This window comes from Podarcis muralis, chromosome 7, assembly GCF_964188315.1.
Source record: "Podarcis muralis chromosome 7, rPodMur119.hap1.1, whole genome shotgun sequence".
Lineage (NCBI taxonomy): Eukaryota > Metazoa > Chordata > Lepidosauria > Squamata > Lacertidae > Podarcis > Podarcis muralis.
Window position 1 is genome coordinate 75121769 of NC_135661.1, and position 60948 is coordinate 75182716.

General features: G+C 43.8%; 2 protein-coding genes and 1 long non-coding RNA gene across 5 annotated transcripts in view; all 3 read left to right on the plus strand.

Annotated features, from left to right (window-relative positions):
- The window catches only part of LOC144328604 (lens fiber membrane intrinsic protein-like), a 4329-nt gene extending 2623 nt beyond the window's left edge, over positions 1 to 1706 (plus strand). Inside the window, exons 3-4 of the mRNA XM_077932609.1 lie at positions 627 to 740; positions 1675 to 1706. Coding sequence (XP_077788735.1) covers positions 627 to 740; positions 1675 to 1706 — 146 coding nt within the window. The remainder of the gene's footprint in view (positions 1 to 626; positions 741 to 1674) is intronic.
- A 10080-nt stretch (positions 1707 to 11786) lies between these two features.
- LOC114603497 (lens fiber membrane intrinsic protein-like) lies at positions 11787 to 60575 on the plus strand. 3 transcript variants are annotated; one of them, XM_077932138.1, is made up of 6 exons: positions 44587 to 44822; positions 45871 to 45984; positions 48329 to 50673; positions 57214 to 57360; positions 59606 to 59731; positions 60058 to 60575. In XM_077932138.1, exons 3-6 carry the CDS (start codon positions 50367 to 50369, stop codon positions 60102 to 60104), a joined length of 627 nt encoding a protein of 208 aa, XP_077788264.1. In that variant the 5' UTR covers positions 44587 to 44822; positions 45871 to 45984; positions 48329 to 50366; the 3' UTR covers positions 60105 to 60575. The 3 variants fall into 3 exon arrangements, 2 of the variants coding, with proteins under 2 accessions (XP_077788265.1, XP_077788264.1); XM_077932139.1 differs by lacking the exons at positions 44587 to 44822; positions 45871 to 45984; positions 57214 to 57360; positions 59606 to 59731; positions 60058 to 60575 and adding exons at positions 11787 to 12001; positions 16039 to 16185; positions 17872 to 17985 and having other exon boundaries at positions 48329 to 49673; XR_013393754.1 differs by lacking the exons at positions 48329 to 50673; positions 57214 to 57360; positions 59606 to 59731 and having other exon boundaries at positions 44637 to 44822; positions 60058 to 60173.
- Positions 32148 to 41685, plus strand: LOC144328480 (uncharacterized). Its single transcript, XR_013393756.1, has 5 exons — positions 32148 to 32162; positions 33016 to 33162; positions 34508 to 34621; positions 34951 to 38066; positions 41451 to 41685. It is a non-coding gene; the product is annotated as an uncharacterized LOC144328480 (long non-coding RNA).
- Positions 60576 to 60948: the final 373 nt, after the last annotated feature.

The window sequence follows — 60948 nt, forward strand, 5'->3', positions numbered from 1 at the left end:
CAAGCAACACAGTTGGAGCCTCCCTCCTCCCTGGCTGGCAGGGAGGGAGGGAGAGGAGCTGCTTCCTTTGAAACCCGGGAAATTTAAGGGACAGCAGTGGGACATGGCGCTGGGATAAGGGACTGTCCCTCCAAATAAGGGACGCTTGACAGCTATGTTCTAGATGAGCAAACATCCAAGAGAGGGCAGCAGGAACTAGTGAGCTAGCTCTGCTACCTTTTGCTGTTCTACTCACCCTCTGTAACATATCTTTAGGATACAGAAGCATATAAGTATTGTTATAACTAAATAAATAAAATATGAACACAATTTTAAAAACAAATATAAATATAGTCTACTACTGCTACAACTACTATAATAAGTTATATATTTATAGACTGCCCATCTGACTGGGTTGCTACGGCTACTCTGGGTGGCTTCCAACAAATGACAACATGGTGAGACATTATAAATAAATAAAATGTGAAAACAATTTTTAAAAAAACAATTATAAATTGAAAAAATAGTTTAAAACAGCAACACTTAAATACAATCAGTTCCACTTGATCCTTGACCCTAGCCCTGTACCCATCTGGAATATTTAATGTACAAGCAACTTTATATCTTAATGTATTTTTTTAAAATAGCTCTTTGCGTCATGATTGCCATGGCCGTCTACACAGGGGAGACAGGAGGAAAAGCCTCTTATGGCTTTTCTTTTGGCTTGGGCTGGACCGCCTTTCCTCTCTTCCGTATAACTGGTGAGTATGTGTCAAATGGGAAACGCTGAAAATGTACGTCTTTATTTAAAGGTTTGCCTTCGCATGGAGTTGCCAGCTGCATTCTTTCATTGCGGAATAGTCTGGGGCTGAGCTACACATTTAGCATCATGTGGTCGTGTCCCTGGCAGCAGGCCACTTTGGCTGCGGACGGAGGCTCATATATTGATCAGTTTCAGAATACCACTATCAGCAAAAGAGGTAGAGGGTGGAACGTGAACCAATCCCCTGGGTGTGCTTCTTGACTGCAAGCATGGATTACTTCTGGATTTTTTTGGCCTTGAAAAGCATTCAGAAATGTCATTCTCCCTTCATACCAACACTCTGAAGGAATCAGGTTTCCCCAGATTCAGCTTGAAGGGCAGGAAAAACATCTAAAACAAGTTTGACTTAAGTGTGTCGGGAGGATTTCCGAAATATGGAAATGCATTTGTGCCAAACTTCTGCAATTCGTAATTCACTAGCCTTATTCCTTACAAACTCTCCCAGAGACCGGCTGAGTACAAATGATATTATATTCTAGAATGAATGGAGACAGTGCACTTGTTTTATTCGCAGAGAATCTAGATAAGTTTTTTGGTCCCGAAAAGCACTTCTTGCTAAATGGGTTTTATTCCAGAAGTAAATGCTCTTTGCAGATTGATTTTGCATTATCCCACAATACACCTATTTGAAAACCTATGAAAACAGATGAAGCCTGGCAAGAGGAGTCCCTTGTAGAAGTCTCAAAATGCACAAACAATGTAGTTCTGTGGGAGAGAATTGGGCCTGTTAGAATGGCAGGGCTTTGGGGATCAGGGCATGATTCCCCTGATGAGAAAGGAAGGCAATGCTGGGATCAATGATCTGGATATCTCAGATAGTGTTTTATTCCCCGCTGGCTATGCCCTCACCAGCCCTTTTTCTCTCCTGATAGGTGGGCTGGCTTTCCAAATGAATGCCGCTTGAACATAATGAGGAAAAGATTGTGCTACATTTTCAGATGAGCTATGTTGATGTTACAGACACAGACACTGTCTGCACTGGGACAAGTTGAGCCTGGAGGAAATGACTATACTTTCGTGATGAAGCTGATAACAATAGCAATAGTGTTAAGGAATAACAAATTCACAGCACATTGGAATCCGTTAACTGACTACTGAGCTAGCCAACTTAGTGTCCTCCAAATGCTGTTGTGTTATAAATTAGGGTTGCCATATCTTCAAAACCAGAAGAGAGAACATAATTTAATTTATTTATTTATTATTTTAAATTAAATTAAATTAAATTAAATTAAATTGGGGAGGGTGGGCTCTGTGAAACTGCTTAGCTGAGCAGTTAAAGGAGTCCCCAGCCCGGCACTGGTTTGCCCACGAGCAGGGGGAGCACTAGGGCTGGCTCAGCTGGGGATTGGGAGCTCTCCCGTGCCCCAGCTGAACCACATAAAGGAGCCCTGATGCTCCTTCCGCTCTGAGGCATGCTGCTTGCGCTTGCAGGGCACAGCTGTTCATGCTCCTGGAAGGCAGTTCCCGAGCACACGTGTGCTTTGTCTAAAACCACAAAACCCTGGACATTTTGGCAATTTTTAAAAAATCCCCCCAGATGATGTTTTCACCCTTTAAATACCAGATATGTCCTGGAAAAACTGGACGTATGGCAACCCTAGTTACAACTCCCATCAACCTTGTCCATAGGGCCATTGACCAAGCTAGCTGGGGCTGATTTCAGCTGGAGTTCACCAACATCTGGAGAGCAACATATAGGCTACTCCCAGTTCTGAAAGAAACCTTTTTCATTCCCCTAAACTGTGACCATTTTAAAACATTTCTTTTTAGAGGTTACAAAATATTTACAGTATAGTATTGGCCAAACACATGCTAGTATTACGAGTTAAGAATGATGCTAAGCAATATTATTATTCATTCCGTTAATGTAAGGAACCAGAAAGACAGGTATCTTGTATGAATCAAACAGAAAGGAATTATCTATGGATTACATTGTTTGTTTTGAGTTTTGGCCTTCAGTTTCTGTATAGTGCAAATGACTATTGTTATTCTTCTGTTTGTTTCACAGCTTGTGGTTTTAATAAAGAATATTTTTAACACAAGCACACAGATTCCCAAGCCAAAAAAGGCAACCTCATTACAACGACAGAAATATGCCTTTGGATTTACAGGCAACCTTCCATTTACGCATGTTCAAGCCATACACGACTGTTCATGCATGCATCACCGCGAACCCAGAAGTGGCATGGAAGTGGGGGATGGCCCTAAAAGAGCATGGAAATGACAAAAATGGTTCGAAAACAGTGTCTCCCAATCCCAGGAGCCTTTGCACTGAACCTTGAGGCCTGCAGAGAATTTGAGTTTGAGAAAGGATGTTTGGAGAGTGCGATTGTGGTGGACTTTAAAGGGGCTTTCAAGAGGTTTAGAGAGTGTTTGCAGGCTTTTCCAATGGTGTTCCCAATATACATGATTTCACTTCAGCGCACGGTGCCTCAGAACATCACCCCTGCATAAGTGGGGAATTGCCTGTAGAATCAGGAGATCAAGTTCTGTACCCAGCAGACATCTTTGAAAACTCAGCCGGTGCAACACAACTATCTATCATCTCACATGCAAATTCTTCCTGAATTCATTTCTGGCATTTTAATCGGACCTGAATTTGACTGAATGTGACGGACAACCTGTTTATTCATCCTGTTATTGTTTGCAAAAAAAAAAAAAAAAAAGGTTAGGAGGAGTTTAGACTATGTCCAGTCTTTATTGAGCATCCATTCTGATTTGCTTGTGGAGCAGTTATACAAATATCACTCATCCTGTCTTCATCCTGATCTGCTTGTCAGGTGTTTACTTGACTTCTCATTATTTCTTCACAAATACACATACAAACTACTTGTCAATCTACCCCCATCACCTCTCTAACCACAAATAGTCTAAATTCTAGCCATCTAAATCAGAGTAGACCCATTGAAATTAATGAGTAGGACTAGAATTGAATGGCACCTTCTGTTTCCTTCTGAAAAGTGGATTTGTTGTGCCAGGGCGACAGAGCACTTTAATCTACTTTATTTGTGCAAACATAAAGTTACAGCATGTCCTTTAACCTCTCCTGCAAAACTGACAGTCCGGAGGCATCCTGAGTGAGCGTTCTAAATTTAACACCAGTGAAACATACAACTATCTGGAAAAACAAACAGGCCACATTGACATTAACAATTTTGTATGGAGAGGGGTTGTTGTTTTTTAATGAAATGCTGTATCTTTCCCTGTGTGAAAAGATACCGGTACTTTCAGAGTTTGAGGACATGCTATTGAAGGGACTTTGCATAACTGAGTGATCGGCAATAAAATGGCTGCTCTCAACATTTACAGAAACGAAGCAATGCATGTTGGGGACAAATACATATACAGTCATACCTTGGTTTTGAACAGCTTAGTTCTCGAATGTTTTTACTCCTGAACGCCGCAAACCTGGAAGTGAGTGTTCCAGTTTGTGAACTATTTTTGGAAAGCTGGACGTCCAACGTGGCTTCCGCAGCTTCTGATCAGAAGCCACGCTTTGGTTGCCGAACGTTTTGGAAGTCGAATGGACTTCTGGAACGGATTCTGTTCAACTTCCAAGGTACGACTGTATATTTAAATTTCATGTATTCTCATGAAGTCTGAAGTGGCATTGATGGACCAGGACAGCTCTCTGAAGATGTTGACCCAATGTGTGGCAACTGTGGATGCAGATCTGTCAAAGGGAGTGTCTCTATAACTCACACTCACCAGAACTTCTATAAGCCGTGCATTCATTGTATGGGACTAACCTAGTGGAACTCCCTCCAAACCAAGATTACAAAAGCAACCTCCTCCCTGCACTTGAGATGCATGACTAAAGCTTTCTTGTTCCAGCAGGCATTTCAAGGTAGTGGTTTGTGTATGATGTATATTGTATTGTTTGATTTTCCTGTTTCCTGTAGGTTTTTGGTTTTCTTAATGCACACGGCTTACAAACGTGTATGATTAAGTCCTAAAGAAATGCCTTAATAAAAATAAAATAACATTGTGGTATAAATAACTTCAGTACAGGTTCCTATAAACATAGTATAAAATTTGTCCCAGGACTCCCCTCCCTAATGTTACGAGACTGAGGGGCACTTGGAGGGGACGCCATAAGCAGAGCCTCGTTGTTGTTGTTTAGTCGTGTCCGACTCTTCGTGACCCCATGGACCAGAGCACACCAGGCACTCCTGTCTTCCACTGCTTCCCGCAGCTTGGTCAAACTCATGCTGGTAGCTTCGAGAACAGTGTCCAGCCATCTTGTCCTCTGTCGTCCCCTTCTCCTTGTGTCCTCAATCTTTCCCAACATCAGGGTCTTGTCCAGGGAGTCTTCTCTCCTCATGAGGTGGCCAAAGTATTGGAGCCTCAGCTTCAAGATCTGTCCTTCCAGTGAGCACTCAGGGCTGATTTCCTTAAGAATGGATGCATTTGATCTTCTTGCAGTCCATGGGACTCTCAAGAGTCTCCTCCAGCACCATAATCCAAAAGCATCAATTCTTTGGCGATCAGCCTTCTTTATGGTCCAGCTCTCACTTCCATACATCACTACTGGGAAAACTATAGCTTTAACTATACAGACCTTTGTCGGCAAGGTGATGTCTCTGCTTTTTAAGATGCTGTCTAGGTTTGTCATTGCTTTTCTCCCAAGAGGCAGGCATCTTTTAATTTTGTGACTGCTGTCACCATCTGCAGTGAAGAGCCTCATTACTTTGGCAAAAACAACAATTTAGCAATCCGGTGGGGGCAGAGGTGTGAGAGGCTTCTCTGATCATGGGCAATGGGGATTCATTCCGACTCAGCTGAACATAGAAAAGAGGCTACGATGAGGAACACACCTGAGGAGGCTGGGGAGTCTCAAGCTTGTGGGCCAAACATGGACCACAAGGCATCCCCATCTGGTCCACTGCTTCCACTTCCTGGCCCTCTGTGTACAATTATACCTGGAAACAACCTACTGTACCTTTAGTAGTGCCACCTGGCTGGTGGAGGAGAGGGGGAGAATCATTAATGCCCTCTCTTCCTCCTGTGTATTTCGTAGTGGTTTGATCTTCAGCTGCAGTCCTGGAAGCCAACTCCTAGGGGTCTGTGGGGTCTTTGGGCCCCCAGTAAATTATTTGAGTGGTTGGGAGCCCCCAAAGTTGATGGCCATTGCCATTCAAATGGTGTGTGTGCACTGTGTCATGTGATCGATTATGTGGGGTGGGGCTTACCTGCTCCTCCCCCAAAATATTTTATTCAAGTTGGACCCCCGGCTGCAGCTGCAGATGTAGCAGCTGCTATTAAAGATATGGGAGGATGAGTCCATAGAACAGGTGGGGAGTCTGAAATGATCCTCATACCTGAGCAAAACGTGTACTGATCCACCTCTGCCAAGCCAGCTCAGCCATTCGGAGAAGAAACAAAGGAAGCGAATGGACATGGACTTGTAAAAGGGTAAAAGAATATTGGGAAATGATCCATAATGAACTGGGGAAAAAATGTTTAAAAGTACTTTCCCCAAAAAATCAGAGTCCTTTCTGTTGGGGGTAATTCAGACTGAATTTCCCAGGTGTCAAAAAAAGGTTATTTATGTATGCTACTACTGCGGCCTGGGTTTTGTTAGCCCAAACATGGGAAAAGGAGTGAGGTCCCAACCAAAGAAGAATGGCAACTCAAGCTGACAGAATATGTGCAACATGCAGACTTAACGGATAGAATAAGAGAACAAGAAGAACATACGTTTAGAGAAGGCTGGAAAACGTTTGTCGAATATATGGGAAATAATTGTGTACAGCTGAAAACGCTGGCAGCATTAAGATAAATTCAACAGTGTAAATAAGTTTTGATGGATTCAATAGTGGAATACTGAATGGTACAGTTTTTGTAAAAGATACAGTGATTTGTGATATGTAAAATGAACCATGGAAAGAGAGGAAGGGAAGCCACTGATATTTTAATGAGTATTTTAAACTGTAAAACACAAAATTTTATAAAAATTAGCTACAAGAAGGAAGCAAATGAACACAAAGTTTGGTGGAGAGAGATGGGGGCCTTTCACAGAAGGGCTGTGCCCTCAGAGAGGAGGAGCTGATCCTGCCCATCCCTGTTAAAATACAAATCCCATGGGTGGTGGAGTCAGAGCATGCCTGGCACTTGTTGAAGAGTGCTGACTTCACCTGAAGAAAAGAGGAGCCGATTCTGAGCCAGGTGAGATGAAAGATCTGTAGATTTATGCAGGAGGGAAAGGGAACCCCCCCCCCAAAAAAAAGCTGGTTAGTTAATTTGGATACTACTTAAATGGAACCAGTGAGAGGGGCTAAAATCTATTGCTTTGCACTAGTTTAATGCAGTGAAATACTAAACACACAGACACACAGTCAACTTCTTAGTTCTAATTTCTATGATGCTTATTTTGTTGATAAAGTATGTTTGGTCCACATTTTAAAGTTAACTAGTCCTGGACTTATATGAAGATTGGAACACAGGTGTCAAATGGATTAGAACCATCCTTGAATTTTGTGGAGCAATTCCAGTTCAGATAGGCATGTCTCAAATGCGCTGAAAATGTGTACTTTAGGGCAAAGTGCATACAATTTTGATGCGGAATTTTGATGCTTTTTTGTTGCAACACTAAACAGGGAGGAATGGATCTCTAAGTGCATGTGAAACTGGAATGCAGTGGAAATAGGGTGTTAGTTTGCTTTGCTATATATAATGCTTTATGGTTAATATAATTGAATGGTTGGTTGGTTATATGCACATCAATCTGCATATCAATTAGCAGTAGCTCTGAAGGAAAGCATATTTTATTTCTAGATTATTCGTTTCACATATAGTAATAGTAATTGCTTTGAAGAGGCATATCCTATATTATGAATGACGCTTTTAAATGGGCATATGCCACTTCCAACAGTTGTGGGAAGTTGTGTTAAAGCTAGCTTTATTTTCTAAAAAACAACAACAACCCTGTTGCTTAGTTAATTGAGGACACCTATTAAATTCAACCGAGTCTGCTTTAATCTGTCAGTCTGATTATTTAATCTGGTAGATTTAGGCCACATGAGCACCCATACATTAAAATCACTATTATACCACTTTAAACAGTCATGACTTCACCCAAAGAATCCCAGGAATTGTATTTTTTTTTCTGTGTAAAAGATATTTATTAAGATTTTCAAAATATTACAAAATGAAAAAATAAAAAATAAAAATACAAAATAAAAATAGTTAAAAACAATTCCATCTTTCCATTACTTATCTTTCATTTGCTTGTTTCCCGGACCTCCTCACACCTCCCTTTTTTGTATTCCAATTCAATTTGTTAGTTCAGCAAATCCTTTCCCTCTTTGTTTATCCTAGTCTTTAATCTTAAAATATTATAACATTAAATTTTTACCTGTTAATAATCCATTTTTTCATATTCCTTTATAGCATTACAGCTAAAAACCACTTAACTTCTTATCCAACATCATTCTAACATTCATTAATTTTACAGTATTTCTGTAAGTAGACTTTAAACTTTTTCCAATCTTCTTCCACCGACTCTTCTCCCTGGTCTCGGATTCTGCCAGTCATTTCTGCCAGTTCCATATAGTCCATCACCTTCATCTGCCATTCTTCCCGGGTGGGTAGATCTTGTGTCTTCCAATACTTTGCAATAAGTATTCTTGTTGCTGTTGTGGCGTACAAAAAGAAAGTTCTGTCCTTCTTTGGCACCAATTGGCCGACCATGCCCAGGAGAAAGGCCTCTGGTTTCTTCAGGAAGGTATATTTAAATACCTTTTTCATTTCATTATATATCATCTCCCAGAAAGCCTTAATCCTTGGGCACGTCCACCAAAGGTGAAAGAATGTACCTTCCGTTTCTTTACACTGAATCCCAGGAATTGTAAAGGGTGCTGAGAGCTTGCAGGCAACTCCCTTTTCCTGACAGAGCTACGATTTCCAGAATTCCATGGGATTGACAGTTTAGCACTCTGGTATTATAGCTCTGTGAAGGGTTATATTTTATTGCATCAAAATTGGAATTCCAATTTTTTGGAAAGATAAACATCAGCCACAACCACAAGCAGAGCACATTGCAATTGCTAAACAGGCAGAGAAATCATTAGGTTTCACCAAGTGCCACCAAGATTCTACACCAGGCATCCCCAACCTTCGGCCCTCCAGATGTCTTGGAGTACAATTCCCATCATCCCTGACCACTGGTCCTGTTAGCTAGGGATCATGGGAGTTGTAGGCCAAAACATCTGGAGGACCGCAGGTTGGGGATACCTGTCTACACCCTCCAACATTTCTCCGATGAAAATAGGGACGACCCATTCCGTAATGATTATTTTATTATTAATACCCCACACATCTTATTGGGTTGCCCCAGCACTCTGGGCAGCTTTCAACATATATAAAAACATAATAAAGCATTTTTTAAAACCTCCCTATATAGGATTGCCTTCAGACAACTTGGGGGTTGGATAACTCCATACCATCCAACATTTCTCCATTGAAAATAGGGGCTTTCTATGGAAAAGCGGAATATTCCAGGATCAAATCAGAAACTGGGACAGCTTCTCTAAATCAGGGACATCCGTGGAATATAGGGACACTTGCAGGGTCTGAGATTCTCAGGACAGGGAAGGAGGGAACAGTTTTTTTACTTGCAAAGCACCCTGAGGACCTGCAGTATAGAAATGCTAAATGCCTGTCACAGTCTGCTGTGTCTGAGGACATCTCTTCACAACAGCACAATCTGCTGTAGACCTTTTTAAAGAAAAATCGAAACATAGTCTGCAACCGCATACCTTCCAAGTGCCCTGATTTTCCAGGGAAAGTCCCGGAATTACAAAGCCACCCTTGCTTCCGATTTCATCCTGGAATGTCCTTACAGTGGTGCCTCGCAAGATGAAAAGAATCCGTTCCGCGATTCTCTTCGTCTAGCGGTTTTTTCGTCTTGCGAAGCAACCCCTAAGAGGATTAGCGCTATTAGCGATTTAGCGGCTTAGCGGCTATTAAAGAATTAGCGGCTAAGCTGCTAAAAGGCTATCAGTGGCTTAGCGCCTTTGAAAAAGGGGGGGGGGGGAAAGCAAAAAAAATAAATGGCGAGACTCGAAAGACATTTTCGTCTTGCGAAGCAAGCCCATAGGGAAATTCGTCTTGCGAAGCAACTCAAAAACGGAAAACCCTTTCGTCTAGCGGGTTTTCCGTCTTGCAAGGCACCACTGTATTTCCCCTGCCAGTGCAGTTTCCACCCCCATCGTTCAGCCCGGACACTGAGGTCCAGCTCCGAGGGCCTTCTGGCGGTTACCTCCCTGCGAGATTACAGGGAACCAAGCCCAGGGCCTTCTCGGTGGTGGCACCTGCCCTGGGCAACGCCAACCCATCAGATGTCAAGGAACAACCACCTGACTTTTAGAAGACATCTGAAGGCAGCCCTGTTTATGTTTAGGGAAGTTTTAAATTACTGATGTTTTATTCTGTTTTAAATCTGTTGGGAACTGCCCAGAGTAGCTGGGGAAACCCAGCCGGATGGGCGGGGTATAAATAATATTTTTATTTTTATTTTTATTTTTTATTTTATTATTTATTTATTTATTTATTTATTATTATTATTATTATTATTATTATTATTATTATTATTATTATTATTGCAAGCTGAGCCAGTGCTTGTCCCGAGCAGTGGCTGCGGCTGTAGCAGCTGCAAGGAAAGTACACTGTTGCCTTTCCATGGCCGTGACTGCTGGCCTCTTCCCTCTTCCCCTTGGGCAGTTCCTAGCGGCTGCTGGAGAGCGGCCAAGAAGGATGAGAGGCTGCCACCACCGAGGCCCTGCCCCATGTGACCCACCAGCTCTGAGGGGCAGGCAGAGGACAGGGCCACGATGGGCAGGGAGAAAGAGGTATAGTGGTTAAGAGCAGTGGACTCGTAATCTGGTGAACTGGGTTCACTTCCCCGCTCCTCCACATGCAGCTGCTGGGTGATCTTGGGCTAGTCACACTTCTCTGAAGTATCTCAGCCTCACTCACCTCACAGAGTGTTTGTTGTGGGGGAGGAAGGGAAAGGAGATTGTTAGCCGCTTTGAGACTCCTTAAGGTGAGTTAAAGACGGGATATCAAATCCAAACTCTCCTCCTCCTCCTCCTCCTCCTCCTCCTTTTTGTAAATCTACCAAAGAATAAAACAGGATAAAAAACGGGATTAAGGGATTTTTCTCAGGGCAGTGGAGGGCATATGCTCTATGTTCTGTCGGGCGTGATGGAGGTGGCACTTGCCTAGGATTGCCATACGTCAGGAATTTCCCAGAAATCATCATCATCATCATCATAGCCGGAATACTGCAGTATTCGGAAGCAGCGTCTGGGCGGGAAATGTCCAGGAAAATCCTGTCGTGTGGCAACCAATGTCGGACGTCAGGATTTTGGTGATTTCCCATGTGAATAGCTCAAAAATGAGATTTTGCCTAAAAAGTTCAGTAACTTTGCAAAAAAAAAAAAAAAAAAAGAGCAGCTCTGGATGTTCACTTTTTGAAATATGTCAGCCCTACACTTGCCCCTCTTCTGATAGAAAATGCTTGGGAGATGGACAACAAATGGAGGGTCAAGGAGGGTCAGTTGAGGTTAGTGACAAATGTTCTTCTTTTCCATATAAAATAAGAGAACAAGAAGAGCATATGTTTAGAGAAGATTGGAAAATGTTTATTGAATATATGGGAAATAACTGTGTACAGCTGAAAATCCTGGCAGCATTTAGATAAATTCAGCAGTGTAAATAAGTTATGATGGATGTAATAATGGAATACTGAATGGTATAGTCTCTGTAAAATATGCAGGGATTGATGATATGTAAAACGAACCATGGGAAGAGAAGAAGGGAAGTCACTGATATCTTAAGGATGTAAACATTAGTACTTTAAATTGTAAAACAGAAAATTTAATAAAAATGAGAGAGAGAGATGTCCCTATTTTCATCTGAGGAAGGTTGGAGGGAATGCAACTGATGAAAAATAACATGAATATCTCCTTTCCGCAGGTTCATCATCCCTATTTCTCGCCTCTGTTACATAGCTGAGCATTCTCGCAATGAATGTCCTACAGTTTAGCACTGTGGTTTGTGCTTTCATCAGCCTCCTGTTCCTCCTCATTGCCCTGGGCTCAGATTACTGGTTGCAAAACAGTGTTTCCAACAATGGCCTGTGGGTAGGTTGTAATTCCAAAGATGGTTGTCATTCATTTGGGATGGATGTGCCAGGTAAGAACTTCTCTGTCTTCAGCTCTGAGTACTGTTGTTGAGTGTGAGAATTGAGTGTGCCTCCGGGAGCGAAGTCAAACCACTGCGTTAGCAGCATTGAAGTGACCTCCCCAGGGTGCAAGCCTGAGCAGTGTTCCTGGGGTGCTCAGGTGACAAGACTGTGCTCTTGGCCTTGCTGGTGTGGTCCAAAGGAAAGCAGAGTACCAGCTTAGCTGCGGAAGTTACTGGAAGGAGACATATAAGGTGTCATCCAACAGTCTTAGGGACTCCACTTTGGATTTGTGTAGGGTTTACTCCCTAGCCTTTTCTTCTCCTGTAGATATCCCACGAAGCAGCAGAGGTTTCCTTCCTTCTCCTAGATGGCCTACAGATCAGGAGTGCCAACTTGGCCCTGCAACTGTGGGTGCCTGGGGCTGTGGGTGCCATGCAGCGTGCATGGCCCTGGCACCGAAATTTGTGGGTGCCCGGCCCCTTCATGGGGGATTTTGTGGCTGCTCGAGCACCCAGGGAGTTGCCACCTATGCTACAGATGTCTTCCCAGGTTGATGAGCCCCATCTGCCCTTCACTTCCATCTTCAGCATGTGCAGAAACCACCCTCTTGATCATTGGACCCACTATTGATCTCATCTGCACAATCCCACCAGAGCCTCTCTTTGCACACAGGGGAAGTCCCTAGCTCACCAAGGGTCTGAGACCCATTGGCTGCCTTCACCTAGTTCAGCCAGCCAGTCAAAGTCATTCCTGGGAAGTGGCCATTGCCACATGCTGACTAGGAGCCACAGGTGAGAGTTGATTGCAGGGTAGGTATACAGCCAAAATGGCGATGGAGGTAGCAGCCTAGCCAGAACTTCCCTCCCTCAATTAAGCTTTTAATTAGGTTTTAGCCATTTTCAGACCCTATGTTTATATTTTTAGTTGTCATTTTGTTTTCTTTGCTTTTAGCCTACTGGTTTATTGTTTTATTGTTTCATTACCTATTGTTTTATGGCTCAACTCGATTTAGCGTAACAAGGAACACTAAAGAAGAAAGATTGCAGCCTTTGCGACTAACGCACAGTTTTCATCCATTGAACGTAAAACTTGGCCTTGACCTGATACAATGCTTCTAATTATCTGGAATGCCTGCTAGAAGGAAAAAACGAGGCATTAAGAGCCAAAACAGCATAATTGGGACTCACAATTCGGCCAACGCAGAGAAGAGGCGGAAAGCCAACACCTTCATTCCTAGCTCAGAAACAGAGCAAACTGTGCTGGGGGAACCCTTCCCCAATCTAAGAAGGAAGGAGATGATCCAACCCCCCCTCTTTCAAGGAGGGAAGGAGATGATCTGACCCAGAAAACAGGAATAGGAAGGATTCTCCCTAGCCCAAATGCTCCCCCACCCATTTCCTTAGAACAAGACAATAGAGGAACTTATTTCCAGCAGATTCCAGATTTATACCCTTACCAAGAGATTTGCATGTCAGCAGAAACTATGGTCTTAGTTCTTCAAAGACTGAATGAATTTTTCACCAAAATAGCTAATATAGAGGAATACTTGGATATTTGCCCTCCCTCTATAAATGCCCAAAGGGCTAAAAGGAGGATTAGACACATCTATGCCAGTCAATACGAGTCACAGATGAAATAAGGCCTTGCCAAGTCCTCCAAGTGAACCAGATAATGCTTGAGATTCATCGAAATGAGTACAGGTGGATGAATTGCAGGTTAATTACGACATCCTTATCTCAGCTTTTGAACTGCTATTACCAAAAAGTCGATCTGAAAAATTTCCATTTCCTGCCCAGTTTAAGAAACATCACACACCTATTTATGACTTTTAGAACTCCAGCTCTTCCATCTCGACTTATAGAGATGAAAAACATCTTATGGCGGTCTCACCCAATAAGGGTTTTCAAGGATGAGACAGTGAGGCAGCTGGTCCCTGGCAGAGAACCAAAGCAAACACCGATAAGGGAAGCTCAATTAAACAATAGAAACACTACCTGCACAAAGGAGGAAGATAAACTCGTGAGTTCAGAATTAGAAGAACTGAAGAGGAGATTATTGAGTATAAAGACAGAGATCTCAATTCAAAACATAGAATCATAGAATCATAGAATCATAGAGTTGGAAGAGACCACAAGGGCCATCGAGTCCAACCCCCTGCCAAGCAGGAAACACCATCAGAGCACTCCTGACATATGGTTGTCAAGCCTCTGCTTAAAGACCTCCAAAGAAGGAGACTCCACCACACTCCTTGGCAGCAAATTCCACTGTCGAACAGCTCTTACTGTCAGGAAGTTCTTCCTAATGTTTAGGTGGAATCTTCTTTCTTGTAGTTTGGATCCATTGCTCCGTGTCCGCTTCTCTGGAGCAGCAGAAAACAGCCTTTCTCCCTCCTCTATGTGACATCCTTTTATATATTTGAACATGGCTATCATATCACCCCTTAACCTCCTCTTCTCCAGGCTAAACATGCCCAGCTCCCTTAGCCGTTCCTCATAAGGACATTAGAGCCTGGAACACAATATTGAAATATGCCCAATAGCCCTTCATCTCGAAGAAAGACTCCTGTGCAATTTCCTGAACCTTTCCCAAGCGATAGCGATGGAGAAGATGAACCCGGCGACCCTGACACTCTCACGGCAACAACTTCTAAAGAACTTAATGCCGTGGATAGATTCCTGAAACCAAGCACCCAGGCTATACCAGGGCCTTTGCCTAATACTCCTAAAACTTATGAGAACGACCGACTTTCTCTACTGTATCTTTGGCGAGATAGGACGGACGGAGTCTCTGAACATGAAGCTGGCTCTCTTCTCGCTAGTGACCCCCATTTTACAGCACATGCCTCTTTAATACTCCCAAAGGCACAGAAAGAATCAATAGCCCCCCAGCTACCTTATGAGGGAGAGAGGGATTGACAGTTAGGGGACCAGTGTGGGGCTCCCCTCGCTACCTGGGGTGTGGCTGGATGGGTTTTACCTACCGGGGATGTTTGTCCTGCTGATTTTTCATCTCAATATTATACCTTTTCGATTTGGGAGACTTGGCCCAGGGATGTTATGTTAGTGAGGGGATATCATTCCTTTATAGGTGAGGCTAGCGTGGGGTCTGGGATTGCCACCGTCGAAGGGCAAGAGAGGAACGGTGTTAGGGGTAGATGTTATCGGCAAAGGGTTTTGAGATGCGGTGATGCTTGAACCCCTTCCAATCTACGCCTCATCCCAAGGGACGAGGGTGGGGTGAGCAGGGATTACCCACCTCCGTCATTGGTGCTGTGCAATGCCAGGTCCATAGGCAATAAAACCACCACCTTGCGAGACTTCTTTATCTCGCAGAGGGTTGACCTGGCTTGCGTGACGGAGACCTGGGTGCGCGAAGGTGAAGTAGTCACCTTGCATGAGATGACACCACCAGGTTTCACCATCCTCCACCAATCGCGGACTGTTTGTAGCATTGTTTATCCCGGAGGATTGCTCTTTCAGAGCTCTGCCATCACCATCAATCTCCAGCATTGAATGTGTTGGCCTAGTGTCGGGCACCAAGGAGAACTTGGCTGTCTTATTATTATTATTTATTATTAAAAGTGGACAGACTATCCCAAAAAGTGCACAGTGGTTCTAGCCCTTTCACAACACCCCATGCATCCTGCTAGGAGTACTCAGTGTATAGTATTCAAACCAGGAAGAGACTTTAATTTCTAAGGTACACAGCAGTGTGTGAGGCAGTTCATGGTTCTTCAACTGCCATGAAGAGCCCAGTGTGACTAGAGTTAGGACCTTTACACTCTCTCTCTCTCTCTCTCTCTCTCTCTCTCTCTCTCTCTCTCTCTGTGTGTGTGTGTGTGTGTGTATGCTGGTAATCGTATCTTGGTAAAGTTTATGTCAGTGCTACCATAAAATGGATGCTATGGGCAACAACAAAAAAGAACAGTTGACAGTAGTCTGTACTGTCTTTACTATTTTTAATACATGAATGAGTCCTATTGTTCAATCCCATTGATATATTTAACCCTCTTCTTTCTTTCTTTCTCTTCCTTCCTTCCTGAAAGATTACTACCATGCTACCCGAGCCTTCATGTTCTTCGGGATGATTGCTGGAGCCGTCTCTTGCCTTACGCTTTTTGGCAAATTTTTTGACTTTCAATTTGGCTCCCTCTCCAAGACCAAGACCGCAGCTGTAGCCAGCCTTGTTGCAGGTAACCTGGGCATCATAACCATCTGATTCCACAGTCAGTTCAAGCTTCTCAAACCCCAGAACTCAGATGTATATACCTAACAAACTATTATTAGCGGAACTAAGTTATACTCAGAGTTGTTGTTGTTGTTGTTTAGTCGTTTAGTTGTGTCCGACTCTTCATGACACCATGAACCAGAGCATGCCAGGCACTTCTGTCTTCCACTGCCTCCCACAGTTTGGTCAAACTCATGCTGGTAGCTTCGAGAACACTGTCCAACTATCTCGTCCTATGTCGTCCCCTTCTCCTTGTGCCCTCAATCTTTCCCAACATCAGGGTCTTTTCCAGGGAGTCTTCTCTCCTCGTGAGGGGGCCAAAGTATTGCAGCCTCAGCTTCAGGATCTGTCCTTCCAGTGAGCACTCAGGGCTGGTTTCCTTAAGAATGGGTAGGTTTAATCTTCTTGCAGTCCATGGGACTCTCAAGAGTCTCCTCCATGGACAAAGACAACAGGCATATGCTCAGAGCAGACCCACTCAAATTGATGGATATGGTTAAAAGGTGCAATGCAACCCCAGCCCTTTCCATCCCTGGTTTCAAAGTTACAAAGGAGAAATGGGGGTGCAAAGGGCTTTCAAAGCCTCGCCAGGGCAACTGCTATCCACCTGCTATGTTGGAGTCAGAAATCAGCCATGTGGGTTGGCTTCAAAAGGCACACTGTGAGAAGTGGCTTCCATTGAATGAAAACCACATCCCCCTTCTTGAGTATAGCATGCTTCTAAGACTTTCCCCTTTTAACCTCATGCTGCCACAACCAAGCGGGATGAAGAATTTGCCTGGCAAGAGGAACAGCACGGGAAGGTGGCTACTAGCTGTGCTGACCAGCCTGGTTCTCTGGATCCTGGGAGAATAAGCCACAGGCTTGGCAGGCAGAGGAGGGCAGCAGAGCAGGGCAGTGGCTGCCACCTGTTCTGGCTGTCCCTCTACATCTCACCTGGGCCACCCACCCACCACTTCTCATCACACTGTATATTACATCGCCACCTGTCTGTGTTCAAGTGAACTGCAGAGTGATGGCACACTTATCTTTTTATTGCATGTTACACATATAAAGACAGTTAAACAACGGCATATGAAAACAATTTGAAAAATAAGAACCGTAAATATAAAAATCTGTTTAAAACAACAGCATCTGCATATCCATCCGTTCAGATCCAGTACAGATACCAGCTGAGATAAAGATTTTAGTAGGGTTGTTGAAAGAGGAACATCTTTACCAGGCACTAAAAAGACAAGAGAGAATTTGCTTGAGGATATGTAGTGGGAGGGAGTTCCAAGTGTTACCACATCAAAGGCCCAATTTTGACATAATGTGGAACGAACCTCCTCATAGGCTGGGGCCTGCAGGATGCCATCTCCTGCAGAACACAGTGGTCAGCTTGCGATGTAGGGGGTGAGTTAATCCTTTAAACATGCTGGTTCCTAACTGCTTAGGACTTTGTACACCAATAACCGCACCCTGAACCTACCCTGGCAGTTAATTGGCAGCCAGTGCACATCTTTCAGCAGCAGCATAATTTGATGATGATGTTTGGCTTTGGTGAGCAACTGAGCCTCTTCATTTTGTACAAGCTGAATTTTCCTGGTCATCTTCCAGGATTTGATTTATACATAATCTAATATCCTAATGCATTTTCCCCCTTTAATAGCTCTTTGCGTCATGATTGCCATGGCCACCTTCACAGGGCAGACAGAAGGAAAAGGACCTTACGGATGGTCTTTTGGCTTGGGCTGGGCCTCCTTTCCTCTCTTCCTTATGACTGGTGAGTATTTGTCGAATGGGAAATGCTGAAAATGTACGTCTTCCTTTCAAGGTTTACCTTCACACAGAGTTCCCAGCTGCATTCTTTCATTACAGAACAGTCTGGGGCTGATCTACAGGTTTAGCATCATCACGTAGTCGTGCCCCTGGCAGCGTGCCACATTGGCTGTGGGTAGAGGTTCACATATTGGACAGTTTCCGGGTGTGACATGCCATACACTTGATTCCACTCTCAGCAAAAGAGGAAGAGGGCGGAATGTGAACCAATCCCCTGGGTGTGCTGCTTTTCTGAAAGCATGGATTACTTCTGTATGTTTTGCATTGAAAACCATTCAGAAATGTCGTTCTCCCTTCTTACCTACCCTCTGAAGGAATCAGGTTCCCCCAGATTCAGCTCGAAGGGCAGGAAAAACATCTGAATCAAGTTTGACCTGAATATGTAGACAGGACTTCCAGACTACAGAAGTGCATTTGTGCCAAACTTCAGCAATTTGGAATTCATTGGCCTTATTCCTTAGAAACTCCTCCAGAGACATTAGCTGTATATTCATTATTCCAGAATGAATATATACCGAGAACTTTCCCCACCCTCTAAGAAGTCCACAGGCAATCTAATCTATTTTTTTTGAGCCGGTAAACCGCTCCTTGATAAACTGTTTTCATTCCAAAAATGGCAGCTTATTGCAAATTGATTTTGCCTTACCCCACAGTGCAACCCTTTGAAAACTTATAAAAACAGGTGTAGGTGGGGTGAGGAGGAGCACCTACTTCTGCCCAATGACTTATATATGGACCAAGGAGAATATCTGCATAAGGCAGCTTCTTATGATCAAAGTCAACACTGTCTGAGTATTTCCAGGATCATGTGTGTTCAGGGTAGACGTCTTTAGTAATGGCTTTGCCATTTTTTCCTTCTGTAGTGTGGGAGAGCAGAAACTGAACTGGGATCCTCAAGTGGACTTCTGGCTGATATGTCACATGAAATCTTAGAGTTGGAAAAGACCCCAAGGGTCATCTAGTCCAGCCCCCTGCTATGCAGGAAACTCAGCTAGAGCATCCATGACAGAAGGCCACCCAACCTCTGTTTAAAAACCTCCAAGGAAGGAGAGTCTACCACCTCTTGTGGGAGTCTGTTCCACTGCCAAACAGCTCTTACTGTTAAAAGTTTTTCTGAATGTTTAGTTGGAATCTCCTTACTCGAAGCCACTGGTTTGAGTCATACCCTCCAGTGCAGGAGAAATCAAGCATGTTCCCTCCTCCATGTGACAGCCCTTAAGATATTTGAGGATGGCTATCATATCTCCTCTTAGTCTCCCCTTTAGCAGGCTAAATATACTCAGCTCCTCATAAGGCTTAATTTCCAGACCCTTGATCATCTTGGTTGCCCTCCTCTGCACACGTTCCAGCTTGTTCAACATCCTTCTTAAATTGTGGTGCCCAGAATTGGACACAGTGTTCCAAGTGTACTCTGACCAAGGCAGAATAGAGTGGTGCTATTACAGTGGTACCTCGGGTTAAGAACTTAATTCGTTCCAGAGGTCCATTCTTAACCTGAAACTGTTCTTAACCTGAAGACCACTTTAGCTAATAGGGCCTCCCGCTGCTGCCGCGCGATTTCTCATCCTGAAGCAAAGTTCTTAACCCGAGGTACTATTTCTGGGTTAGCGGAGTCTGTAACCTGAAGCGTATGTAACCTGAGGTACTTCCCTTGATCAGGACACTATACTTCTGTTGATGCAGCCCTAGAATAGCGTAAGCTTTTTTTGCTGCTGCATCACATTATTGACTCCTTTAAGTTTGTCATCTACTAAGACCCCTAGACCCCTTTCACATGTACTGCTAGTAAGCAAGGTGTCCCCCATCCTATATTTGTGTGTCTGGTTCTTCCTGCCTAAGTGCAGAACCTTACACTTGTCCTTATTGAAATTCATTTTGTTAGCTTGCACCCAGTTCTCCAATCTGTTAAGGTCATTTTGAATTCTGATTATGTCCTCTGCAGCATTAGCTACCCCTCCCAGTTTGGTGTCAATGGCTTGGAGAGGGACATCTTGGCTTCAACATATGCATTTTATGATCAAATTCATTTAGAAATGTTTACATTGAACTAATACATGTCGTGAATACATTTTTAATATGTTTTTTGCATAATTTAAATAAACATTTTACATACTAATGTGAGAATGGGGTATAACAGGCCAGAACTAGGCTGATCCACCTATCCCTAGACACCTCCATTTCTACCTAGGACTTGTCCCTTGCAAAAGTCTCAAAATGTGCAAAGAATGTAGTTCTGTGGAAGAAAATACCGTACTGGCCTGAATATAAGCCGCACCCGCAAATAAGCCGCACCTTTAAAATTCAAAGGGGGGTGGGGAGAAAAAAAAAGACAATACTCGAATATAAGCCACTCCCTTAAAATTGGCAAATGTAGAAGAAAATCCTATGGGTACTAGAGAGGACGCGCAAGTGGGTTAAACACTGTAGCACCATAAATGCAAATTTAAAAAATCGATACTGCACTGTAAGATATGGGGAAAGTGATAAATGACCTTAGAATTAATTGCACAACAGTCTCAAATTGGCAATAAAACATTTTTTGTTCCATTTTACCATATGTCTGTTTCAGCAGCGATTTCATGAAAGCCAATTTTTGTAAGGTCCCGAATTTAAGCCTCACTTTAACTTTTCCAGTTGGAATTTGGGGGGGGAAGTGCAGCTTATATTCGGGCCAATACGGTATATGTCCGTCCATTAGAATGGCAGGGGTTTGGGGATCAGAGCATGTTCCCATCTTTGAGCAAGAGAAGTAATCTTGGGGTCAATGATCAGGATAACTTGGGTGATGTTTTATTCTGCTCTGCCAATTGCCCGATTCAGCTCCTTCTCTCTCCTGACAGGTGCGCTGGCTTTCCTCTTAGATGGGTCAGCATGAACATGAGGGAAAGGCTCTGCTACCATTTCAGATGGCACCTGGTGCTTTGTTGATCACGTGGGATGCAAACACAGCCTGCACCAAGGCAAGCTGGACCTGGAGGAAATAACTATACTTTCATGACGAAACTGATGCGTTATATAATAGCAATAGGGTTAAGAAACAGCAACGTAGTCCCTTCACCACAAATTGGAATCTATTAACTCAGTACTGTGGAACAGAGCTACCAAGAGAAGACACAACTCCCAGCATCCCATACCACCGGCCTTTCTGACTTAGAAGAGCAAAAGACAGGCTAACTTTGGTTTAGAAGGAAATCATTCCTTCCCCAAATGGTGACATTCGTTTTTTTTAAAAAGAGATTAAAGAGTATATACAGGATATTGTTTGCTTAGCATATGCAACTATTATTAATGAAGAATAGTGATGAATAGTAGTCAATGGCTGGGTTAAAGATAAGGAATGAATAGACCAGACATCTTCTATGCATCCAGAAGAAAGGAATAGCCTATGGCTATGCAGTAAATCATATGCTTTGCGGTATTGCCTTCACATTTTGTATGAGCACATGACCTTTGTGATTCACCTGTTTTTCTCCTATATCTTGTGGTTTTAATGATGAATAATATATTTAAAATGGACCCAAAGATTCCCATGCCTAAAAGGCAGCCTGCATATGACGACAGAAACACGGCTTTCGATTCAGAATCAGGTCAGGTTCTAGCCCTGCAAAGTCATTAGAAGCAATAGAACCTCCCTCTTCTCCATCTCTTGATAGGCCTTCCTCTGTCTGTCTCTCAAACATGAAAGTTCTCTGAGAAAAATGGTTCTTCTTGCCAAGCTCCTTCGGGGCATTTTAATTAGACCTGAATGTGACTTTTTCTTTAACAGAATGTTCCCCTAGTCAACCTACTTGTTGAGCCTTCATCCAGATGTGTTTGCAAAAAACGGGTTAGGCAAAGGTTAGACTGTGTCTGGTCTTTATTGAGCCTCCATTCTGATTTGCTTGTGGGACAGTCATGCAACAATCAGCATTCATCCTGCCTTCATCACTGTTGGATGTTTATATGTCTTCCCGTTAATCACTTCTCCACACACACAAACACATCCCTTGTCAGTACATTCCCCCCTCGTCAACCTAAGGGTTGTAGCCAACAAATTTCTAATCAGAGTAGACCCATGACCTAGGTTGGTCACAGCCATTAATTTCAGTGGATCTACACTAAAGGAGTAGCATCGACTAGAACTCTCTGTTTCTGTCAAGTGGTTACATAACTTTCATATTACAATATTTATCCAAATAGTCTTTAAATTTCTTCCAGTCTTCTTGATGTTCCTCTTCTTTCTGGTCGCGGATTCTCCCGGTGAAAGAAACAATTAGGCCTAGGATTAAAATGGAATTAAATTTATAAATAAGAAAATGTACGATAAGGAAAGCTATGTAACATGAATAGGACTGTGATATGGTCTTTTGAAACACTGATGTTGGAAACTGCTACATATAATTACTAAGAAATTCGGATGGAAGAGATTCGAGGAAGTCAAATACTAAGTTTATGAAGATGGATGGTACTTAATTTTAATTAATTAAGTGGTAATATGTTGTATGTATCTTTTATCTTTTTTCTCTTTTTCTTTTCTTTTTTGTTTCTTTTTATTATTGTTAATCTTTCATTTCTTTACTATGTTTATCTACTGAAAATAATAAATATTATTTGGGGAAAAACCAAAAGAACTCTCTGTTTCTGTTTTTAAAGTGATTTTGTAGTGTCAGGGCTACCAAGCCCTTTCATCCACTTCATTTGCACAAACTTGAATTCACAGCCTGTACTTGACTCCTTCCCACGAAACAGGGACAATCTGGAGGCATCCCAACTGAGCACTGTTAAATTTACCTCCAGTGAAACTATTCGGAAAAAGAAATATGCGACCCTGAACCATGTTGACATTACCAATCTTACAAAAAGAGATTCTAAAATAAAATAAAATGAAATGCTTTATTTTTCTCTCAGTGACTGCTGTGTGCAAAATCTCCCCCTCCCCTTCAATAAAATGAACATCCATTTAGGGACTCCTCAAAACTGAGTGAAAAGGCGATAAAATGGCAAATACCATTCAATATATACTTATGTAAAGTGATGCATGTCGGGGGAAGAAAACCTTAATTTCACACATATGCTCATGAGGTTCACTGAAGTGGCAGGGATGCACCGGGAATGAGACCTTGGGTTGGTAGTGGCTAGCTCAATGAAGATGTCAGCCTAGTATGCGGCAGCTGTGAAAAATGCAAATTCTATGTTAGGGACCATTATGAAAAGAATTGAAAATAAAACTGCAGGTATTATAGTGCTGTTATACAAATCTTTGATGCAGGCTGATGGTGTTTAAAGAGGCAGATCAGGCACTCAGAGTAGAAAATGCAGAGCAACGTGGACCTATGGTCTGATTTGGTTTAAGGCAACTTCCTTTATCCTATGACAGGAGCTGAACATCATCAAGAGAAACAATTCCTGAAAGAGAGAACAGCAGGTACTTTTACAGGCAGGGCCAGATTTAGGTTTGATGAGGCCCTTAGCAGCTGAAGGTAATGGGGCCTTTTTTATGTCCAGCGTCCTATGTCAACAACACATTGTGACTGTTTTTTATTATGAATATATGCTATATGGTAATTTATGGACCTAACAGGTATCTAAAGCCATTTGCACATAACAGTCCATGCAGAATGTAGGCACCCTGTATATAGAAATGAGAAAACCAGTGATATTTTAGGGAGCAGGCTAGCAGGCAGGGCCCATTACTTACTTCACAGGAGCCTACACAACACAAAACACTGTTGCTGTATGTAGGTTTTATTTGTTTTTTATCATATATTTTGGAAATGTACATCCAGGTTTTTTTCCTTTAAATTTTTTTGGGGGGCTCCAAGAGTGTGGAACCTTAAGCTATAGCTTGTTCAGCTTATACGTAAATCTGGCACTGTTTACAGGGTTTAAAAAATTATATTCCTCTCCTATTATCCTGCCTTTCTGTTTTGATTCCATATGCCAGCAGAGGGGGACACGATCAGGTTAGGTTGCAATTCCTAGGCAAACCAAAGTTGGGTGTAGGATAGTTGCAGCTGAAGACAATGCAGATGTCCAATGAGAGAAGGAGGGAAGGGAGGGACGAGAGCAGTTGGGTGCAAGTCCCCATAATCAGGAATGTGTGTTCTCCACCCCCCCCCCCCCACCCAGCCAAAATGTCCATCAATCTGAAAGATCTAAAAATACTTGTGAATGAAATGGGAGCAAAGGCACAGGACCCCTATAAAAGTGCCTCTCACTCCCTGTTTTGTTTCATTAGAGTGCAGATTTGTAAAACGGTGTGTCTCCATAACACATGGGAAGCACAGCTTCTATAAGCGGCACATTCATTGTAGTGGGCCCAAGGAAGTGAAGCTCTCCCCCCAGCCAAGATTACATATGCAGGCACTTCCTTGAACTTCAGGTGCATGACTAAAACTTTATTGTTTTGTTAGGCATTTTAAGATAGTGGCTGGTTTTATGATACATCTTTTATTGTTTGATATACCTGTATCCCGTAAGTTGTTGAAAAGGTAGATGATTAAGCGGTGTAGAAATGTCTTAAATAAGAAATAAAATTATTATGTAAATCAGTTTCGTACAGGTTCATACGGCAATAAACATGGTATAACATTTATCCCAGGAGATCCCTCTGTAATGTTCTGAGTGTTGAGAGTGGGCTGTAGTTACGTCCTTTCTGGTATGAATATGAAATAAATTTTAATTTAATTTAATTTAATTTAATTTTTAATTATTTTTTCTACCCCGCCCATCTGGCTGGGTTTCTTTTCCAGTGTTCATGGAATGAGTCACTAGCATATATATTTTTTCATTCTTTCTACCTTCTTTTGTCAGTTTTTTTCCATTACAGCTATGGACCAAGCCTCGATGACTCACTCATTTGTCATGTTCAAGTGTGCTGTTTTCCATTTCTTAAAAGGATACAGTTAGCAGAGCCTAATTATTCTGATAAACAGTAACAACAATATTTAGCAATGGGTGGTGGCAGAGGTTGGGGTGGCTTACTTGTTCCTCAGCAATGGGGAATAATCTCATGATTGGAAAACCCTTGTGGACTTTTTGCACAAAAAGGAAAATGAACTTGTGATATCTGGGTTTGACGACTAAAAAGTACGGAAAGTAGAAGAGTTGAGCGTTATTGTGGAGCAAGGGTTTTGCGTAAGCCTGTAAAGCTGATAGACTGAGCACCAAAAGTCTTCCCACCCCCTTTCTTTTCTTGTTTCTTCTTTCTTTTCTTTCTTTTCATTCTTATGTTTAAAAAAGATGCTTCATATTTGATGGAAACTGTTGTATATTGCTTTTTCTATTCCCCCCCGCAAGCTTTAATGAAAACCTTTTTTAAAAGAAAGAAAATCCAATGGGGCTTAATCTTGGCTCAGCTGAACAGTTGGTAGAGCATGAGAATCTTAATCTCAAGGTCTTGGGTTCAAGCCCCATTTGGGCCAAAGATTGCAGGGGTTGGACTAGATGACCCTTGCGGCTAGATGACCCTACAATTCTATGACTCTAAAATAAAGAAGCTACAATGAGGAAAGCATCTGAGCAGGTTTGGGAACCTCAAGCAGATGGGCCAGACATCTGGTCCACTGCCTCCACTCCTTACCCTTCTCCTAGCAGTTAGGTCTAATCATAGTAGTGCCAGCTGGCCAGGGGGAGATAATAATTAATGCCCTGGCTTCCTCCTGTGTCTTTAGCTGTGGTTTGATTTGCAGAAACCAGCAAGTGTAGATTTCGCTCTGGACATGTCTGCAGATGTAGATGCCACTCATAATGAGATTCATCTGCTATAACAGCAGAGCCAAGATTTGGGTGGATGGAAGGGATTTTATCCTCAAAATGCTTCGCAAACAAGTCACAAAGAGCTACCTTTGGTTCTATCACCTCCTTTGGGCCAGGATGTAAAAGGCCCCGTACACCCCAGAAAAGCTCTGCCTGACGACATAATGAGGATGCAATGGAGGCAGCAAAGTATGCCTTCTTTGCTGCCTTCACTGCCTCTAGGTAGGCTCAATAATGAGCCCTTCCCAGTGTTTGGTTGCATTCATATGGATCTTTCCTCCACTTGCGTTCAAGCCATTTCCCAGCTTGTTTCCTCGTCCTAAGCTCTGGAGTATACCAGGGGGACAAACGGGCTTCACAAAGTGGGAGAGGGCACTCAGAGCGATCGTGTCAATAGCCCAAGCCATTCAGGTGTTCCAGAGGTCAGCCAGAGCTTCGACAGGGGCGCCAGTCATATCAGCCAGAAAACCTCCCAGAACCATTTGGAATCCCACTGGATCCATCAGCCTCTGGGGGCGGACCTTCCGAATAGGTTCCCCCGCCTCTGCAGAGGGGAAAAGGGCACTCCCATGGGTGGTGGAATCAGAGCATGCCTGGCCCTTGTTCCAGAGTGAAGACTTCACCTGAAGAAAAGAGGAAGGCATTCTGAGCCAGGTGGGATTAAACATCTCTATATTTAAGCAGGAGGGAAAGCGAAATTTTTCAGTAGCTGAAGGTTGGTGAATTTTGATTCAGGGAACAAATGAGAGGGACTAAAAGCAATTTATTTTATTTTTCCACTGGACTACATATAAACTTTTTTTTTCTAATTTTGACGATGCCAACTTTGCTGATACACTTGTCCGATCCACTTTTTAAAGTGAAGCAGTCCTGGATTTGTATGCGGATTGGAGCACAGCTATCCATTGGATTAGACATGTCTTTGAATTTTGTGGCTCGGTTCCAGTACAAAAATGTGCATTTTATCGCAGACATGCATTTCTGAGCATACAGAATGTATATTTGGTTGGGTGGGGTGGATGAGTACAAAATGTGTACTTTAGGGGAAAGGGCATACAACTTAGATGTGAAATGTTGCTGCTTTTTGTTATCTACAGAAAATGGGACAGAATGGATCTCTTAAGTGCCCATGAAGCTGCCATGCATTGGAAATAGGCAAAGCCACCAGTCCCAGATAGATAGGTTGATAGAGAGCTTAAATACCAAGGGGTTCAATCCAGCAGAACTGAGGGTTTATGCCCCCTCCTCTTGTCCTCCTGCTTTCCCCTGGGAAAAACAACTCTTTAGCCTTCAATCAGAGCAAACAGCACTTTGGGCTTTCTTTGGATTGCCGTTTTGCCGTTTGCTCAGATTTAAAGCAAAAGAGCAAGTTTTCCCTGGAAAAGGAGCAGAGAAAGGGGGAAAGGGTCAGACCTGTGCCTTCTATGAATGGGATAAGAAAAAGTGTTGGTGACTTCATAGAAATTGCCATCTGGATCAGACCTAAGGCATATTTCACTAAGTAAGATGCCGTCATGGGCAGAGTATATAAAGCTTTTAGAGAGGAACCAGACACAAGTCTATGAAGGTTGTAACCGTCAGTGCCTACTACTCATGAATGCTGCCTCTGTGTTCAGAAATCAACAGATGAAGCATCAGCATTGAGGACACAATTGCACACTAATGTCTGGAGACAAAGACAAAGTTTCAGAACACAGGAGGAGGCGGCCATATAAGCTAGAGCCTGCCACTAATCTGTGCAGGCAAAAAGAGGGGACTGAAAAAATAGAGGTAAAGAACTTGTTTATGCAGAAGGTTGGAAGTTCAGTCTCTGACATCTCTAGTTAAAGAAGGAAGAGGTAGCAGATCCCAGGGGAAAGGCTGAGCCCTTGGGAGTTGCGGCCAGTCAGAGTAAGGCAATACTGTGTTAGATGAAGCAATGGTGAGACGTATAAGACAGCTTCCTATGTTATGCAGAAAAAAATGGGGGAAGATAGATGGTGACTATGCAGACAAAAGATTGTAGTGGAGGAAATATTTAGGTCAGACTAGATGTGTGCCTTTGTTTCAGGAAGAACTGGAAAATTGAGTGAATGTTGGTCACTTTTGTTATTCGCCATGAGCCAAGCACCATGGGCAGAAATACTCCTGAATGAACAGATAACAATTTATTTGGTTCCCTTCATGTTTTCCCTCTTCCCCTTGCTTGCTCTTCTGTTTTGATTACATCAGCCAACAAAGTGGGGCATGGCTAGGTTAGGCTAGGCAATTGTAGTTTGAGGCAATAGGGGTGTGCAATGAAGGAGGGAAGTGGGAAGGAGAGCAGTGTGTGTGTGTGTGTGTGTGTGTGAGAGAGAGAGAGAGAGAGAGAGAGATTGCAACTCCCCAGACCAGACTGCAACTCCCCAGACCAGACCAGGCATATAATTCTTTTCTTAAAATATCTGTCAATGATTATGGGAACGAGGCATACGAAACCGCCAACAGCCCCTATCACTGCTCATTCAGCTGCATGCAAAGTTATAAAAATGCTTCAAAAACTCACAAATGTATTTCTTCGGTTATTGCTCTATGGCAGGCAACCAGCATCAAAAAGCGAAGGAGACCCATTTGGAGAAATCGTATAGGTTAATTAGTCACCAGCTTGTCAACCAGAGCTGGAGTTACTAGGCAGTAACAGAGGGCCACACCTAGAGACCCATTCCCAACCTCTGGATCCGTGCACCAGCAAACGTTGGGGTGCCATCAGGCAGAACAAACCTACAGAGGGGGTGGGGGTGCAGAAGGGAGGTGGTGGTAGCCAGTGGCGTCGCATGGGGGCGGGGGGATGGAGCACCTTGGGTGCCATGTCTGGGGGGGGGGTGACAAGAAGGCACCCGGTGGGGAGCTTGCCCCGCCACCCCCCGAGTTTGGCGGTGCAAGCAGCCATCGTGCTGCCGCCGCATGTGGAGAATCTTCCGTTCACAACTGCAGATGCAAGTCAAGGATCCACCACCCATGTGGCGTTCGACCGGTGCCACTAGTGGGCGTTTCAGGATTCTAGGTGGGTGGTACGGGGTTCTATGGCACAAGCTGAATCCTTCCATCGAGCACTGGTGGGCGGCAAGAAAATTTTACCATCAAGAAAGATGCATTAGTGGGTGGTAGGTATAAAAAAGTTCACTACCCCTGGTCTACACTGATGGGCAAAGGCTTTCCAGGCTCTTTTCCAGCACCACCATACCTTCCAAGTGCCCCGATTGTCCAGGGACAATCCTGGAATCATGAATCCTGGAAACATGGCTACTGATTTGTTTGTTTTTTAAAATGCTTTTTATTAGATTTTTCCATTGTTAGTCATATACATAGTCGAATTCTTATTTTTAACACATACTATAGATATTTATAAACAAGATATTTTCTTCCCCAGTGACTTCCTGCCACCTCATTACAGCATCTTCTATCTTGTTTTTCTTTTCTATTGTGTTGTTTAACTTTATTATCTTTATGTTACAAAATATATAACTTATCTATCTAAATTGTGACTTTGTGAAATTTATTCAACACATATCAAGGGTTTGATCTGAGAACAATGCTTTCCCAAATAGCAATTTACACATTCCCATTCTTTTAAAAGTTTTTGGTTGATACCTTATTGCCGCTGTCATTCTTGCCAATTCCAAATATTCACACAGTTTATTTTGCTATTCTCCCATTGTTGGTGTAGTCTCCCTTTTCCATTCCTTTGGAAATAAACATTCTTGCTGCGGTTGTAGCATACAAGAACACCTTTTTCTTATCCTTTGGGATATTGATCAGCATAATGCCTAGGAGAAAGGCTTCAGGGTCCCCCCCCCAAAAAAATGTTTGTCTAAATATTTTTTAAAATTCGTCATAGACAGTATTCCAAAATATTTTGATTTTATCACAACCCCACCACATGTGGTACATTGTTCCTTCCCCCTGATTACACATCCAGCAAACATTTGATTTTGATTTATATATTTTAGCCTATTTGCTGTGGGTCATGTCCCACCTACACAGCATTTTCATGAAATTTTCCTTTATTGTATAGCAGGCTGTGAATTTAAAGTCTTTTTGCCACAATCTTTCCCAATCCTCCATCTGGATAGGATATCCAAAATCTTTTGCCCATTGATCATCACTTCTTTGATCTCCCCATCCTCTACCTCCCAATCCAGCAATAATCTATATGTTTTTGATAATATTTTCCTTTTCTTCTGTAATTCCTTTTCTAATTTTGATATTTGTTATTCAAATCCAATTTTCTTATCTAATTTAAACACATCATTTAATTGATGATATTGTAACCAGTCCATGCAATAATGTCTAATTACTTCAATTCCCCCGCCCCAGTTTTAATTGGATTTGTTCTTCTTTTAGAATTTCTCTATATGTTGCCCAATTTGGTTTCATATTTTTTTCTCTTTACTGTAAAGGCCTCCATTGGTGAAAGCCACCAAGGTGTCTTTATATATACAAAGTCTTTATATCTGGCCCATACTGTGCATAGAGATTTTTGAATTACATGGTTTAAAATGCCCCTATGTACTTTTGCTTTATCGTAACCTAGATATGTGTGCCATCCAACATGCCATCCGTATCTGTTGTCCCATCCTTCTTTGTCCAATATATCTGTATTTTTCAATGTCATCCATTCTTTTAGTCAACATAAACATGAGGCTTCATAATAGAGTTTCAGATCCGGCAAGGCGAAGCCCCCTCTTTCCTTTATATCTGTTAATAATTTATATTTAATTTGTGGCTTCTTGCCTTGCCTGGCTACTGATTTGATCCCACAATGTCCCTATTTCCCCTGCCAGTGCTGCCACCACTGAGCTCAGGAAGGAGAATGAGCTGGGGCTTGTCCCGAGCGATGGTGGCAGCGGTGAGGGAGCACCCTGTTGCCTCTCTGTCTCTGCCGCTGCAGGGTGGGGAACAGGGTGGGGAAGGAGGTCCCATTTTTTTTAAATTTGCAAACTGCCCTCAGAACCCAGAATATATAAATTCTAAATGCCTGTCATAGTCTGCACAGCCTGAAAACCTCTTCTGTCCAGGACAGCACATTCTGCTGCAGGCCTCTGAGCACATGTGCATCTTTAAAGCACACCTGAACACAAACTGCAACTGATGTGGAATAATGTGGATGTCTCCTTTCCCCAGGTTCATCATCCCTATTGTGCTCCTCAGCCTCCAATCTGACCGTTCTCACAATGCTTATACTGCAGATCAGCGCTGTGATTTGTGCTTTCATCAGCCTTCTCCTCCTCCTCATCGCCCTGGGCTCAGACTACTGGATACAAAGTGCCAAGGAGAACAGTGGTCTCTGGGCATATTGCAGTACTGAGTTTTTGTTCAATACTTGCCTTCCATTTTTTATTAAAGGAGTACCAGGTAAGATCTTCTCTGTCTTGTGCTAGGAGTACTTAAGGTGCGGTATTCCAAAGCTGATTGAACTGATGTTCATTTCTAAGGTATGCAGCAGTGGGGGGCCCAGTTGATCCTTCCTCAACCCTGGGTGCCAGCACAAAATGGCTGCTGTGGGTGGGCAGCAAAAAAATTAAAAGGAGATGGTAGTTCTTACCACTGAGGCTGGATCTACACAGATATGAAAAATGCTATAAAAACACTATAATAAATATAGCTCCCAATGCTGTTTACCATTGACGATGGATCACTGCTCTACGGTGCCCTCTCGTGTCACATTTTAAGAATACATTTTTAACGTTATAATAGACCAGTGTAGATGAGTCTCCAGTTTCCACAAAAAAACCCTTGCCTCTGATTTTAAATATATGTTGTCAGGAAACCATTTTTTTTGTCTGCCAAGAAGCCCGTACCTTACACACAACCTTGCATGTTGCAAAAGATCCTGGGAGTGCTTTGGATTGCACTGTGATGGTCTGGCATTCGGACTCGGATGCTGAACCTGAGGGATCCCAGACTGCACAGGATTCCCCGCCTCCAGAACCAGCTGAGCCAGGGCTGGGGCCTGAGCCTGAAGGGTCCTCACCTGTGCTGGATCCTCAGGTGCAGGCATCAGCTGAGTCTGCTCTGGCTCCTGAGGTGATGGAGGACCCATTGCCTGCATGTGCTCCACTCTCAGCCCTGTCAGAGGGAGCTGAGGTTGCCTCTGGGTCCGGTAACCCTCCAGCCTCTCTTGAGCTGCAGATAAAAGCCAGCCAGCCCCAGCCCCAAGTTGCCGGAGCAACATTGTTGGTTGCTAGTTCCTGCCTGAATCCTGTCCTGCTTTCCTGCCTGAGCTCCTGACCCACCCTGGTTCCCTGCTTGTATGCCTGTTCCTGACTTCACTTGACTCCCTGCCCTGCACCCAGCTTCAGCTACTACAGACTGCCTCCACGTTGCACCTTTGAACATGGACCGGACTTGGACCATGCCTCTCGGGTAACCCATGAGACTAGCACATGCACACTCCATTTGCACTGTGCTCTTGGCAGGTTTACTGTGCCCTGCTGTCACTCGGTGTGAGTTGGGTGTGTCCTTCTTTAGTTCTGTGAAGCTGTACATTGCAGTAGAAGATGGGTGGCTTTGGGCAAGTTGCACAGAAGAGATGCTTCTTCGCCACAACCAGTCTTCAAGTTGGCAAACCTATGATAAGCTTCAAAGGATACTTAGAAGAATACAGACTAAACAAGTTGCCTCTCCTGATGGCGTCTCTCAGCAGCTTAATAGAGATATAAACCAGCATGGGGGAAAGAATGAACCCCTGTGGAGTGCAGTGGGTTATGCAACAAGCCTGTAACCATGGTGCTGAATAATAGGAGGCCGGCCCATTAGGGGAAATAGAGTATTGGTCCACCAACGTCTGTCTGCTTTCAGACAACGCCCACCTACCACTGGTTGGCTGTGTCTGACATTCCCTCTTGCTCCACTTACTTTTGGTCGTCCTGCCATCTGCCCTACCAGTACTCATATGCATCAGCCACCACTGGTGACATCCCCCCTTTCAGGACTGAACAAGCAGCTAGGAGTAGAAGCACCACCAGGAAATCATGCCCTCAATGTTTTTAATTACTTTTTTGTTGTTGGAGATTCCTTTAAATGCGAATATATATTTGGACTTTTCTATTAAAAAATACAGATTAAATCTGAAACAGGACAGAGAGCATGCAAAACTGATATGTGTCAGATAAAAACGGATCTACCCATCCCTGGTGGAAAGTATTACATGGGATGTCTGCAGGGCTATTGTCAAATCCCACAGATGCTTTTCTTTCTCTTCCTTCTTTCCTGAAAGCTTTCATCGATGCTACCCGAACCTTCATGTTCTTCGCGGTGATCGCTGGAGTCATCTCTTGCATTTGCCTTTGTGGCAACTTCTTTTCCTTCCAACTTCGCTCCATCTCCAAGACCAAGAGTGCAGCTATAGCCAGCCTCATTGCAGGTATCATGGGGGTTCTGAACATCTGCGTCCACACTAAGCCCAAGCCCCTGAAACCCCAGAAATCAGCTAACCCAGAAATAGTACCCTGGGTTAAGAACTTTGCTTCAGGATGAGAACAGAAATCGTGTGGTGGCGGCGCGGTGGCAGCAGGAGGCCCCATTAGCTAAAGTGGTGCTTCAGGTTAAGAACAGTTTCAGGTTAAGTACAGACCTCCGGAATGAATTAAGTACTTAACCCGAGGTACCACTGTATAGGGAGGGTGGGCGGGTGGTCCGGTGGACGAAACGAAACAGAAGAATCTCAAAACGCAATGTGCAGCGGTATATATCTATCCCTTGGAAGCAATTTCTGCAACCCCATTGGCCGGAACAGGTCCCATGCTTCCGAGGGACCAGTTGGGTAGCTGTGGCAATCCAAACATAGCCAGCCCAGAAACAGAGTCAGTTGTGGTGACTTCACTGCAACACATGCTCTCTGGGAGGAGAACGCGATTTCACAAAACACTATTGGCAGAACTAAGTTATACTCAGAATAGACCCACTGAAATCAATGGATATGGTGCATAGCAATGCCCTCCCCACTCCCCACCTCCAGTTTCAGAGTTACAAAAGATAGGGAGGGGGGTGTAAGGGCTTTCATAGCCCTGCCAGGGCAGCTGCTTTCCACTTGCTATGTTGGAGTTAGAAAGCAGCTGTGTGGATTTGCTTCAAAAGCCACACTGTGGGGAGCAGTGGCTTCCATTGAATGAAAACCACACACCCCTTCTTGAGTATGGCATGCTTCTAAAACCTTCCCCCTTTCATTTCATGCTGCCACAGCCATGTGGGCTGAGGAATTTCCCTGGCAGGAATAACAACATTGGGAGATGGCCAGTTGGACTGCTAGTAGATCTGTGCCTCTGGATCCTGGGAGTATGAGCCACTCAGGTGGTTGGCAGAGGAGCCAGCAGAGCGGGGCAGTGCCTGCCACCTGTTCCAGCTGTCCCTCTAAATTTCACTTAGACCACCCATCTACCACCTCTCATCACACTCTATATTTGATCGCCACCTGTCTCTGTTCAAGTGAACTGCAGAGTGATGGCACATTTACCTTTTTATTATATGTTACACATACTGTAAAAGGATAGCCAAACAACTGCATAGGGCTTTGTACACTAATTTTGTACCTTGCACAGGGGCTGATTGGCAGCCAGTGCATTTCTTTCAGCCACAGTATATATGTTGGTCATATTCCACTTAAATGAGTAGTTGATCCTCTCCATTTTGCACTAACTGTAGCTTCCAGCTCAGCATCAAGGATTTAACTAACAAGTAACTTGATATCCTGACATATTTTTTCTTCCTAGCTCTTTGTGTCATGATTGGCATGGCCATCTACACAGGGCAGACAGGAGGAATTGCCCCTTATGGATGGGGTTTTGGCTTGGGTTGGGCCTCCTTTCCTCTCTTCCTTATAACTGGTGAGTATTTGTCGAATGCTGGAAATGTACAACTTTATTTAAAGGTTTACCTTTGTGTAGAGTAGTCTGCTGCGTTATTTAGCTCAGAACAGTTTGGGGTTGCTCTACAGTGTGTCCATTTGAACACAGATGAATGCAGGTGTGTGTTCCCTGTAGAAGATTCAAAATGCACCATGTGGTTCAGTGGAAGAGAATATATTTTTGCCCTCTAGAACGGCAAGTTTGTGACCTCACGGATGAGGAAGCGAGGTCAGCAGTCCAGATATCTTGGGTGGTGTTTTATTCTGCTCCCCCTGTTGCCTTAACCAGTCCCTTTTCTCTCCTGACAGGTGGGCTGGCTTTCGCCTTGGATAGGGCTGTGGCAACAGCAGCATGAAGAAAAGGCTGTGCGTCCACTTCAGATGACACCTGGGGCACACAGACACAGCCTGCACTGGGGCGAGTTGGAGCTGGGGGGAACTGAATATAATGTAGGGCTGTCCTATTTCAAAAAGTGAAAATCCGGACACAAAAGTTGTTGAACTTCTGTTTTGTCTTTTTGGCCAAAGTTGTTGATCTTTCTTTGCAAAACCCCTAAGGGTTTTTGAGCTATCTTTACTGAAATTTGAGCTATCTTTACTGAAATTTGCTGAGATCTACACTTCTGACATGAACCGAATAGCCGCTATGTCTGGGAAATTCCGGATGCATGGCAACTTTAATGGCAAAACTGATATAGTTATAAGTCTGGCAAGGTGGTTAAGAAACTCCCAATTGGTGGGGGAAGGATGATTAAGGTACCATATTATCTTAATGTATGCTGCTATTACCAGATAAGAATGATGATGAACATTATTATAATTATTTTGTAAATTTATTTATTTGGTTTCTTCAAATTAAAATTTTACAATAACATATAAATATACAATATAGAAATAAAATTCCACAGAATCTCCTGGAGTTCCCTCCACCCATTTGTGGGTCCTATTGTTAGTCCTTCCTCCTGCGTATTCTATAAAAATCCAAATGTTTTGCATCTTCCTTGTGTCCAAAATTCAGCATTAAACTACAACTGTTTTAGCTGTTTACAATGGTTTTTAATATAGATTATAAATTTCCCCCATTCCTTATTACAATTTTGGTCTTCCTGATTTCTGATCCTTCCAGTCATTTTTGCCATTTTGTCCATCAACTTGATCTGCCATAATGATGAATAATATTATTATTCCTTCAGTAGCTGGGTTAAAGATAAGGAATGAGTAAGCCAGGCATCTTCTATTCATCGAGCTGAAAAGAAGGTCTATGAATTAAATGATATGCCTCTATGTTTCGTATAGCCTGGTTATAAGGGTGGAAGCGTGGGTTTGGATTTAGAATCAAGAGGTCTAATTTTGCTCCCAGCAGACTTCCCTGCAAAGTCAATGGAACCTCTCTCTTCTCCATCCCTTGCTATGTGGCTCTTTCTCTCCCCCATGCAAATTTTGGGAGAAAAGCAGTTCTTCTGGCATTTGAATCAGTCTTCTTGGATGTGACTTTCTTTTTAAGAGAAGGTTCCCACACACAGCCTATTTATTCCTCCCAATATACTTGCAGAAAACTTATGTGGAGGTTAGACCATTCAGCATCCATCCTGATCTTTCTTGGGGAGTCATATTACAACAAGCATTCATCCTGCCTTTGCCCTGAATTGTTTGTCAAGTTTTTATATGTGTTCCCAGTAATAATTCACTCATTTCTCACTTGTCAATGCATTTCCCAGCAGTCCTCCCCAATCACACAAAGTCTGGGTTGTACCCCACTGAATTCCATTCAGAGTAGATTCATCGAAATTAATGAGCCTATGTTAGTAGATTAACATTGGCTATAACTCTGATTCCTTTATATATATTTTTTAAAAATGGATTTGTTGTCCCAGGGTAATAGAAGGCTTTAACCCACATTATTTATATGCAACCTCAAATTTAGGGTGCACAGTCCGGAGGCACCTTGAGTAAGCTTTCTAAATTTACATCATATGGAAGTATTTGGGAAAAACAAATATCCACCACACATGCTTAATGAAAATCTCTCCCCCCCCCCCAAGCCAATGAGTATTGATGTTGACTCAGCGGAAGAGTCGGTAGAGCATGAGATTCTTAATCTCAAGGTCTTGGGTTCAAGCCCCATTTGGGCCAAACATTGCAGGGGGTTGGACTAGATGACCCTTGCGGCTAGATGACTCTACAATTCGATGACTCTAAAATAAAGAAGCTACAATGAGGAAAGCATCTGAGCAGGTTTGGGAACCTCAAGCTGATGGGCCAGACATCCGGTCCACTGCCTCCACTCCTTACCCTGCTCCTAGCAGTTAGATCTAATTATAGTAGTGCCAGCTGGCCAGGGGGAGATAGGAATTAATGCCCTGGCTTCTTCCTGTGTCTTTAGCTATGGTTTGATCTGCAGAAACCAGCAAGTGTAGTTTTCGCTCTGGACATGTCTGCAGATGTAGATGCCACTCACAATGAGATTCATCTGCTATAACAGCAGAGCCAAGATTTGGGTGGATGCAAGTGATTTTATTCTCAAAATGCTTCACAAACAAGTCACAAAGAGCTACCGCTGGTTCTATCACCTCCTTTGGGCCAGGATGTAAAAGGCCCCGTACACCCCAGAAAAGCTCTGCCTGACGACATAATGAGGATGCAATGGAGGCAGCAAAGTGTGCCTTCTTTGCTGCCTTCGCTGCCTCTAGGTCGGCTCGATAATGAGCCCTTGCCAGTGTTTGGGTCTTTCCTCCACTTGTGTTCAAACTGTATCCCAGCTTGTTTCCTCATCTTAAGATCTGGAGTAGTCATGGATGCTGCCTCTGTGTTCAGAAATCAACAGATGAAGCTTCAGCATAGAGGACCTCTTACCAGTGTTTGGTTGCATTCATATGGATCTTTCCTCCACTTGCGTTCAAGCCATTTCCCAGCTTGTTTCCTCGTCCTAACCTCTGGAGTACTGTTTCATTGTGCATTTTAAGGTAGTGGCTGGTTTTATGATACATCTTTATTGTTTGATGTTCCTGTATCCCGTAAGTTGGTTTTTTAAAAATGCCCACTGCTTGAAAAGGTAAATGATTAAGCGGTGTAGGAACGACTTAAATAAATAAGAAATAAAATTGTGATGTAAATCAGTTTCCGGCTCCACAAAGTGGGAGAGGGCTTTCAGAGCGATCATATCAATAGCCCAAGCCATTCAGGTGTTCCAGAGGTCACACAGAGCTTCGACAGGGGCGCCAGTCATATCAGCCAGAAAACCTCCCAAAATCGTTTGGAATCCCGCTGGATCCATCAGCCTCTGGGGGCGGACCTTCCGAATAGTTTCCCCCGCCTCTGCAGAGGGGAAAAGGGCACTCCCATGGGTGGTGGAGTCAGAGCATGCCTGGCCCTTGTTCCAGAGTGAAGACTTCATCTGAAGAAAAGAGGAAGGCATTCTGAGCCAGGTGGGATTAAACATCTCTAGATTTATGCGGGAGGGAAAGGGAAATTTTTCAGTAGCTGATGGTTGGTGAATTTTGATACAGGGAACAAATGAGAGGGACTAAAAACTATTTATTTATTTTTTTGCACTGGACTACATATAAACTTGTTTGTTCTAATTTCGATGATGCCTACTTTGCTGATACATTTGTTTGATCCACTTTTTAAAGTGAAGCAGTCCTGGATTTGTATGCAGATTGGACCTCTATTATTGCTCTATGGAAGGCAAACAGCATCAAAAGGCAAAGGAGACCCATTTGGAGAAATCATTCACCAGCTTGTCAACCAGAGTTGGCGTCAATAGGCAGTAACAGAGGGCCACACCTAGAGACCCATGCCCAACCTCTGGATCCGTGCACCAGCAAACGTTGGTGTGCCATCAGGCTGAACAAACCTACAGAGGGGGTGGGGGTGGGGAAGGGAGGTGGTGGTAGCCAGTGGCGTCACAAGGGGGGCAGGTGCCATGTCTGGGGGGAGGGTGACAAGAAGGTACCCGGTGGGGTGCTCGCCCTGCCTCCCCTGGGCTTAGCAGTGCGAGCAACCATTGCGCCAAATGTGGAGGATCCTCCATTCACAGTTGCAGGCGCAAGCAGAGGATCCCACCACCACCCATGAGGCATTCAGGAGGCGCTGGCAGCAAACCACTACAACAACGCATGCACGGTGTTGCACACATGTGCTGTACATAGTGGCGCTACACATGTGCCCTACATAGCAACAACACACATGCGCTGTATGTAGTGGCGCAATGCGTGCACAGCTGGTTGTTTGCCCACCCTGGGTGTCGGTTAGCCTTCTTTCGCCCCTGGCGGTAACAGCACAAAGTGGTTAAGCGGTACATTATTTCATTTAGGTACTTCATTTTCTTTTTCCTTGACCCCTTGTTTCAGCGATCTACTAAATGCTTTATCTTGATCTGGAAGGAGACCTAAAACCTATTCAAGCAAAAAAAAACATGACGACACCCGCATAAGGTGCAAAAATCCCTGAGTAGGATTGACAGTTTGGTAATCCTGAGAATGAATCTGGCTGAAGTGAATTCTGCCCCAGACTTTGAAATTCTGCATTACCAGCACAGTTCCTGGATAGGAAGTTGGCAGGGTGGAATCCAGATTAAAGACAAGAATTTTGGATTCCCCCTACCCCCGGACCTTGGGGAAAGCTGAAACGCTAATATAGTTTCAGTGGTGAAATTGTGTTGTGTTGGAAACAATGTTTTCCCAAATAGCCATTTACACATTCCCATACCTTTTAAACTTTTTGGTAGGGTTGATACCCTATTGCCGCTTTAATTTTTGCCAATTCCAAATATTCACACAGTTTATTTTGCTATTCTCCCTTTGTTGGTGTAGTCTCCCCTTTCCATTTCTTTGCAATTGACATTCTTGCTGCGGCTGCAGCATGCAAGAACACCTTTTTCTTATCCTTTGGGATATTGATTTGCATAATGCCTAGGAGAAAGGCTTCAGGGATCCACCCCCCCCCAATGTTTGTCTAAACATTTTAAAAAATTCATCATAGACAGTATTCCAAAATATTTTGATTTTATCACAACTCCAGCACATGTAGTACATTGTTCCTTCCCCCTGATTACACATCCAGCAAACATTTGATTTTGATTTATTTATTTTAGCCAATTTGCTGGGGGTCATGTACCACCTATACAGCATTTTCATGAAATTTTCCTTTATTGTATAGCAGGTCGTGAATTTTAAGTCTTTTTACCACAATCTTTCCCAAACCTCCATCTGGATAGGATATCCAAAATCTTTTGCCCATTTGATCATCACTTTTTTGATCTCCTCCTCCTCTACCTCCCAATCCAGCAATAATCTATATGTTTTTGATAATATTTTCTTTTTGTTCTGTAATAATTCCTTTTCTAATTTTGATATTTGTTTTTCAAATCCTTTTCTTATCTAATTTAAACACATCATTTAATTGATGATATTGTTACCAATCTGTACAATAATGTCTGATTGTTTCAAATTTTGTTTTTGTTTTAATTGGCTTTGTTCTTCTTTTAGAGTTTTTCTATATGTTGCCCAATTTGGTTCCATATTTTTCCTCTTTACCATAAAGGCCTCCATCGGTGAAAGCCACCATGGTGTATTTATATATACAAACTCTTTATATCTGACCCATACTGTGTATAGAGATTTTTGAATTACCGTAGTTTTTGCTCTATAGGACGCACCCGACCATAAGCCGCATCTAGTTTTAGAGGAGGAGAACAAGAAAAAAAAATTCTCTCCCTCTCTGCACAGCGCCCCTTCAGCGTAGCGGTAGGAGAAACGATGCACCTTACATTTCTCCTCCCGCTTCGCTGTGCAGAGAGGGAAAGCTGCACAGCGCCTCTCCAGTGAAGCGAAGCCAGGAGAGCAAGAGGGGTCGGTGCGCACGACCCTTCTTGCTCTCCTGGCTTGAGGGATAGCCGCCAGAAGCCTCCGGAGTGCAGCGGGAGTGCTCCTGCTGCGCTCCGAAGGCTTCGCATTGCTTTCGCTGAAGCCATGGAGCCTGTATGCGCTCCATAAGACGCATACACATTTCCCCTTAATTTTTGGAGGGGGAAAAGTGCGTCTTATAGAGTGAAAAATACGGTATATGGTTTAAAAAAACCCTATGTACTTTATCGTAACCTAGATATGCGTGCCATCCAACATGCCACCCGTATCTGTTGTCCCATCCTTCTATGTCCAATATATCTGTATTTTTCAATGTCAACCATTCTTTTAGTCAACATAAACATGAGGCTTCATAATAGAGTTTCAGATCCAGCAAGGCGAAGCCCCCTCTTTCCTTTATATCTGTTAATAATTTATATTTAATTCGTGGCTTCTTGCCTTGCCTGGCTACTGATTTGAGACCACAATGTCCCTATTTTCCCTGCCAGTGCTGCCACCACTGAGCTCAGGAAGAAGAATGAGCTGGCGCTTGTCCCGAGCGATGGCGGTAGCGGTGAGGGAGCACCCCGTTGCCTCTCTGTGTCTGCCACTGCCTGCTTCCTCCCTTGAGCAGCTTGTAGCTGTTTCTGGAAAGTGGGCAAGAAGGATGTGTACTTTACATATTATACATAAATTTTATTGCACTAAGCAATACACATTATGTATAATATATACCCTTTATGAGAACAGGGTGGAGAAGGAGGTCCCAGGTTTTGCAAACTGCCCTCAGAACCCAGAACATATAAATTCTAAATGCCTGTCATAGTCTGTGCAGCCTGAAAACCTCTTCTGTCCAGGACAGTACATTCTGCTGCAGGCCTCTGAGCACATGTGCATCTTTAAAGCACACCTGAACACAAACTGCAACTGATGTGGAATAATGTGGATGTCTCCTTTCCCCAGGTTCACCATCCCTATTGTGCTCCTCAGTCTCAGATCTGACCGTTCTCACAATGCATATACTGCAGATCAGCGCTGTGATTTGTGCTTTCATCAGCCTTCTCTTCCTCCTCATCGCCCTGGGCTCAGACTACTGGCAGCAAATTGGCTTCTTGAACAGTGGCCTATGGAATGTGTGTATTCCTAAATGCAAACCTATCGGGATGTTTGCGGCAGGTAAGATCTTCTCTGTCTTGTGCTAGGAGTACTTAAGGTGCGGTATTCCAAAGATGATTTAACTGATCTTCATTTCTAAGGCATGCAGCAGTATGTGGGGCAGTTGATCATTCTTCAACTCCCTGAAAGTCCAGTGTGACTAGGGATAACATATTTACTCTGTCTTAGGCACTGGGAATCATATTCTGATAAATATGCCCTGGAAGCCAGCACAAAATGGCTGCTGTGGGAAGCAAAGAAATAGGTGACAGTAATCTGCAGCAGTGAGTCCCATCGCTGCCTTTACTATGGTATAATTTATGTAAGGCTGGACTGAGAGGTTTTGGCACTTGAGGCAAAACGGAAAATGCTGCTTCTTCCGTAGCTTCCTGCTTGCGGTAGCTGCCACTTGCGTGTCGAGGTCCCCAAGCCACCCCCCAAATAACTCACAACGCACACTTAATTTTTGTTTAAGGTTTTTGGCATAATTTTGGCCACAACTTTATTTAAATACAAAACCGTGAGTGGTTGTTTAGGCATTGGTTAAGACTATCTGTCCCCCCACCTGGGGACAGAACTGACTTCCGGGCACCACCGAAAGACAGTGCGGGGGAAAGCAAGTCGGGGAGAAATGGAGCTGAGTCACAGACCCTCAATTCTCATCCGCATGCCCCGCGAAGGCTTGCCGGCCCTAGTCCCATTCCAGGGATTGGACGAAAAGATGGCAAGCCCCAGGATTCCTTTAATGGAATTCCCTTTCCGCAGCAACCATGGAGGGGCAGGCCCAGCCTATCCTAACCCCTCCTCCACCAATTTATAACCAATGCCTAACCACAACCTTACAAGTTGTGACGATTTGCTACGCAGTAGGCAAAAACCAAATGGCCCAGCCAATCAGCCAGATGGACAAAATTCCTACCAGGCCCCTGCCCCAACGGCAGACGACCCCATGACAGGCATAGCAAGGTCAATGCAACAACCCCTTACTCAAGGGCGGGTGGGCGGGTGATCCGTTGCACACAGCAAAGAGAAAGCTCCAGGCTGCGTGCAGAGTACTTAAACATTTTACCCCTCCCACCAAAATTGCAACATAACTTTTACCCCAGCAACCCAGTGAACCAATCACTGCCCCAGGCCATCTTTAGAGACCCTGCCTGGTAACAGAGGGGTGGCCCAGCAGACCCCACCGCAACACGTGCTCTCCATGAAGGAGAACACGCTTTGCAAGTACACCAGCATTGCAGCATCACGCCTGAAACATCACCAATGACAGGACGCCTTCACTGCAATGGGGAGGGTTATGGGGAGACTTGGCGCAGTCACAATGAGCTTCTGGCCATGTTTGGAGTGTAAACAAGGAGCTGGCGAGGGCGTGAGTATGCGAGTTCCCACATCTCCTTTGGAACACAGCTGTTTCTCTGCCAGGAAGTGTTTTCCTTCCCTGACTTACAGTATGAAATCTGTGGCGAATGCTGCCCAAGGGGTTGCCCAGGATTCAGTCAAAAGACACTGCACTGCTCCTTCAAGTCAAAAATTTCTTCCTTGCACAGAAGGAAGCACATGGATCTGTCAAATGAACTCCTGCAGTGCTTGAAATGTCAAGTACATGAACCAGCAACTCCTGCATCTGCCAGGAGGGCTGGGGCTGTGAGAGACGACAGCAGCCACCCAGTGAGGACATATTGACGATGCAGCTGCAGGCTGGCATTTCTTGGAACGCTGGAGGACAGTGGTTAGGGGAGACTCTGAGCTGTTTTGATGATCGCACTGCTGCCATTTTAAAATTGTGTTTTGAACTTATTGTAACCTGCCTCAAGAACTTTGGTTAGTAGGTGGGGTAGAGATATTCCTAAATAAATAAAATAATCATGGTGCTGAGTAATAGGGGGTTTGGGCTGGGTGTTCATCAGTATGCAGATGACACCCAGCTCTACCTCTCTTTTAAATCAGAATTAGTGAAGGCAGTGAAGGTCCTGTGTGAGTGCCTGGAGGCGGTTGGAGGATGGATGGCGGCCAACAGATTTGGGTTGAATCCTGACAAGACAGAAGTACTGTTTTGGAGGGACAGGGGGCGGGTGAGTGTGGGGGACTCCCTGGCCCTGAATGGGGTAACTGTGCTCCTGAAGGACCAGGTACGCAGTCATTTTGGACTCACAGCTGTCCATGGAGGCGCAGGTCAATTCTGTGTCCAGGGCAGCTGTCTACCAGCTCCATCTGGTATGCAGGCTGAGACCCTAGCTGCCCATTGATTGTCTCGCCAGAGTGGTGCATGCTCTAGTTATCTCCTGCTTGGACTACTGCAATGCACTCTATGTGGGGCTACCTTTGAAGGTGACCTGGAAACTGCAATTAATCCAGAATGCGGCAGCTAGACTGGTGACTGGGAGTGGCCGCCGGGACCACATAACACTGGTCCTGAGAGATTTGCATTGGTTCCCAGTACGTTTCTGAGCACAATTCAAAGTGTTGGCGCTGACCTGTAAAGCCCTAAACGGCCTCGGTCCCGTATACCTGAAGGAGCATCTCCACCCCCATCGTTCAGCCCGGACACTGAGATCCAGCGCCGAGGGCCTTCTGGCGGTTCCCTCATTGTGAGAAGTGAGGTTACAGGGAACCAGATAGAGGGCCTTCTCAGTAGTGGCACCCGCCCTGTGGAATGCCCTCCCTTCAGATGTGAAGGAAATAAGAAGGTATCTTATTTTTAAAAGACATCTGAAGGCAGCCCTGTTTAGGGAAGTTTTTAATATTTAATGCTGTATTGTTTTTAAACTGCCCAGAATGGCTGGGGAAACTCAGCCAGATGGGCGGGGTATAAATAATAAATTATTATTATTATTATTATTATTATTATTATTATTATTATTATTATTATTATTTTAGAAGCCTGATCCATTAGAGCAAATGGGGCACTGCCAACCCCCACCTGCCAGGGGTTGGCTCTGCCTGACATGGCCTCTGGCACTGCCTACTGTTGGTATCCCTGGCTGTTCTGGGCATTTAACCCCCTTCTTCCTTTCTCTTCCTCCCTTCCAGGTTTTATCCATGCCACCCGAGTGTTCATGTTCTTCGGGGTGATCACTGGAGCCGTCTCTTGCATTATTCTGTGTGGAACATTTTTTGATTTCCAGTGTGGCTTCCTCTCCCGGGCCAGGACCTCAGCCATAGCCAGCCTTCTTGCAGGTATCCTTGGGGTCATATGCATCTGATTCCACAGTCCCCTCCAGCCCCCAAACTCAGAGCTGCAGACTGTGCCTGAACAAATCCCACAGATCCTACGCCAAGAAAACTTGAGCTGAAAGGAAAAGTCCACACGGAATCCTATTGGTGGACTCCAACTAAGTCATATTCAGAGTAGACCCACTGAAATGTATTGACATGATGAAAGGTACAATTCAAACCCTCACTCTCCATCCCAGGTATTTAGAGTGTGGTGGAGCCACTACTGCATACCCAGTTCATCTGGAAGGTATGAATCTGCTGTAGGCATCTCAGGAGGGTGGACTTCTGATGCTTCTTTTTGCAACACCTGCAACATCAGAAGTTGAAAGTAGGAGCCTAGAAAAGGGCTGTGGTCTAAATCACTGAGCCTCTTGGGCTTGCTGATCAGAAGGTCGGCTGTTCGAACCCCCACAACGGGATGAGCTCCCATTATTCAGTCCCAGCTCCTGCCATCCTAGAAGTTTAAAAGCATGCCAAAAAGTGGAAGTAGATTAAAAGGTACTGCTGCGGCAGGAAGGTAAATGATGATTCCTTGTGCTGCTCTGGTTTCAGTGCTCCGTTACGCCAGAAGCAGCTTAGTCCTGCTGGCCACATGACCTGGAAAAACTGTCTGCGGACAAACGCCGGCTCCCTCGGCCTGTAAAGCAAGATGAGCACCGCAACCCCAGAGTCGTCCGTGACTAGACTTAACTGTCGGGGTCCTTTACCTTTACTAGAAAAGGGCTTAGTTATCTCCCTAAAGACTTCTTTCCGTTTCCATTTCCACCAATGTCAGAGGTGCAAAGGAGAAGAGCCAGTTCAGAAAACCCTTTATAAGCTTCCCCCTTCCTCTTTGCACCTCCAATATTATGGTGCAAAGGAGAAGAAGAGGATCACAAAGGTTCTTCAAAGCCTCCCCAGAAATGGCTCTTTTCCTACTGCAATATTGGAGATGGAAAAGAGCTGTATAGAGCAGCTTCCAGCTCAGCATCAAGGATTTAACTTACAAGTAACTTGATATCCTTCCTAGCTGGTTGCGTCCTGATTGCCATGGCCACCTACACAGGGCAGACAGGAGGAAATGCCTCTTATGGATGGTCTTTTGGCTTGGGTTGGGCCTCCTTTCCTCTCTTCCTTATAACTGGTGAGTATGTGTCAAATGGGAAGTGCTGAAAAAGCACGTCTTTATTAAAAAGTTTGCCTTCGCGTAGCCTTGTCAGCTGCATTATTTAAGTCTGGGGCTGCTCCACAGTGTGTCCATTTGAACACAGATGGAAGCAGGTGTGTGTGCGCGCATCCATACCTGCCCAATGAGTTGGTATATACCAAGAGCGCTTCCTTCTTCAATTATCTGAGGCATGGGCAGGGAAGCAAAAATATGGATACCCTAATTAGGTGAAAGGTTTTATAACACCACACCCACCCTTGTGGGTGGGATGCCAGGATCTAGAATTACTTTAGATTGAAAGCAGCATGTTGAGGATGAGCACAAACGATTGTGGATTGAGAAAATTGATTTTTTTGTGTGCTACCTATGGGGTTAGTATATACGTAGGTGTTAAATAGCGTGAAGGATAAGGTACATATCTGTGGGGCTCCAAAATCAGTCTCCATGGGGTAGAACACTTATCTCATAGGACCACATCCTGCGTCTCCCTTAACAGCAATGAAAGGACCTATTGCAAATCAGCACCCTCTCTTCCCCACTATGCCAGAAGGACTCCATAATGCCTGACTTGCACGACCAGGCATTGCATTCTCCCCAACTCTCTGGATAACACTATGAAGGACATGGCACAGCTTGAATGGGATCAATTCAGACCACAACTTTATTGACATCAGAGGCAAGAGGTTTGGCATAGGCATCGGTCAACCATTTACTTCCAACCCGCCTGCCAGAAGTGACACCAAGGGTCAACGCAGCAGCAGGGGCTTACGTCAAATAGGGGGACTCCCATGGGGGTCACCACCTTGAGGAGTGCTGAGGTCCAAGCCCACGCCTGTGCATACAGCCAGAAGCAACTCCTCCAGGACCCCTTTAATGGGATACCCTACATTTGGGGAGGGGTAGACCAAGACTACAGCCTTTCCCCTGCCCGGGCAAGACTAAGGAGCATCCAATGCCTTGACCGCCAAAGTTGTGACAATTGCTATGAGGTAGGAAAAAACCAACAGGTTGGTTTCCTTAATGGACAAATTCCTGCACCGAATATGGTGACCACCAATGCCACAGCTAGGTCTGAAAACAGTATGAAAAAGGGCTGACTGGCTGTGGGATCCGACAAAAAACTAGTTGCTGGGACTAGGGCCTACCTGCCTCATCAAGCCCACTCCCTGGGAAGGCCCTGTCTCCAAGCCTGCCTGCCATTGGCCAATTTGCAGGCAGGCTTGAATCCAAAATGCCAGCTGATGAGGTGAGCTTGAAGCCGCCCTCGCCAGCCAGGCAGTCCCCAGCACCAGGGCCCCTGTCGGATGAGGGATCCAGGAGGCATTGCCTACCCACAGTGTGACCGAAGGGTAAGCGGACTTCTATGAAATGCCACTGAGATGTCCAGAAGAACCAACAGCATCACAGCCCCAATACCCAACCCTAGTCAAAGGTAATTTGGAGACACAACCGGTGCAGTTTCTGCCCCTTAGCTGAGCTGAAGCCAAAGTGATTGAGGCCAAGGTAACACATGGGATCCCAAAGTGCCTGTAATGGAATGGTGATGTTCTATACAGTTATGTTGCCTAAGTGTTGTAGATCGGTGGAGAAGCTGTAGCTCAGGATAACATGCATGTTTTTCATGTTCAAGCTTCAGAAGCTTCTCAGAAGGTTCTGAAAAAGTATCTGGCCGGGACCCCGAGAACTGTTGGCACACAGGATTGATATATATGGCATCTATCATCTATCTATCTATCTATCTATCTATCTATCTATCTATCTATCTAATCTATCATCTATCTCTACACACACACACACGCATCCGGCAAGGCATGTATCTGCATGGCTGCTTCCTACGATCAAATTCAAAACTACCCCAATAGTTTTGGGATTCCATGTGCCCATGGAGGACATCGATAGAAGCCTCTTGTTTTAAAAATCAGCACATATACATCAAAATATGTATTTTAGTAATGCATATGTTGTGTTTATATATGTATGTTGTGGATACACGTTAGTTCTTGTTACGTTTTATTTTAAAATAGATAATTTACATTGTGATGTGAAAACAGGTTTATGCATTAATGACACGGATGGGAGATAGGCTTATCCATCCACTCCTAGACACTTCCAGTTCTGCCCACAACTAGTCGCTTGGAGAAGTCTCAAAATGCGCAATCGGTGTGGTTCTGTGGAAGGGAATATATTTTGGTCCATGAGAACAGCAGGTCTTGAAGGATGAGCAAGAGAGGTAACGCTGGGGTCAGAGCCCCAGACATCTTGGGTGGTGTTTTATTCTGTTCCCCTGTTGCCCTAACCAGCCCCTTTTCTCTCCTGACAGGTGGGCTGGCTTTCCCCTTGGATAGGGCTGTGTCAACAGGAGCATGAAGAAAAGGCTGTGCGTACACTTCAGATGACACCTGGGGCACACAGACACAGCCTGCACTGGAGCGAGTTGGAGGTGGGGGGAATTGAATATATTGTAGGGTTGCCATATTTCAAAAAGTGAAAATCAGAACTCAAAAGTTGTTGAGATTTTGTCAAGGTGGTTGAGGTTTTGATTTGGTTTTTTTGGCCAAAGTTGTTGATCTTTCTTTGCAAAATCTCTAAGGGTTTTTGAGCTTTCTTTAATGAAATTTGCCGAGATCTACACTTCTGACATGAACCGAATACCTGCTATGTCTGGGAAATTCCGGATGTATGGCAACCCTACTTTAATGACAAAACTGACATTTTTATAGGTCCAGCAAGGTGGTTAAGAAACTGGAAGTTATTTACTGAATGCTGTAGAACAGCACTTCTCCAATTGGCGGGGGAAGAATATATATATATAAGCACACAGGTTCTGAGGCCTAAAAGACAGCTTGGTTATAAGGGTGGAAGTGTGGGTTTGGATTTAGAATCAAGAGGTCTAATTTTGCTCCCAGCAGACTTCCCTGCAAAGTCATAGGAAGCAATGGAACCTCTCTCTTCTCCATCCCTTGATATGTGGCTCTTTCTCTCCCCCATGCAAGTTTTGGGAGAAAAGCAGTTCTTCTGGCATTTGAATCAGTCTTCTTGGATGTGACTTTCTTTTTAAGAGAAGGTTCCCACACACAGCCTATTTATTCCTCCCAATATACTTGCAGAAAACTTATGTGGAGGTTAGACCATTCAGCATCCATCCTGATCTTTCTTGGGGAGTCATATTACAACAAGCATTCATCCTGCCTTTGCCCTGAATTGTTTGTCAAGTTTTTATATGTGTTCCCAGTATTAATTCACTCATTTCTCACTTGTCAATGCATTTCCCGGCACTCCTCCCCAATCACACAAAGTCTGGGGTGTACCCCACTGAATTCCATTCAGAGTAGATTCATCGAAATTAATGGGCCTATGTTAGTAGATTAACATTGGCTATAACCCTGATTCCTTTATATATTTTTTTAAAAAATGGATTTGTTGTCCCAGGGTAATAGATGGCTTTAACCCACATTATTTATGTGCAACCCCAAATTTAGGGTACACAGTCTGGAGGCACCTTGAGTAAGCTTTCTAAATTTGGAAAAACAAATATCCACCACACATATTGGCGCTACCAATTTTGTATAAATAGAGTTTTTTAAAAAATGCTTATTTTTTTCCTCAGTGACTGCTGTGTGCAAAATGATTTTAAAAATAAATGAAATAAAAACAACATCCAAATATTCTCTGAGTTTCATGAGTTGCTCTCAAATGAGGGTGGGAAACCTACATTTGGCAGATTCCTCTCTTCATTTAACACAGGATTGGCACCATGAAGCTTAGTCTCTGAATTATAGATAAGTGCAGAGACAGGATTGTGATCCATCTCTAGAACAGGGTTTGCTAAACTTTGGTCTCCAGCTGTTGTTGGACTACAAATCCCATCATCCCTAGCTGATTCCATCAGCCAAAAAGGGGGGCATGGGTAGGTTAGGCTAGGCGATTGTAGTTTGAGGCAATAGGGGTATGCAATGAAGGAAGAAAGAGGGAAGGAGAGCAGGTGTGTGTGTGTGTGTGTGTGTGTGTGTGTGTGTGTACGCGCGCGCTTGACATTGCAACTCCCCAGACCAGACTAGGCATAGAATTCTTTTCTTAAAATATTTGTGAATGATTATGGGAGTGAGGCATAACCGACAAAAGCCCCTATCGCTGCTCATGTATTTTCATCTGCATGCAAAGTTATAAAAGTGCATCAACAACTCATGAGAAGCATTTGATTCACAAATGTATTTCTTTGGTTACTGATCTATGGCAGGCAAGCAGCATCAAAAGGCAAAGAAGGCCCATTAGGAGAAATCATATAGGTTAATGAGTCACCAACTTGTTAACCAGAGTTGGCGTCACTAGGCAGCTACAGAGGGCCAGACTAGAGACCCATGCCCACTCTCTGGATTCAATCTTGCCTGATTGCTCCTCCTCCTGCTCCTCCTCCTCTACTGTTGCCCTTCTGGGTCAAGTCAAAGGTCCATCTAGCCTCAGTCACAGATCTGACTGTTCTCACAATGCTTATACTGCAGATCAGTGCTGTGGTTAGTGCTTTCATCAGCCTTCTTCTCACTCTCATTGCCCTGGGCTCAGACCACTGGGTGCTAATTGGCAATTTGAACCGTGGCCTCTGGAAATTTTGTCGTCCTTCTGCTTCAAGCTATATTTGTTTTACATATTCGATGGATCTAGAACCAGGTGAGATCTTCTCTGTCTTGTGCTTAGACTACTTAAGGTATGGAATTCTAAAGCAGACTGAACGGATTTTCCTTTCTAAGGCATGCAGCAGTGTGGGGGGGGGGGGCAGTTGATCCTTCAACCCCCTGAATGTCCAGTTTGACTAGAGATAACACATTTACCCTGTCCTTTTTTGGGGGGGGTAAAATATTAGGTGCTGGGACTCATATCTTGATAAAGGTGTCCTGGGTGCCAGCACAAAATGGCTGCTGTGGGTGGGGGCAGCAAAAAAATTAAAAGGTGATGGTAGTTCATAACACTGAGGCTGGACCTACACAGATATGAAAAATGCTATAAAAACACTATAAAAATATAGCTCCCAATGCTATTTACCATTGACGACGGATCACTGATATACGGTGCCCTCTCATGTCACATTTTTAGAACACATTTTTAACGTTATAATTGACCAGTGTAGATGAGTCCCCACTTTCTGTCAGGATTCTCAGCCGCAGTCAGAGGTAACTGGCCTCACACCAGGCATTCGGCTCGAGATCCTTGATGACCTTCCCGGCTGCGTCTCCCGGCAGGTTACAGGCAAGGTCACAAATCGGCGATCCCACTCAACGTGAGAGGGACACACCCTCCTCCCTGCTTCCCTCAGGGAGGGGAAAAGAGACAGACAGAAATCTATTTACATCTCTTTATTTCTGTCATTCCAGCAGTACAGAGAAACATGTCTGTACCCTCCAGCCTCCAGCAGAAGACCACACAGACTCCACCCATGTACTTCCAGTACAGGTCAGATGACACTCTGAGCTAACATCCGGTGCTCAGTACACTGAATAGACTGCCCCCTTTTTCCAATAGTACAGTCCCAGACATCAACATTGTGTTTTGCATTCCAGACACCTGCAGCTTGCTTTTGCATTGCTGCTTTTTCCTGACACTTTCCACAAAAAAAACCCTTGCATTTAATTTTTAATATATGCTGTCTGGAAGCCATTTTTGTCTGCCAAGGATCCCCTACCATATACAACCTAGCATGCTGCAAAGGATCCTGGGAGTGCTTTGGAGTGCCCACTCCATTTGCACTGTGCTCTTGGCAGGTTTGCTGTGCCCCAATGTCACTCGGTGTGAGTTGCGTGTGTTTTTCTTCAGTTCTGCGAAGCTGTGCATTGCAGGAGAAGATTGGTGGCGTTGGGCAAGTTTCTCTGAAGAGATGTTTCCCTACCACAACTAGTCTTCAAGTTGGCAAACCTATGATAAGCTTCTTCTCCTTCTTATTTAGATAAGAATCAACATGTGCATCCCACCACCCAGACCATTCCATTGTAATTATCCAACCTCCCGAAATTTCAGCACCTCTTGTGGTGGTCCGACTCCTTTGTTTCAACAGTACGAACTCCACAAACACCCTCCATTTCTCCCCAAAATCATTTCTCCTGCATATTCCCCCTCTTACATTAATGGCACGTGTTAGTAAAGGTAAAGGGAAACCTGACCATTAGGTCCAGTCGTGGCCGACTCTGGGGTTGCGGCGCTCATCTCACTTTACTGGCCAAGGAAGCCAGCGTACAGCTTCCGGGTCATGTGGCCAGCATGACTAACCCGCTTCTGGTGAACCAGAGTAGCGCATGGAAACGCCGTTTACCTTCCCACCAGAGTGGTACCTATTTATCTACTTGCACTTTGACATGCTTTCAAACTGCTAGGTTGGCAGCAGCTGGGACTGAGCAACGGGAGCTCACCCCGTCATGGGGATTCGAACCCCTGACCTTCTGATCAGCAAGTCCTAGGCTCTGTGGTTTAACCCACAGCTCCACCCACGTCCCTAATGGCACATGTTAATTTATTGTTAATAGCTATATCCCACACCTCTTTATACTATTCTACCATTTTATTTTCTGCTTGCCCCTTCCACTTCCAAGCTATCATAACTCGTGTAGCAGTCAATAAATTAGTGAGCAAGTCCTTTATAGCCTGTGAACCTTCCACCCCATCGTAAATTGATAATAATGCTACCTCTGGACTTTTGGTCAGCTTTAACCCAGTGATTTCTGTTATCACCTTAAACACCTTTTGTAAAAAATAAAATAAAAAATTGTACATATTTGCACCCCCGCAAGTGAACATAATTTCTGGTTTCCTGGCGTCCCATCCAACATAACACTGAATATTTCTTGTTTATTTGATTTAATCTGACTGGTGTCAAATGCCATCGCCTAATTAATTTATAATTATTTTCTTTTATTCTTATAGACAGCATTTTCCACATATGTTTCTCCCATAATTCCCCCAGCTGTCACTATGTAACTGCCCTGTTGTTTTCTTTCCCCACACCTCTTTTAATTGATCTCCTTGATCCTCCATTTCTATTAATATTTTATAAATTTCACTGATTTCCCTTTTTATAACTGTATTTTTTTCTTTATCTCTCCTTTTTATTTTATTTTTTCTGAATTTTTTATATTCTCTGCAGTTCTTGTTTCCCCTTGACCATTTCTTTGTCCATTGCTCCAGTTGTATACAGTTAAACCAAGTTATTTTACTTCCTTTTAGAGCTTCTCTTATTTTTTCTTTGCTTCTCATTTTCTCCACTCAATCCTTTATTTTACGTATTTTCTTCTCTTTGGCTTCTTTTTCAATTTACTTTTTTCAATTTACTGGGAAGTCTTCTGTCATCATCACCGTGGTTAGTGGGGAATTTGCTAGTGTCAATTTTCCTTTTATTTCGCCCATGTCTCAATGATATTTCCTAATAAGGGATTTTCAATATGCTGCCACCATTGTCTATTTGGTTTGATAAAAAATATATTCACTAACTTCTTCCTCATTTCCTGTATACCACTCTCTAACCATTCTCTCTCTCCTTGTTCTGTTATACCATCTATGATATATCTTAATTATACCATCTTCTTTTATTAATTCTAGGTTTTTAACCCCATTACAAAATTTATTAATCATACTTTGCCAACACTTTATCCCTGTCTCCGTTATCTTAATTGGTAACATTCTAAATAAAAAATTTACTCTAGAAAAATTTTCATTTTAATTATCAGTAGTCTTCCAAACCATGAAAGCCTAATCTTCTTATATTCCTCCAGCTTTTCCTTAATTTCCTTCTTTAATTTGTTAAGGTTCTCTTGTTCTAAATTTTCTAAATTTCTTGTTATATTTATTCCCAAGTACTTCATTACATTTCTTAGTTTTATATCTATTTTTATTTCCTTCAAAATGATAAGCTTCTAAGGATACTCAGGAATACATGCTATACACATTTTTGTCTACTTGAAGAAGCCACGGTCCAATCTGAAAAATACAAATATTTATGTTACAAAACTATAAAAATAAAAAAAATAAGTTTGCAAAACAATAATTACCATGTGGTTTAGAGTAGATCAATGTGTCAGTGTCCACTTATCCCCAGTGTAAATATGACATATCGGCAAAAGTCAGAAATTGAAAGATAACTATAGCACATACGCGAAAATCAATTTCAGATTTGAAATCAGCATTGAAAGAACGTATAAAAACAGTTGAAAAATCTCATGCAAAAGAAAAGAAAAATTGTTCCCCAGTCCCCTGGAAAACTCAGCAGTGGCCAGAAGACTGGAGAAGATCAGTCTACATTCCAATCCCAAAGAAGGGCAGTGCCAAAGAATGCTCCAACTACCGCACAATTGCACTCATTTCACACGCTAGCAAGGTTATGCTTAAAATTCTGCAAGGAAGGCTCAAGCAGTATGTGGATCGAGAACTCCCAGAAGTGCAAGCTGGATTTAGAAGAGGCAGAGGAACCAGAGACCAAATTGCAAACATGCGCTGGATTATGGAGAAAGCTAGAGAGTTCCAGAAAGACATCTACTTCTGCTTCATTGACTATGCAAAAGCCTTTGATTGTGTCAACCACAGCAAACTATGGCAAGTTCTTAAAGAAATGGGAGTGCCTGATCACCTCATCTGTCTCCTGAGAAATCTCTATGTGGGACAAGAAGCTACAGTTAGAACTGGATATGGAACAACTGATTGGTTCAAAATTGGAAAAGGAGTACGACAAGGCTGTATTTTGTCTCCCTGCTTATTTAATTTATATGCAGAATGCATCATGCGAAAGGCTGGGCTGGATGAATCCCAAGCTGGAATTAAGATTGCCGGAAGAAATATCAACAACCTCAGATATGCAGATGACACAACCTTGATGGCAGAAAGTGAGGAGGAATTAAAGAACCTTTTAATGAGGGTGAAAGAGGAGAGCGCAAAATATGGTCTGAAGCTCACCATCAAAAAAACGAAGATCATGGCCACTGGTCCCATCACCTCCTGGCAAATGGGGAAGAAATGGAGGCAGTGAGAGATTTTACTTTCTTGGGCTCCATGATCACTGCAGATGGTGACAGCAGCCACGAAATTAAAAGACGCCTGCTTCTTGGGAGAAGGGCAATGACAGGCCTAGACAGCATCTTGAGAAGTAGAGACGTCACCTTGCCAACAAAGGTCTGCATAGTTAAAGCCATGGTTTTCCCAGTAGTGATGTATGGAAGTGAGAGCTGGACCATAAAGAAGGCTGATCGCCGAAGAATTGATGCTTTTGAATTATGGTGCTGGAGGAGACTCTTGAGAGTCCCATGGACTGCAAGAAGATCAAACGCATCCATTCTTAAGGAAATCAGCCCTGAGTGCTCACTGGAAGGACAGATCGTGAAGCTGAGGCTCCAATACTTTGGCCACCTCATGAGAAGAGAAGACTCCCTGGAAAAGACCCTGATGTTGGGAAAGATGGAGGGCACAAGGAGAAGGGGACGACAGAGGACGAGATGGTTGAACAGTGTTCTCGAAGCTACCAGCATGAGTTTGAGGCATTGGAAGGCAGGAGTGCCTGGCGTGCTCTGGTCCATGGGGTCACGAAGAGTTGGACATGACTAAACAACTAAACAACAAATACTGTGTATCCCAAGGGAATACATTTTTTTTTGCATACCTCCAACTGTACATAGATATTCATGTCATGTTCAATACTATGTAAGTCACTTACATTTATACTACTTTGGCTATGTATTTAATAAAATATTGAAAAACATTGTGAAAAACAAAGATTATGGTGAAAAGTGAAAAACATGAATTGCAAAAAAATTAGAGCTTACAGAACAAAACCATCTTCAGATATGAAATCAGCACGTCGAAATTAGGTTAGAACAACTGCAGGTGCCAATGCAACAAAATTTTTGTTTCCCAGTGTTATAAACCAATTTCGTTATTAAACAATGATTATAAACTGTTTGCCAACATATTGGCTAACAGGATGAAAATAATTTTGAAAGAATACATACATCATGATCAGGCAGGTTTTCTTCCAGGGAGACAAATGAAGGATAATATAAGAAATATTCTAGATATAATAGAATACCTGGGAGCAAGAAATGAAAAACAGCAGCATTGATGTTTATAGATGCTGAAAAAGCCTTTGACTCTTGTCTCTTGGGAATTCATGAAAAAAATTCTTGAAGAAATGGGCTTTGGAGAAAATTTTGGGAGAGGGATTCAAGCAATATATTCGGATCAAAAAGCAAATTTAATTGTAAATCAGGTGATAACAGATGAATGTAAGATACAGAAGGGAACAAGACAGGGATATCCTTTAACACCGTTATTATTCATTTTGGTCCTAGAAGTCCTGACGAGAACTATCAGGGCAGATGAAAATATCAGATGAATTATGGTAGCGAAAAAGACATATAAATTGAAAGCATATGCTTATGACCTTGTAATTACAGTGGAAGACCCCAAGAATTCTCTTCCGAAAGTCCTAGAAAAAATGCAGGAATTTGGGCAGGTGGCAGGCTTCAAATTAAATAAAAATAAGACAAAGCTGTTAGTAAAAAACCTATCAGAAAAGGATAACAAAGTATTTATCAGAGTATAGAAAAAGAGATTCATAAAAAGGTTAAATATTTAGGAATTTGGCTCACAACCAAGAATATAAATACAGTGGTACCTCTGGTTACAAACTTAATTCGTTCTGGAGGTCCGTTCTTAACCTGAAACCGTTCTTAACCTGAGGTACCACTTTAGCTAATGGGGCCTCCCGCTACCGCTGGGCTGCTGCCGTGCAATTTCAGTCCTCATCCTGAGGTAAAGTTCTTAACCCGAGGTACTACTTCCGGGTTAGCGGAGTCTGTAACCCAAAGTGTTTGCAACCGAGGTGTTTGTAACCCGAGGTACCACTGTATCTTTAAGGATAATTATGAAAAGATCCGGAAGGAAATAAAAAGGAATCTAGAAATGTGGGGTAGAATGCGACCCGTGCATATGCAGACGCGTCTTACGTTTACTTCAGGATGCGAACGGGGCTCCGGAATGGATCCCGTTCGTATCCAGAGGTACCACTGTATACAGATTAATTCTGAAGCAGGACAGAGTGCATGCAAAACTGATATGTGTCAGATAAAAACTGATTGATCCATCCATGGGGGGAAATATTACATGGGACATCTGCAGGCTATTGCCAAATCCCACAGATGCATTTAACCTTTTTTCTTTCTCTTCCTTCCTTCCTGAAAGATTCGTACCATGCTACCCGAGCCTTCTTGTTCTTCGGGATGATCGCTGGAGCCATCTCTTGCATTGGTCTTTGTTGCACTTTCTTTCCCTTCCAACTTGGCTCCATCTCCAAGACTAAGAGCTCAGCTATAGCCAGCCTCATTGCAGGTATCATGGGGGTTCTGAGCATCTATGTCCACACTAAGCCCAAACCACTGAAACCCCAGAAATCAGAGCTGTAGACTGTGTTTAAACAGATTCCGTGCCAACAAGACGAGCTCAAATGAAACATATTCATTTCACAAAACACTATTGGCAGAACTAAGTTATACTCAGAATAGACCCACAGAAATTGATGGATATGAATAAGGGTGAAAAATGCCCTTCCCCCTCTCCACCTCCAGTTTCAGAGTTACAAAAGATGGGGGGGGGGGGAATACAAAGGGCTTTCATAGCCCTTCCGGGGAGGCTGATTTCCACCTGCTATGCTGGAGTTAGAAAGCAGCCATGTGGGGTGCCTTCAAAAGCCACACTGTGGGGAGCAGTGGCTTCCATTGAATGAAAACCACATTCCCCTTCTTAATAATAATAACAACAAATGTTTATTTATGCCCAGCCAGAACCGGGCTCAGGGCAGCTAACACCAATAAAATTACAATAAAACGTAATAGAAAAAGAAAAAAAAGTTAATTAAAATATGGGTTAAAATATAGGTTAGAATACAATTTAAAATGCAGCCTCATTTTAGTATTAACCCATAAATCAAAACCACAAGGAAAGGGAAACATAAGGGTCAGACTGAGTCCAAACCAAAGGCCAGGCGGAACAGCTCTGTCTTGCAGGCCCTGCGGAAAGATGTCAAATCCCACAGGGCCCTGGTCTCTTGTGACAGAGCGTTCCACCAAGTCAGGGCCAGTACTGAAAAGGCCCTGGCCCTAGTTGAGACCAATCTAACTTCCTTGCGGCTCGGGACCTGCAAAGTATTGTTATTTGTGGACCTTAAGGTCCTCCGTGGGGCATACCAGGAGAGGTTGGTCCTTGAGTATAGCTTGCTTCTAAAACCTCCCCCCTTTCACCTCATGCTGCCACAACCAAGCAGGATGAAGAATTTGCCTGGCAGGAGGAGCAACACTGGGAGGTAGCCAGTAGCAGTGCTGGCAGATCTGTGCCTCTGGATCCTGAGAGCATGAACCACTAAGTTGGCAGGCAGAGGAGCCAGCAGAGCAGGACAGTGGCTACTACTTGTACTGGCTATCTGTCAGTGAAGCCCCAGTGCTGACAAGAGAAGCAGAGGCAGGCATAGAGAGAGAACAGTTAAAAGTGGAAGGCAGAGAGGAGGGGGAGCGCAGCTGTAATTTGAGCTCTGAACATAGGGGAGAAGAAGGACAGGGCCAGAGTGAAAGGCTGCTGAGTGAGAGCTCAAATAGTGAGTCAGATCTTGGAATGCAGGAAGTATTCTCTCCCAAATCTCGTCGGATCACAAAAGTGGCTGAGACACGTGAAAGATACCAGAAAAGAAGGTGAGGGCTTCCGTGTTGGGGAAGGAGGAGGACCTCATTCCGGGCAACTCCATCTCCTGGGGAGGACGATGAGTAGAGGAGCTCCGTCCTAGTTTGTTATTTTAGCAATAAATCTGAAATAATTAACAGCCAGAGTCATCTCACGTTTGTGGGAGAGACCAAGCCATAACATTATCCCTCTACATCTCACCTGCGCCACTCACTCACCACCATATTTTACATCGCTACCTGTCTGTGTTCGAGTGAACTGCAGAGTGATGCCACACTTACTTTTTTATTATATGTAACTGATACGTATATAAAAAAGTTAAACAATATGATATGGAAACGGTGTGAAAAATAACAACCATAAATATGAAAAACTGTTTAGAACAGCATCACATAATGCACAATCAATTCAAATCCAGGACAGATACTAGCTGGGATAAAGACTGTAGCAGGTTTGTTGAATGCGGAACATCTTTAGCATGCACCAGAGAGACAATAATGGAGGGGCCTGTCTGATATATAATGAGAGGGAGTGCCAAAGTGTAGGTGCCACTACATCAAATACCCGATTTTGACATCATGTGGAGCGGACCTCCTCATAGCCTGGGACCTGTAGGATGCCATCTCTTGCAGAGCACAGTAGTTAGCTTGGGATGTAGGGGGTGAGATGATGTTTTAGGGCTCACTGGTCTATAGCTATATAGGACTTTGTACTAATTTTGAACCTTGCACAGGGTTTGATTGGCAGCCAGTGCATTTCTTTCAGCTGTAGTATATATGTTGGTCATATTCTACCCCAGTGAGTAGTTGATCCTCTCCATTTTGCACTAGCTGCAGCTTCCAGCTCAGCATCAAGGATTTAATTTACAAGTAACTTGATAACCTGATGTATATTTTCTTCCTAGCTGGTTGCGTCCTGATTGCCATGGCCACCTTCACAGGGTGTTTGACACCACAGAGGAGTTCTGAATGGTCTTATGGATGGTCTTTTGGTTTGGGTTGGGCCTCCTTTCCTCTCTTCCTTATTACTGGTGAGTATGTGTCAGATCAGAAATGCTGAAAATGCACATCTTTATTTAAAAGTTTGCCTTTGTGCAGCATTGTCAGTGCATTATTTAAGTCTGGGGCTGCTCTACAGTGGGTCCATTTGAACACAGATGAAAGCTGGTGTGTGTTCCCTGTAGAAGATTCAAAATGCACCTTATAGTTCTGTGGAAGAGAATATATTTTTGCCCTCTAGAACGGCAAGTTTGTGACCTCACGGATGAGGAAGCGAGGTCAGCAGTCCAGATATCTTGGGTGGTGTTTTATTCTGCTCCCCCTGTTGCCCTAACCAGTCCCTTTTCTCTCCTGACAGGTGGGCTGGCTTTCCCCTTGGATAGGGCTGTGTCAACAGCAGCATGAAGAAAAGGCTGTGCGTCCACTTCAGATGACACCTGGGGCACACAGACACAGCCTGCACTGGGGCAAGTTGGAGTTGGGAGGAATTGACTATAATGTAGGGCTGCCATATTTCAAAAAGTGAAAATCCGGACACAAAAGTTGTTGACTTTTTGTCAAGGTTGTTGAGGGTTTTTTTAGTTTTGCCCAAAGTTGTTAAGCTTCCATTGCAAAATCTCTAAGGATTTCATCTTCAATAAAATTCGCCAAGATCCACACTTCCGACATGGACCGAATACCCATTATGTCTGGGAAATTCCGGATGTATGGCAACTTTAATGACAAAGTAGCATTGTTATAAGTCCAGCAAGGTGGTTAAGAAACTGGGAGTTATTTACTGAATGCTGTAGAACAGAACATCTCCAATTGGTGGGGGAAAGATGATTAAAGTATTGTATTAGCTTAATGTATGCTGCTATTCACTTCCGGGTTGGCGCGATCTGGAAATGGCGGATTCCCTCCGAGCTCCGGAGGGAATCGGCTCCACCGAGGACGGGTCTTGCCGCGCCGGCGACGCGGGGACCCTCAGAAACCGCAGGCGCTGAAGCCTGTGGACGGGAGGACTCGGTGGGCACCTTAAGCGCCCCCCGACCCACGAAAAGGGTACGGAGGGTGGCGTGGTGCTGAGAGTCGATCGACACCTCGGTGGAGCGAAGCTGCGAGCCATGACCGGAGAGCGCTGACTTCCTACCCTGAAATTTGGACTGAAAAAGAAGAACCCGTGAGTAAAACGGAATTCGGCTTTAAGAAATTGTTTTTTTGAATTTGAGACGATCGGGGGGGGTGCTAAAAGGGAGTCCGCACCCCC

Bases quoted from the DNA above. Each gene is read 5' to 3' on its own strand.
- LOC114603497 (XM_077932138.1), top strand. From the start codon at position 50,367: ATGCCCACTCTCTGGATTCAATCTTGCCTGATTGCTCCTCCTCCTGCT. The intron at 57,361-59,605 runs GTATCATGGGGG...TTTTCTTCCTAG, and splicing joins TATAGCCAGCCTCATTGCAG to CTGGTTGCGTCCTGATTGCC. The intron at 59,732-60,057 runs GTGAGTATGTGT...CTCTCCTGACAG, and splicing joins TCCTCTCTTCCTTATTACTG to GTGGGCTGGCTTTCCCCTTG.